At 38.0% G+C, this 72,089-nt stretch overlaps 3 protein-coding genes across 4 annotated transcripts in view; 1 reads left to right on the forward strand and 2 right to left on the reverse strand.

Annotated features, from left to right (window-relative positions):
* Positions 1-1,111, reverse strand: part of col14a1a (collagen, type XIV, alpha 1a) — a 137,595-nt gene extending 136,484 nt beyond the window's left edge. The window contains exon 1 of the mRNA XM_079625843.1: positions 1,004-1,111. The gene's annotated coding sequence lies outside the window, so the exon portion shown is untranslated. The remainder of the gene's footprint in view (positions 1-1,003) is intronic.
* A 1,824-nt stretch (positions 1,112-2,935) lies between these two features.
* On the reverse strand, positions 2,936-32,687 carry deptor (DEP domain containing MTOR-interacting protein; the record flags this gene model as incomplete). 2 transcript variants are annotated; one of them, XM_079625947.1, is made up of 10 exons in its annotated part: positions 2,936-5,219; positions 7,879-7,983; positions 8,405-8,475; positions 13,371-13,508; positions 16,056-16,238; positions 20,291-20,469; positions 25,232-25,355; positions 27,042-27,220; positions 31,913-32,012; positions 32,333-32,687. In XM_079625947.1, the coding sequence occupies 9 exons, from the start codon at positions 31,996-31,998 to the stop codon at positions 5,091-5,093; spliced, it is 1,194 nt and encodes a 397-aa protein (XP_079482073.1). In that variant the 3' UTR covers positions 2,936-5,090. The 2 variants fall into 2 exon arrangements, with proteins under 2 accessions (XP_079482073.1, XP_079482072.1); XM_079625946.1 differs by lacking the exon at positions 32,333-32,687 and having other exon boundaries at positions 31,913-32,028.
* An 894-nt stretch (positions 32,688-33,581) lies between these two features.
* dscc1 (DNA replication and sister chromatid cohesion 1) lies at positions 33,582-39,625 on the forward strand. Its single transcript, XM_079626063.1, has 9 exons — positions 33,582-33,878; positions 34,615-34,780; positions 34,894-35,028; positions 37,219-37,309; positions 37,673-37,811; positions 37,913-37,965; positions 38,039-38,196; positions 38,315-38,463; positions 39,270-39,625. Exons 1-9 carry the CDS (start codon positions 33,709-33,711, stop codon positions 39,379-39,381), a joined length of 1,173 nt encoding a protein of 390 aa, XP_079482189.1. The 5' UTR covers positions 33,582-33,708; the 3' UTR covers positions 39,382-39,625.
* The last annotated feature ends 32,464 nt before the right edge of the window (positions 39,626-72,089 follow it).

Below are 72,089 nucleotides of genomic sequence, written 5' to 3' on the forward strand. Positions count from 1 at the left end.
GACATGGACTACAGCTCAGGTTTGCATATTCATGTAAATCTGGCTGGTTTCCAGACTTTTTTGAGTAGTATGAAGGGGGCTGATGATGAGCCATGCCCTTGTTAGACTTCTTTTTAAGATTTGGCAAGTCCTCTCGTCTCACTGTGATTCGCACCACGAGGTTTCACAAAAGATTCATCATTAACACAAAAGGTTAATATTTTTCCAAGATAATCAGTGTGCATAACTGCATTGTTGGTCAATGATATCTTGCATAAACGGCCTGGGCAATGTGCTCACAAAAGTGCAAGGGGTACGTGGTCTGTCCTTTCCTGAGATCCGAGCAAAGACGTCTACTACAATATGAACACGGAAGCATTGGTGCAAAATTATGCAACTTTTCCCTCATGTTCTCTCTGTGAGCCCTGTAGTTAATAGTCCAATGCATTATGTTAAATGCAAAATGAAACAGGCAATATGTTTTTTTGGGGGGGAAACATGATGGTTAGAGCTGTGGAGTGAGACTGAAGTTCTACCCAGGAAGGAGCGGTTGACATCTGATAAGATTCATTCGTCAGCTGTCAGTGAACTCGGTGGCCTATTGAACTAAGAAAGCATCTAGACTCCCTTTCCCTCCCACTTCTGGGAACGAGCAGCAGAACATTACTTTACGAGATAAACCTTTGCATGGTCACTTCTGTGGAGAAGCACTCAACTCACTTCAGTCATGTTTCTGCAGTTTAATGATGCACTTGTTGCACTTCTGTTCTTTCGCATAGTTTATAGTCACACATTCAATTAATTCACCGTAATCATGATTTATTTCATATCTGTGCTAATCACATCTTGTAAACAGTGTAGCTCTTATGTTGTCGAATTTGATGAAAATGACTGGAGATCAGATCCTCAACAATGCTAGAGAGAAAAACGAACTCAGGATATTACTTATTAAACCCGAGTAACAGCCTCAACGGGGGATGGTTGACTGAAGACAGCGGTTAAACATCTGTTTATCTGTTCTTACCTCGTTTAGTGTGTAGGGAATTACCCAAGGTCCTCTTTTGCTTTAATAGACCACCTTCTATTAACACTCACATCTCACTTCGTCTACTCCTGCAGCCAGAGCAAACTTAAGCTGTGCTTGAAGTAAAAAGGAGGGGAAATTCATGTGGTTACAGACAGTATGTTTCATTCAGACAACAGGTAATATTAATATACTAAAACAGAGGAGCACTTAAATAGGAATTGGAATGATGCATTGTCTCAGTAGGACTCATGTAACTTAGGCAGAAAATAATAAAAGTGGAACATTTATAATAATAAAAGTGGAACATTTATAACCTGTGCCAAGAAGATTACTCAGAAGGTCCGTTGTTTAAAGGAATGTCATCTTGACATTGTGTTGTCTGCTGACGATCAATTTAACTTTGAATACCACCACAGAACTAAAGTGAAGCTGATTGTCATATTAGACGAGGCGTAGAGTAACACTGCCCTCTAGCGATACGACAAAGAACTGGACAAGTAATTATAGATCTACTGTTACTCAAAAACTTGAAGAAGGTTCTAAATAAAATATCTAAAAATCTAACAGTAACTTTAAAACAAAAATGTATATTCACAACGATGGGAGCTCGAATTGTTAATAAAAATGCGCGAAATCTCTTTGACCAACAGGTGGCACTAGCTAACCTAAATAATTCAGGTCGATAGCATTACGTCATCACATTTCCTTCACACAAAGTGCATGTGGTTATGGTATATGTCTCACACAGTTATTGTTTCTGGTTACTTATGAATATGTGGGTAGATACAGTTCAATACAGTAATATACAGTAGGATCTAAAAGCCGGAAGCCAGATTGAAAATCTGGCATTCAAATATTAATTTAAAAAAATTAATTATAACCTGTGGTTAGGCCTCGTATATATATATTTTTTTTAAATAAAATTAAATTAGAAATATATTATAAAATATGTTATCTATAAGCATGTGCAATAGATAGATTTGTGAGAATTATGTGGTTTTAAGAAACAGAAGACAGAAGTTTTTTTAATGAAATCAAGGCGTTTAATAAGCCATTAATCAAACACACATTAATCATGATTTAGAGCTGCACGAAGAAATACAAATAGGCAATATGGTACCATGAGCTTAATTCCTTACAAACACGTGCATTGAACTTACACTAAACTCTCCTTTTTATTCTATTTCAGAATAGACTAACTACACGATTATTAGATTAGCTTATACTTCCCCAGGTAGGGAATATGTGGCACATATCTGGACCAGTATTTAACAGACTACCCTGATGCTGATTGTCATGATCACCCCCAAAATCTTCACTTACACCATCTTTGATAGAGGACGTGGTATATCCTTTATAATCAGAGATGTTACGTGACCCGCCGTGAGAATTAGCAGCACAATACAGGTCTTTAAGAAAGAAGATTCAAACTTACTTTCCATTAAAACAAAAGATCACCATGTGACTGTTAATGTCGTTCTCATCAATACAAATGAGTACAATTGCACAATAAGCATCCTGCAAAAAAAGTATACGCAGTGAGGAATGTGTAAAAGATGAACACATAGGCTAATAGATGCTAATAGTCATTTTTGCACAGATGAATGCTTTGCAATACATAAAGGAGTTCACACATACAGCACTACTGTATATTTCCCATTTGCCTTATATAGAATAACAAAATCTAGTAACAAATCTGGTGAGTGAATTCATAGACCATCTAATCATTGCTTTTTACTTTAATACACTGCTATTCTATGACTACTCTAAATTAGACTTTTTCATAGCAATACGTTTTACAGGAATATGTGAAATTGTGTATTGATAAACTGTTTCGCTCGCTGTTGTGTTCCAAAATGTCTCCCCAGAAAACAGGGAACGTTCTCAAGACTTTGTCTAACGTTCTGGCAATTTCTCTCAAAGTTATGAAAAGGAAAAAAAAAACATCTCAGCTGTGCTGCAATTCTGGATCACTGAAGAATAGGACGCAGGAGAAGAAAGTTCAACACTATTACTCCAGCAATAAAAACAAAGAAAGAAAAAAAACACAAATGTGATCTTTGTCTAAAGTCGTTTTTGCTTATTAGTATACCGTAGTTGAATTGGATCATCAAAGGTCAGCAGCAAAGACATTGCTTAATAAAGTGAGATTGAACACAAAGTATATTTCTATTTTTTAACATTAATTATTGCAGGTTTGCGTAATATTCTGAGTTTGCATCTCATTGTTTGTATAAATTGTACGGAATACTGAATCTGTTTTTGTGCAAGTGAGTAAATACATGCTCACATTTAGTCTATAACTAGTCTAGAATAACCATCATGTTTATACAGCGCACACAAAGCGCTCCATTTCTCTCAACATGGGGACAGGAGAGCATGTCAGTCAATACATGGGAAAACAAAGTAACTTGTGTTACTTATTTGAAAAAGCATCTCAGATATTTAGTTGTAAACACAAAAGTAATGCGTTACTCTGATGCTTACTTGTTACTGATTACGTAACTTGCGTTACTTGTAATGCGTTACCTACAAAACTGCGTATAGCCTACATCATTCATGGAATGTTTTAAACAATCAGAGAACATTTAGAAATAACATTTACAGAACGCGATGGGAACGGTAGTAAAAACGTTCTTAGAGCATTTTTGTTAACTGGGCCTAAAGCAACTCAAAAACGCGGACTATTGCGGAAATTAGCGTAAAAGTTTTTTTAAAGGTCAAAGGTAAAGGTACCTTTTCATATTAACTAGACCTACTGGAACATCTATTTGAAGACAAACTTACTGAACCAGTTCATTAAAGTCAAAAGCTTACCTGAGTAATAACACATCAGGTTATAGTGAGAGATTTTTGAATGCAACTCTATTTCACCCTTAAAGGGATAGTTCACCCAAAAAAAAAAATTATGTCATTTACTCACCCTCATGTTGTTTCTTTTTTCTGTTGAACACAAAAGAAGATATTTTGAAGAATGTTGGCAACCAGACAGTTGACGGTTAGCCATTGACTTCCTTTTGGTGGAAGTCAATGGGTGCCATCAACTGTCTCGTTACCAACATTTTTTTTATTTTTGTGTTCAACAGAAGAAAGAAACTCATACAGGTTTGGAACAACTTGAGGGCGAGTAAGTAATGACCAAATTAAAAAAATTGGGTGAACTATCCCTTTAAGTAGGCTACTGCAGCTTGTCCCCGGGAGACCCATCCAAGAGCGCACATGTTCGTTCACTTTCTTGCGTAGAGTATGTTTCTGCCGTTACACTTTATAAGTAATATTTAAGTAATATATGTTGTCATGTAATATTAACATTAAAGCTACAGGTAACTACTTGCCTTTTTGATGGCATTTAGACAAAAGACAGGAAATTTGAACTACTTTCACAAAATACTCAAAATATGCTTAACTTACAAGATACTTAAAGACGAGTTACAGTACAACAACATCTTTCAGATGTGCGTAGTGTTTTAAACATTCACTCTTAAGTTTCATTGAAAGTCTGTAAGTGCTGTTGTTGGTTGTCCCCTGCATTTTTTTTGATGGATGTCAACATATATCATTTTACTAAGTCCCGGCAAGCATGACAGGGATATAAATAGTAAGTTAAAACTAACCACACCACTGCGATCAAGTAACCAAAGTATATTAAAAAAAAACCTGACACAATGTTGTATTCCTTCACTCTCGAAAGGTCATAGCCTAAACTCTGAATGAAGAAACAGTCGAAAAAGAGCACTGAATTGTGCTTTCACCTGAATGGCACACATATTTTAGTTTGGCATTGGTTCTGCAAACCTACCTTCCAAGAGTGTTTTAAATGCTGCGGTTCTACTAAAAATGATATTTGGCAGTTGCTTTCCCCATATAATCCGTCCAGTTAAAGTCTCAACTGACATGGGCCGGTAACAGTCAAAGAGGAGCCAATGGGAGGCACAGATTAGTGTCATGCTCTTTAAACTAATGAATTTGAATCAAAATGATGAACGGAACCAAGAGTTCACTTCTCTGAACATTCCATTAAACACTCACTGAGGAAAGTCCAGAGTAAGAGAAGAACAAAAAAAAAAACATAAAGAGCTCGTCTTCAGTATTCCCCTTCCTCCATAACCTCCATGACCACTGTTCTGGGACCAGTGAGGATGAGGTTGCTGACAGCTCTGTAGTCCAGACTCAGCACATTCATCCCATTAACTGCCACCACGAACTGACACACCTGTGGAGATGAGCATGAGAAAACTTTAATGAGTAAATATGTTTACTCATAACTGTTACACCCTTTTTGCACTTTGATAAAGACATAAAAGTGCTGAAAAACAACATAATGAATATGGAGCATATAAACCACATATATGACACAATAAACAGATTGTAATCTCTCTCAGTGCAGCAACATAACACAATTACACCTTTCGGGAGAACGGTAGAGGAGTGCTTTTTTAAAATCAGCTATATTAACCCTTGGAGAGGTTCTGCAAATGAATAACGTTATGTCCTTCCTAGTAAACCCATAATGAAACTACCATCTGAAATGAGTCACACCGTTATCAGCATCAACTGATAAATAAACAACATCTGAAAGCTTGCCATTTTGCTTAATTGTCAGCATGTGCTTAAACGATCTGTTTTGGCATAATGTGTACTGTACATTAGTGCATGACAACAACTCCAGCATTTGTAATACCATGCTAAGTGGTACACTCTAAAAACAAATGTTTTGGTTTGACGAAAAACATTTACATCAAGCTTTTTGACTTGTGACAACTCCTAATGAAATTATGTTCAACCAACAAACTACACTGAGTTATATGAACTTAATTTTGAGTGTAAACACATTTTTTAGGTTTACTAAGAAAAATCTAGTTGTTCCAACTGGTTTAAACATAATTCTCTCATAAATGGAGTGGAGGCCCTGAAAGCAATTGATATTATCTACTGTATATCCAGCCCGATCTCATCCCAAGGCGTCATATACTGACGCTTTTGACAAATCGTCTACATCCAACGCACATGGCACCCTTTAGCGTCAATATGAGACGCAGATAGATATGGGCCAGAAGGCGCCTCCTAGCGGTCTAACCCTTACCCTACCCCAGATCTAAACCCAACCATAACCGAACAAAGCTCTGTGCGTCTCATATTGACGCTAAAGGGTGCCATGTGCGTTGGATGTAGACGATTTGTCAAAAGCGTCAGTATATGACGCCCAAGGATGAGAATGCGTTGCAGCATCAGTTCAAATTCACAGCTAGCATAGCACACGCTAAATATAACTTATTTAACAGATACATTTTAGAACAAGTAAGATAATACTTGTCAATGGAATTAGTGCAGTGATTGCTCATAGAACTACATACAATGTCTTCAGCACAAAACACAACGAAAACTATTTTAAATGTCATAACAGCATTAAAAACTAAAAGGTCTTCACATTACATTTACTAGAAAAACATAAAATATCACTTAATTTGAACATGCCTATGCAAAGCAATGCACTGCCCAATTTCCAAAGTTTATACATTTTTATTAAGTTGCTACGACTTAATCTAAGACAAAAACAAGTAAACAAACAATTAATACAGAATTGTCCATTTACATTTAACACAATATTACGTTGATGTAATGATCATCATTATTATAATACGTTTGCGACTTAAAATGTTTAATTAAATCTGGTCACCATGCATTTTATTAAGTTGTGATAATAGGTCCTCTGAATTACTTTGTAGGGGGTAGTCCTTGTAAATAATATAATATAATATAATAAAAATAAAAAAGTATTGCATTTTAGTGCTCTTCAGGTCTAAAAAAAATATCCAAACATTCTCTTGTTCAGTTGTGTAAAACTTTTAGAGGCCGATTTATATACACAATTTTAAAAAATACTTTGGGAATGAATCAACCTCAAACAGACAGATTTCAGAGGTTAATAAATAGTTTTATATATTTAAGTGTTTATTTCTTTTTTCCAATGAACATTTTTCAACATTACTAAACAATTTTGAAATTGCTAAACATTCACATATTCAATTATATTCAATACTAAATGCAACAATTTTATTAATGGAATTACAGTAAAAAGAGCTGGGGGCTGGGCTTGCAGATGCAGCATTATGCTCTCGGCACTGAGCACAAACTCAGTCTGCAAACATGACCTTATGTAATGAGCATTCAGAAAAGACACAGAGGGAATAGTGTTTTTTTGAAAGCTGCATAACTGTAATGGTTCATTATTGCTGTAAATTAGGGCCATGGCTGCTGAATGCTGAACTGTTGAACTAAAAGGAGGAGGGGGGGAAGGTGTTATTCTATCTGCCACTACAGTAAATTAGACATACACACACTTTCAGTGGGCATTAAGTGTCTTTGCCAGGATTAGCATAAAAAACATCTGGCAAATGGACTATTCTGAGTGGACTTGAGGACATTATGATTTCTCCACTCAGTGTACTGTGCCTAAGGTCAAACCTAAATGACTGGGAGGGTTGATGCGGTTGGGTATTTTGTAATCTATATCTCTATCTCTTGGATCATATTCTAGCATTGACTTGATGCCAATATATTAGAGCAAAACTCCAACCCTGTTTCTTGAAGACAACTTTACCTCTAAAGATGTGGTCAGAAAAATTTTAACCAACAAAAAAAAGGTCTATTACCAATAACGTAGTGATGTATGAAGTTCAACTTATCGCTTTCAATCCAAGCAGCTTTCTGTTGGTAAACCAATACTTGAACATTGTGGTGGGACCATGAAAACATTGGACAAACTTCATTGCCAAAACTTCAATATATGTGCACCCCTTTCGGAATAAGATAATAAAATGATCAATTTGGACATTTTCTCACTATAATAAATGCAGGATGAGTTACTGTACCTTCATTCCCACTGCTGCAGCAGGTCCGCCGGGATCCACAGCCTGGACGTGGCAGGGTTTACTTCCTCTCACCACGAATCCCCAGCCCACTGCATCTCCCATTATCTGCAAACGTATACATCCAAGCATGCTAACTATTTAAAGTACCACGTATATTGTACAATCCCAGCATAGAGATGAAATGCATTCGGCACTGTTTTTGGTTATAAATTAATTCTAAACAACACAGATAAACGACACTATCAGTGAAAGCAAATCATTGAAAATGCATGTCTTGTCCAGATACTTGACAGCTGGGGACACACATTATCAGCTTTCATGGGATCTTAATTTACTCCTGGCTAGAATCATCTCCACATGCATCTGAGGGAAAACGTCCTCTTGCTAATTTTAGTCTTGAACTTTTTCCTCCATGCAAATGGATTTTCTGAACCAAACATAGTTAATTATGCAATTAGATCCTGGAGTCTGTGCACATTTGGCGTGTGTGTGTGTGGGGGGGGGGTGGGGGGGTGGGTTGACTTACTGTGAATGTCTTCTTTATGTAAGGTCCACCAGGAGCCTGAAGTTCCTCTGGGCTTACTTGTCTCTTCAGCACTGTAGAAATATACACACAGTGTTCCTCAGTCGTGAACTCTAAACCCGTTTTCATGACAGTAAAACATGTGACTATTCAACACATGGTGTAAAAGGATCAGCTTATCTATTCACTGCAATAACACTGAGTTTGATTCACTATTTACTTTACTCCTTATGACATAATACAGCAATCCACAATCCTTCATTAAAAGAATTGACACAAAGGCATCCTGAAACAAAACATGTGCTTCTTTAGAGAGAGAGAGAGAGAGAGAGAGAGAGAGAGAGAGAGAGAGAGAGAGAGAGAGAGAGAGAGAGAGAGAGAGAGAGAGAGAGAGAGAGAGAGAGAGAGAGAGAGAGAGAGAGAGTAATCAAGCTGTAATAGAGCACTGAAGGTTTGAGTTTAATGAAATAATGAGGTTGTGGCATCACTGTGATAGACTAATTTAGCACATATTGGTTCTAATAAGTTTGATCTCTTCATCACTAATGTAATAAGTGAGCCAAACTCTGAATCACTGCACAGGTATAGACTGGCTTCTGATTGGCTGATCAGAGCCCATTGTACAGACTATAGAAGCAATATGCATTAGCAATATATATATACTGTATGTATATTTTTTTCCCTTAAAATTTGGGGTCGGTAAGAATTTTAAAATTGAAAAGCATTTTTAATGAAAATATTTCCTTACAACCCTCAGTAAGCAAGTTAGTGGCAATGGCAAGGAGAAACTATGTATGTGCATTGTAAGAAAAAAATATTCAAAATGTATTATTGAAAGAAGAAAAAGAAAGAAAAAAAAGTTAGATATACACAGTATTTGTTGTGAGAGATGTCAACTTAAAATTATCAGAATTAATCATGTACTATCAGAAAAAGTAAACAATGAAACAGTAATAATATAAAAATATAAAATAAAAATATGTTAAAAAATATTAACTTCCGACTATAGGCTACTTTTTGGTGTTTGTTTGTTTGGAGGTTTTTTTGTACATTTTGGGGGCTGTATTATTGTTTTACACTGAACATTTTTAAAACATAAAAGTTAATAATGTGAGGGTTAGTAAACAACGGCAGACGTTTATTTTGGGGTGAACTTTCCCTTTCAATAATATTTACTGTATGTGTGTATATTCTGAATAGGGAGCACATGGTCACTCTATACATGCCTGAAACCTTTCACACACAATGCCACATTCTTTTTAACGCAGGGAGAAAGGATTGTGTCCGTGTGTGTGTGAGAGAATGAAAAAGAAAGGGAGAGACTGACATTTTTTACAAGTTTATGTTTGGGCCTCACTATTTTTCGCTCAGTCTTTCTTATTCACTTTTTCTCTTGAGTTCATTTTGTTTGCATCAATTTTGGGTGGAGAGCTAAGTAATCCCAGGATTGGATGAGCAAATTGACCAATCGGAGACAGGCAATGACACTGCCAAACCCAGCATGCTTGTCTCCTTACACGCCGGTAAAAACACACAAGCAAAAAACACATCTGGAAAAGTAGCCTATTTCCTTCGCAAATTTAAAATGTACAACATGTTATAACGTTAGATGCTCTGATGACAGATTGCATCTTGGATCCTCGTTGTTGGACAACAGTGGGCCTCACTGTCCCGGGGCAGAATATGAAGCGGGGAGTTGTGCTGTGGTGAAATGAAGGCTGAGTCATGTGGTAGGTGTGGAATGCTTCATTGCAGGCATGCTTCAGACTCGCCTTGGATCGTCATGGAGGCCAATGTACTAATTTGGTGTTGGAGGAGGATGAGGCGGAGTATGTGTATAAAATGTTCCTCTGTCTCTATCTCTGCCTGCTGGCTGTGCTCCTTGCCTTTCCTGAAGGGGACTACGTGTTCTTGCCAGACTTTCTCATAAACACACACACACACACACACACTACGCGTGTACTACGGCTGTTCAAAGTTCTCAGTCTGATAGTTTTTATGGGTCAGAGAGTTTACTACTCCACACAAACACACTCAGAATGGAGTGAGAAAAAAACAGATAGAGACACAGTAAAATAAGAAAATGCATGTCACAATCAGTTCCAATTATTTCATTTATTTTAATTATTTGTAAAATCACAAGGCAGTGATGAAAAATAAGAAATTTCCTGGCTACTCTTTATTTATTATTAAAATGATGGGAAACCGAGGCTGCCAAGCTCCAAAATGACACACCAAAAAAGTCGTCCGTATGACTCTATAGTTACATGTCACATACAATATATTATGTATATGAAGCCATACGATAAACACAAAAACCTTGTGTTTTGTCTCAAATGGCAATGTTTGGAGATCATACAACTTTGATATTACATTCGGTGGAGACGTACGTGTACAGTGGGCATTACATAAATTAAATTATCAGCATGGTATTTTTCTATAGGTCAGCTTGTGGTGAGAAATGCGTATTTGAAGTGTCAGTGTCATTGACTGGACAAAGGCAGCACACAACCTATTTACATAAAAGCTCTAGTATTACGCATCCTCATTTTATATATTGCCAACTGTACTATCCAGTTTTTCTAGAATGTACTTTGGGGTGTAACACCATGTCCTAACCATTCGCAATGCGACAAGATTCTAGTGACAAGCAATTTGTCTGTCCACACAAGACGCGACGCGACACGACGAGACGTGACAAAATCAATTGAAAATCACAGCCAATCAGAAGAGTGTGGGCGGAGCTCTCAAAACAAAATTAATAAACACATTGTCAAATTCATAAATATTAATACTATATATTAAAAATACATATTGGGTGACTGTAACAACCTTTGTCATAAAATACACTTGTTTGTTCACATTGAGTTCTGAGGTGAATTTGCGGTGAATCATCCATTGTCGATTTCAGTATGGCTATAAAGGTCACGCAAAATGATATTCAAACTCTCAATAAATAATTTTAACATTAAAAAAAGTACATAATCTGTATATTAACATTGTCATAATTTTTATGCTGTTGCTCCAGCCGCAACGTCGCATAAATAGAAAATCGTATACATAGTGGGAACTATATTCTCAAAAGGCGAAGCACTGCTACTTCTGTGGAGTGATTTGCTCGCAGTACCTGATAAGCCCCGTGGTGAGGAGCAGAGAGTTCACTCAGAGTATTGCGCTAATCACTACGCCAAGTAGCAGTGCTTCGCCTTCTGAGAATATAGTTCCCAGTATGTATACGGTTAGAAGATGGCAGTGTCTCATGTGACCTTGTTGCTTGTACACGCTGTGACTATACAAATCACAACATGTAAATAGAAAATGTTGGCTTTTATTTTGTCACTTATTGGGAGCAGTATGCTAGCTGGAGCCGTTTACCTCCAGTCTTTGTGCTAAGCTAGGTTAGCGGTGGGTGCGTCAGGCAGAGTTACGGCACGCACGGAGATGAAAAGGGTATGTATGGAGGACTTATCTAACTCTGGGGGATACGGTGAATAAGCTAAAGTCCCATGAAGTCGGCATGTTCCTTTTAAGCAAAGTGTGAAAAGCCCAACTGTACAAAATACTGTACGCATATGCCAGGTGTTCATGTCTAAACTAAAGTATGCTTTAGGCTTCAATGTGTAAATGTAGAACAAGATTCTCAACAGTTGTACTACCAAGGAAACCAATTTGATCTATTAAACTACTGGGTGACCTATTCCTTTGAATATAATCTTGTTAACTCATTCTGCTAGTACAAGTTAACAAGGAGAATCCCTGTTAGAAGGGCGAAGAAGTTCATGGGAACTACAGGGTCGACGCCTCGTAGAATTACTGTCATTAAGTAGGATTACAGTGGAGAACGGACAACGGAACAGAGGGAGAATTTCGGATGTGGCTTTATGGCCTGAAAGCACACAAACACACAAACTTATGACTTCTCTTAAGAAACATAGATATAGGTATATGCAGATATACGAAACTCTCCACACAGTGTGTTCTGTTAAAGGAACAGTAACATACCACAAACATAACCTCAAGAAAGCTATAAGCAATTCATCGTTGTGAAAAAAAAGCCGGGCATACACGGTGCGATTTTCGTCCATTTTTAAGCTGAATTCTGACTCGTACGACTCTTTTTTTAATCAGGACGAATTTCAGCTTTGTTGTGCGTCGTTTTTCATGTGTACTGGGGGAAACGAGAGCTGATTAACCTCTTCCGACCGGCAATAGGATAGTTGGATGAATTTGACATGTCAGAAATTGTGGTTGCCCCTCGTGAGGGTATGGTGGTACAGTTGAAGCAGAGCTACGAACTGATTGCCCTAAACTCATTGTTTTTTCTGCACGAAAAAAAAAAAAAGAGTTAAACCATTTCATCTTTAATGCAGCAAGAAAGAAAACAAATAAAGGGGGATCTTTAAGTTCTGTAGCTTTCAAACAGCTGCAATTTAGCAAACTGTTGCTTACCTCCAGTTCGCGTTGCAAAATGGATAAACCATATTACCCACGTCATGTAATTCTAACATAATTACATACATAGTTATGCAATTCAACATAATTCTTATGTTGGTCATATTTCCAAAAAGTAGAATCTGTGATTCTGAATGACAGTATCCACACCGGCGCGGTGACTGACAGCCGCACATTCTCCTCAAAACATTGGATTCATCCACCCTGTGCCGTGCCGAGGCACAACCCACTTAAAGTTAATAATTCCGCGAATAACTGCAATTGCAGATTTCGAACAGAGATGTCGACAAAGAGGAAAAACTACGGACTGCAGCTTTAAAGTGAAGCCATATTATTATACAAACAGGGTGGAGATGTTGTAAAATAACTGCTAAAGCTAATGCTAGTTAACGCTAGGTTAAGAAGCTTAAAAACAACAAGAAATCAAAATGTAACCGATTTGCTTATTTAAAGATGACGCGTGTCATTTTTTTATGTTGAAATTATGTATTTGGGCACAGAAGGGGACTTTTCTTACCAGACTTGGGGTTGCAGAGCACAGGAGGGCTGCTGCTGAGTGTGGGGCTGCTGCTATAGTAACCACTGCTGCCACAACTGCTGCTCATACTGCTCCGCCGTACCGCTGACACCACCTTTATCTCTTTAGTGGGACTGACTGAGGGGAAGGAGATAGAGAGAGACAAAATAAGTTAGATAGAGACTGTAAAAGTGGAAGTGAGAGAGCGAATAGAGATCAGTTAAAATACACACGCAACACTTCTGCCCGCTGAAAACACCATGATCCAACCATGGCGTTATGGTGTCTAAACATCCTTTTGTCCATTTACTAACTGACAAAAAAAACAGTCCAGAGGGACTAAGAGTTCTCCTTTTGATGAAAATATACCATATGGCAAACTACAGCATCATGGACACGAATACAACTGTTTAGCAAGTTAAATGAACATACCATAAACTAATTATAATTGTTACAACCAAACACAAACCCCAACATTAAAAGAAAACTTTTTTTATTATAAAAATAAATAATATTTACCTAATTAAAAATGATTTACCACTTGATTTAAAAATGAAATGCAAAGAAAGAATCAATATATTAATTCCCTAGGAACACAAAGGATATATAAACATATCCCTTTTCAAATAGTCATATTTCATAATGTTTATTTAATTTATGCTTAATTTATTTCCATTTTTAAGCATTTTTAAACATCAACTATTTATTTGTAAATTAAAAAAACGGACTCATTTATTCGTTTTTGTTTTTATAAAAATAAATAAGAAAATAATTAACCCTGTTTTATTTGTAGAATAATCCACAGCAATATCACTGTGAAATGTATTATATTGTCAACAGAACAAAAATCACTGATTATAGACTTTATGCGCCAGAGAAACAAGCACCTTTAGAATATTGTCTTTGAATATTTGAACTTCTGTTTTTGCGGTAGCTCTGTATATCTCTATGGCATCGCTGTCGAGGAGTAATTAGCTGGTGAATTGGATTTACTTATTGTAAAGTTAACGAAAGTTATCATGAGGATTTTAATGTTTAAAGCAGATGTCTTATCAAATGTCAGTAGACCGGGAAGATATTAAAACGAGCCGTTCATTCATAAATATGTAAGAACGCTGTGAAAATACAGACCAGAAGACAAAAGACAACGAGGGCAGCGCTGAAAAGGGGCGGGGCTACATAAGGTCTACTGTAATTAAAATATGGAATAAGTACAGAAAACAGTGTTAGGTAGCACTTTATTTTACAGTCCTGTTTCATATGAACATACCATCTAATAACTAGATACTTACCCTAAACCTACCCCTAAAACTAACGCCTGTAGTTACCTTACACTACTCAGTACTTTTGTGGGTAGATACATTGAAAGTGCACTTACTGTAAAATAATGTGCAACCCAGTGTTGTGTAGTACTACACTGATGTATCTACCTGATTCAAAGTCAAAACAATTAAATTCATGCACTTGTTAAGTCAACATACACACTCTACAGGCCCATTAAAAATGAGAGTTCATTTTATTCAGCTCTGAGAAGAGGAACCAGTCCTAAGACAACCTGAGCTCATTTCCTTTACTGACTCATGACGGCGTGATACTGAATCTACAGGCAAATACTGAAAAACACTTGATCTGAAACAAGTTTACATTTACTGTAATACATTATTCAATGTGATAAATGCTTTATCTAGTAGTATAACACCGTGTGCCGAAACCCTAAATCATGAATCTAAATTAAAGGTAAAACTAAGCAAGCATCAACGGAACAAAAGTAGTCTTAAAAAACTGAGGTTACATTTATAATAATGACTAATACAAAATAATTCAAATGGAGTATAACTAGACCAAACAGGAAAACCAGGCAAAAGGGGCATGTTGTGCTTGTTTGACATGTTCACCTTTCACATACTCATCACAACAACAACACAACATGACAGATTCAGCTGACTAACTCTCCCAAAGAGGTCTGGAAACATCTGCGCAGATGAGAAACTACAACCTCCCCTATTTGAACATTCATTACTTTCAGTACAAAAACTATGTGAACTTCCCCCTGAGAGCTCTAGTAGCGTACATAAGCACTGACAGAATGTGAGAACCTCTAAACATCAAACTGTCAATCAAAATGGACAGCTGTGGACTGTGTATGTAATGTCTATTCAATGCTGTACTCAGCTGTCACAGTAATGCAATGTCAATGAATTCTCTTTATTCATCTTTATGTCAGACAATACTGATATATGCAATTCATTGTAATTTATTTGCTTGTTTATTTGACTTGCATATCATATAATAAATCTGATTATTAAAAATGTATTATATATTGAATATTGTTTGTAAAAAATTAACACCTTTTAGCTGATTAGATGTTTGTACACAAATATGACACTTCAAATTAAAAGCAATGTTTTCCAGATGATGCACCCTTTCAAAACACGATTTAGTCATTTCAGCAACTTCCTTACTACAACATTGAAATTGATTTTGGTTGTCCTAACTTTATTATGCACTGCATCAACAGCAAATTAAAATGCATGAGACCACATGCAAAAGTTCATTATCTATGTGCCACTGCAAATGATCACAGTTGTGTCCACTAAACCTAAAAATCAATATCATGAACTGCAGGGTGTAATGAACACCGGTGTGCATGCATTCTGTGGATTTCCTTTATGATCATGGACTAACCTGAAAGGAAGCTGGTGTTTCCCCCCTCAGAGCCCTGTTTGCGCAGACAGAAGGGGCTGTCCTGGTTCTCCGGTATGCTGCGACAACGCTCGTTCAAAAGCTCCATCAGTCGCCGCCGCCGGCGGAAATTCATTCTGAATTGGTAAAGCAGTCCGCCATCCACAAAGTGGTGCTTGTTAGAAACTGGGGGAAAGAAAGAGGAATGCATAGAGAAAGAAGGTCATATGTCAGTTTATTGGAATTAAAGTCATGAACTGTCAAGCCACAATGGTCTAAAACCTAGAAGTGAAAGACAGAAAATACAAAACTCAACCCAATATCCTTATTTTGGATTGCACCTTCAAGGCTTTTGTTTTATTAATTTATGATATGAAAAATAATATTCATGTTTTATGCATTTTTTTAATTTTTGTTTATTTTGCCATGCGAAGGGGGCAGGGCAGAGGTTGGCAAAACAGCAGAAAAAGCTGAAGTCCCTTCTTAAGAGCTCTTATTTTTTCGTTTGCTAGAAGCAGGAGAACCAGTTTAACCAAGTCTAGAGAGTGAGTGAGTGTGTTTGTGTAAGAGGAGCACATGCCATCTTAAAATCTCATCCCATAATCCTATGGAGGAGTCACAGAGCAATCCTGAACTCCCTTCTTGCATAATATCCTATGAGTCATCATGTTTCAAGAACAGTATTTAGTTTTACATAACAGCATTAACTTTCCCTTTTTATTACCATGTGCAGTGCTCTACTGTGTTATTATTCTGCCATGTCTCTAATCACAGGGCCGTTACTTTAGTTTCAGCAATATTTCAAAGTCATGCGGCAGGAGAAGTTCAATATGACATTCCTCCTTCCACCACTACAAATAATGTGCTCACTGTGTGTGCATATTTCCTTTGCTATCAACACATAAAATAAAATAGTCTTTCTTAAAAACGGGAAACCGTTGAAACAAGCAAAAAATCAAACATATATGTTATGGACAGTGAAGCATAGTGAATGCATATGGTTTGTGGTGCAGAGGAATGCAGATGTGTGTGGGAGAGAGCTGAGCTAAACACTCGCTCATTGTCTGCGTGGTTAGTCTCGCAGAACAAGTGTTTTCCCTTTCCGCAAACAGACTGGTCCATTTTGCTGCTTATTCTGGCCAAGAAATACCCAATTAGACAAGAGGGGACCACGTGACAGAGGTATAAAGTGGCCTTTATTATTTTATTCATTATTTGTTTTGAATTTTGTGAGCAAGGTCAGCATTTACTATAGCAGTTGCATTGCACTTTTAGAAACCCTCCACCTTCCCCAGCTCCACCTGTATAGATCTGCTACGAGTAATTAGAGTACGTTATATTGTACAGCTGCAGCATGTCTTACTTGCTCACAGCAGTGTATGTATTGGCAATAGCAATTCCCGTACTTGCTCTGCAGCAGCAGCAATAACCAACACCAGCAGCAGCGTAGCATATCTATTCCGCAAAGGCCAAACATATCAACATTGCCATATCCATTACCATGCCAAACACTCTGAGAGTTGTCATGACAGAAATATATGTACGTGGTCAGAGTGGCATCCAGTCTATGGGCAAAGAGAGATAAACTGTATTATTATATGAACATTCAAAGAGTATCTTTTAATCCATAGAGGGATCTCATATCTCAAAGCATATCTCTTTTTTTATGTACGTTAAATGCTCCAAATGTAGTGTTTCATTTAATGAGATGGGAGATTTTTTTTTTTTTTTTTTTTTTTTTGCAGAATACACTTTTTTTATATTTAATTGTAGTCCCATCCTTTCAACCAAGATTAAATCTTAAATCTAATTTAAATATATGCCAAAGCGGTATCTTAAGCCATGTTCAGACTGTCAGTCCAAATCAGATTTTTTTTTTTTTTTTTGCATATCCGATTGGCTTCCAATCAAATTTAGCACGTGTGGAAAAAAATGACATTTCTAACTACATTTATGTGATTTAAAATCCTATTGAAATTTTACTTCAGTTTCAAACGCAGTTTCCACTTTGATCAGATTTTGTGTAGCTTTTCACTTTCTCACGCCACATCAACCAGTGCTGATGCAGTTTTATGCGGTATTGATCTTGAAATTAGCTGTTAAAACGCAGCTCAGATCTGTCGCTTTCGATGACGTGAACTCCATTGAATTTGCACATAGCATGGGAATTGAAGATTGGATTTATATCCGTTTTGCAGAGATACATTTGTGTGGCCAAGTGTAAATGGAATCGTTTTAACAAATCGGATAGATATCTGATCAGTAACAATGCATGAAGTAACCAGATGTAAATTAAGACACCACAATTATAGTGGCAAATATAGTGAACAAGAACTGCAACAACACTGATGAAATTTGTAAAAACATTGATCTTTTCAGTAGAAAAAGGATTGGATTTCTATCCAAAATAAATAAATAATGATAGTTTCATGGACATAACTCATAACTCAGCAATGGCGGGTGTGTTGTGACACTCAGCTCTCTGAAATAAAGCTCTCAGCTCACTGTGTCTTTTAGGCCTCCTGAACAAAAGTCCCACACACTGAGCCGACTGTCGTGCATATGCAGTCACATTCAACCTACAAGCAAAAGCAGAGAACGTCCTTTCTGGTTCTGGAGAACACTGCCGTCTCCACCCTGATGAGGGGAATGAGTTCATATGCTGGTGTGTGCAGCATGATCGTCCTTTTTCATGCGTATTTTTCATGCTTATTCATCGTACAACTGTGCAGTGCAACTTTGGCTGGCCGTGAAACAGTGACAACGGATTTACACACACTTCTCGACAAATTTCAGGCAGTTCTGCAATTTCAGGGGGCCTCGCTATTGACAGTTAAAGGCTGAAACCCTATCCTTTGCCCTACCGCCATGGGCAAAATGAGATGAATTCATCTTTAGTTTTTTTCCACTGATCTGTTGGTTTAAAACAGCAGATATCCTGAGATGCCCTGTTATGATTTGCTTATGCGTGTTGCTGTGTCGACTGTATCCAAATGTGTCAGCTAAATTCAAGTCAGGGCACAAACATTTGTTCAGCTACAGTATGATGTGGTTTTTGCTTTATGTAATATCTCTATGCATAAGAACATAATATAGACACACTGATTCATTTAAGTGCAAGATTAAAACATATCCCAAAAGGCTTAACTTAATTGTGTGGAAAAGTTCTCCGTAATTTAAGGTCATTCACATTTTTATTCAAAGTCAGCATCAGACAGGAAAGGTGCTGTCAAACTAAGACACAACCAGACTCAACAGGGCACTGGTTGTGCTGCCGTGCATGTGACTGTTGGTGTGTGTGACTGAACTGTAGGGTATAGCTCCATTCTATAGGAGTCACTATGTGTGTGTGTGTGTGTGTGTGTGTGTGTGTGTGTGTGTGTGTGTGTGTACAGCTGTGTATTATGCATGTGAATCCTTTTGTGTAGATGAGTTCTAGTGTGTCACAGTGTTTGCCTGTTGCCTGGACAAAGGTATCCCATCTGTTGCTGACCATCAGAGTCTTTCCTCCTGTCAGACTCAGTCATGACTCAACAAGCCCCCTTGTATTATTTAATACCTTGCATAACTTGAATGCATGAATATTTTAAAGCACGATGCATTGTATGATTAGCAAATTCCTGAAGCTCTAAGAGTTCCTTAGAGAGATATGTTCTAAAGTGAACCATGAAAATCCATTTCAACAAAACAATTGTCAGATTATTGTGTAGTATTAAGTTCATGCAGCAAACCATCAACCTAAATTTGGATTTATTCAATGTATTTTGTCTTGTCGTTCTCTATGTCAGAACAATGTCAATCTAGTAGGTCCATGACTAAATGAGAGTTTGAATAAGTGTATTTTAGTCCTTCAAACTTTTATACCATTACAAGAAAAGTTTACATTTAAATGTAACAAAAAAATGTAATGTAGCTTGTCCATAAAATAAAAAGTCATAACATATTTTCATTATACATTGAACACAAGTGAGTGTATCTTAATCATTATTTTCAAATAACTGAACATTATCATAAATAGGTCAAGTCTTATTGGCCTATTATTATTACATTGAGAGCGATATCTGTGAATGTCATTCACAAATGTTTCTAGACAACCAGAAGTGGGGGGACGCCCACTAGCAACCTCACCGCCAACCACTGGCGACATGCAGCGAGAAAGTCGCTGGTTGTGTGAACGCAGCTTTAAGGTGTATTCTTCAGGACTATATTTTACATATACATTTGATCCATGTGCTCACCATGCTGAATGATGCCATGCTCCAGCAGTCTGCGTCCCAACCGCTCGGCTTCCTCCCTGGTGGGCATTTCACCTTCCTGCAGGAGCCAGTCTATGAACTCCGAGGCCACCAGTGTCCGCTCATACGTCACACCCTCCTCTTCACGCATTTCCAGAAGGCTGTTTTCAGTGTTCATCAACCTGTGTAGCGAGACAGTATACTTATTAGCATGTCACAATATCGAACTCATTGCGTATATAATTATGAGATCATTCACCTCAGAAGCGAGATTTTCATCAAATCAAGGTCAAAAATCAGCAGTGCTGCTAAATATGTACGTCAACAAAAGAAGAGCAACAGAACTTTCAGGAAACACAACATTCTCTGCCATTAAAAGCAGGTCCTGACGGATCAAAATCAAACACTTTCATGTTTGCCACAAAGACTCAATGTTGTCAGCACACAACTAAAGATTGCCTTGAGAGATACAAGCCTTCAGAGAAAATGTGAGTTTCTAAGAAACTGAAGAAAAAGAAAAAAACTTTCGCTGACTATCACACCATGTCAGGACCATTTGAGAACTGATAGTTTATGATGGAAGCATATGCACAGAAGGTATTACAAATGCAGGCCATTCGGGTCAACATCGCCAAGAAAAAAAAAGAAAAAAAAAAGACTATGATGCAGCTGAAACAGCTTGAGCAAACATCCACACGTGTCAAACAAGGGCACAAATGACTCACTATCAGTCAACATGCAGTGCCAGCAATGTGAGCCTGCGTATTAGATGTTTGCCATGTACATACTGAGTCTTTTCTTGTGCCTTTCAAGGTAAACAGCGATTTCAAACTGCTTGCAGTTGAGCAACCATATATTAATGACTGACTTTATCAAGAAATTATATGGGACATTGACCTAGTTTTCAGCCCCTTACCGTTTTTTGATAATCAAGCTTTCATATCTAGCTATTCTGTTAGCAGGTCACACTTTTAACCATATCCTGAATGCTATTCTTACATTAATACCACAGATCTCGTTGCATGGTATGTTTGTGACAGAGATGTTATGTTTGTTTGTCTTAATATTGCTTAGTGTTGCAGTGCTCAAGTCATGAGAAACAATGTCAGAGCTCAACAATAAGGGTGGCCTGATGGTCCGGTCCCAGTGTGAGAGAGTTCTGGACCAGCTGATGGAACTGTCATTTGCCCCATTAGGCAAGACAATGTTTGAACTGTTGTTTTGCAAATTCTGTTTTACACTAATATATATATATATATATTTTTTTTTATTTTTTATTCAGCAGGAATGTGTTAAATTGATCGAAAGTGACAAAGAAATGTATATATGTTTAAAAATATTTATATTTAAAATAAATACCATTTCTTGAACTTTCTATTAAAGGGCTAATTTTGTCATAATTTACTCACCTTCATGCCAATTCAAATCCGTACGACATTTGTTCATCTTCGGAACACAAATGAAGATCTTTTTAATGAAATCTGAGAGCTTTCTGTCCCTCTATTGACAGCCTACGCAACTACTACTCAAAAAGCAATCCATGCGACTCCAGTGGTTTAACCTCAATTTTATAAAGCGACACGAGTGCTTTGTTTGTGCAAAAAAACATAATTTACCACTTTATTTACAAAATATTAATCTATGCTGCGCGTTCACGCAATGACGCCTGCTTTTTTTACTTTAACACAACATGCATGAGTCGTGGTTCCCTCTTGAACATGCGTTTGAGATTCATATTTTAATAATAATAATAAAATAAAGTGTTAAATTATGTTTTTTGCTCAAACAAAGCACTCGCGCCACTTTATAAAATTGAGGTTAAAACAATGGAGTCACTAGAATTATGTTTACTACCTTTCTGGGTCTTGAAATTGGTAGTTGCGTAGACTGTCAATGGAGGGACAGAAAGCTTTCAGATTTTATCAAAAAGATCTTCATTTGTATTCCGAAGATGAATGAAAGTCTTACGGTTTTGGAAAGTCATGAGGGTGAGTAATTAAAGGCATCATTTTGTGGGTGAAATATCCCTTTAATCAAAGACTCTAGAAATAATGTATTATGGTTTACACAAAAATATAAATCCAGGATCAGGATATTAGATATTAGAATAATATTAGAATAATTTCTGATGGATCATGTGACACTAATGTTAATGTATTACAATATTTATTTATTAAATATTATATTCAACTGAAAAAAAAAATTATATATATATAGGCAACACACACACACACACACATATATATATATATATATATTTATATATTTATATATATATGTGTGTGTGTGTGTGTGTGTGTAGCCTACATATATTTTTTCAGTTGAATATAATATTATATATATATATATATATTATTTTTTACTATTGTTATTTTTTTTTTATCAAAGTAAGTTTATAAACGATAACATGTACACATTTAAATTGTTACAAGGGGAAGTGAAAGTGGAAAAAATACTTGTATTTGTAAAAAATATTGTAACACTGGATGTGATTTTCAGTAGTTCCTTTGAGAATTATTAATCCTTCCAAAAAAAACTGTAAATTTACACATTATTCATTGTTTGTTTGCTTCTGCATGCATTTTCTACAATAGTTGAATTCTATGTGGATGTCTGTGAGTAAAGGGAACCAGATGCTAATAGATGTTTTCGACATCTCAAAGACCTCCATTAGGGAAAAGGGAACAATCGGAAAACAACACTGAAGCAGGAAGTTCTTCAAGCTATTTAAGGGGCCATACTCCTCTTTTTACATTTGGTTTTAGTAACCCAACCCCACAGTTTATACTGAGAACACTGACAAACAACCCTTTTTAAAATCTCAACAACCGGAAGGCATAACAAAATACCAAGGTCGTTGACAAAGGCTAATCACGGTTGCTTAGAGACAGATCACAAAACATTCCTGGCCATTTTCTTATGTAGTTCTTGAACCTAGTCAGAGAGAGTACCGTTTACTCTCAAAAACATTTAATTTTTATGCTCCATCAGCAGACTGAGCTCTTCGGCGATAATGGGAAGCAAACCAAACAAGCTTCCCTAAGAGCAAAGTCTGCAAATACTGACCACAAGCTCAAATGTGTCCATGGTGATTACATAAAAGCACACTGATGGTTTGTGTGACAGATGTCTCCCGCTGGACTTCATCTTCCTGTTATGCAAGAGCAGGGCGGCCCGCAGAGTAACGTCTCCGATGCAGCTCAGCACGCTGTAACATCAAACTCATCCAGGTCATGATCGCAGAGCAAACACAAGCTGCTATTGCAAGATGGGTTAACCCTTTTTGGGTCAGATTTACCTTGCTACGAACATTTCACTGAGAACATTGCACTAAAATTGAATGCTACCAAAAAGTTTTTCAAAGAGACCTTCAATAGAGCTTAAACAGAAGCTATTTTACAGGGCAAAGGTTAGGGTTAAATAAAAATATCAAAGTTATGACATTTGTGTCAATTAAAAAAATCTAGGTATTATTTCACAATCCAATCATAGCCAATTTATGGCTCGAATTGATACCATAAAATCGATGTCATTGTTACTGTTTGTATTACTGTGTATACAAGTGCTGAGGAAGATCCGGAGCTGAAATTCGGATAAGGTAACATGCGTTTCGTTTCCGACACGCGCTGTAAGCGGTAGACCAATTACAATAGACTGGGCCATCTGACCAATCAGAGCAGAGTAGGCTCTGGGAGTAGGAGGGGTTTTGAGAGACTGAATCCTTTATTGAACCATTTCAGACAATGTAAGAAAAGAGGTAAAGCTGCAACACTGCAAAAAAAAAAAAAGAAGAAGCTTTTCTTCTTACTCAGTATTTTTGTCTTGTTTCCAGCCCAAATATCTAAAAAAAATACCTAATTTAAGAAGTAAATTAGTTAACAAGTAAAATGGCATCAATTATTATGTCGTGTTTTCTGGAAAAAAAAGAGAAAAAAAACAAGCAGAAAAGATAAATAGAAAAAATCTTGTTTCAGGTTGAATTAAGATTATTTTTCTTACCCCATTGGCAGATAATTTAGCTTGTTTTAAGCATAAAAACACTTTTTTTTATAGAAAACACAACATCTTATGCCATTTTACTTATCTAGTAAAAACATCTTGATTTAAGAGTTTTTAGATATTTAGACTGGTAACAAGACAAAATACTAAAAAAAAAAATGTTTGCAGTAAATGTTAATTATGAGAAAATTAAAGTGTATTTTGACCTTCCATTTAAATGCATGTAAACCTATTGTAGTAGACCTCCAAAACAAAAATAGGAATAATAAAATAGCATAATAGAGACACTTTAAATATGTTACTAATTACTACATTGCTTATTAATTACAGAAATACTACACTACTTATTTATCCTACAGCATGTCATATGCTACTTTCTAAATTATTATAATTAAAAGATGGAACTGTTTAATTGTTGAGTCGTGCACAACAGTGTATAACATACACAACATGCCTAGAATTATTAAAATGTTTTTGTTTTTTTGAATATTGAAGACATGAACATTGAAGTTCGGGGGCAAGAATAAAACTAATAATTGAAATTATGATTTATAGATAGCGTGGTTTTGTTCTGAGCTACACTAACAAGCAACAACTTGCAGGTAGAGCAGCTACTTCTAAACGTATCCGGCTGGAACACAGCATGTTCGATCAGCTTGAAATCTGTGTTACTATGGACACTGTTGATTTACCGGACGGGCCCCATATGTTCAAAATCAATATGTACAGACTTGTGTCACACATGAAAAACAACACTTTCACATCCTGTTTTAGTGGTGCAACTCAATAGAGAGAAAACTACCTTGCTTGGACCTCAATAATGGATTAGAAGAAGATGAAAAACATGATAATGTCAAAATTTAACAAGTGGGTATCAAAACAAATAGTAAAATATGAATAATTCAATAACCTCTGAGAATTGAAATGGTGTATAAAAGCGCTTACTTCTCATATATCCGTTGACCTCTCATAAAAACTTTGGCTTGACTGTCCAGTGGAAAGGTTCCGTCATCCTTCCTGAAACGGTAGAACAGCTTCATATCTTTGAACTCCTTGTGTTCATCACAAACTGTGAGGACAAACAAATTCAAAACAGGTTTGTTGTCAGTTAAGTGCAGCTGAAAAAGTTAACAAATTAACAAAGACACTGCTACAAGCACAAGTCACGGTCTAAAGATCAGTTTGGTTTCCTTGACAGTGTAACAGTTGAGATCATGTTTTGTTGTACTTTTGCACATGAAATAATCAAGGGGTCAATTCTGTCATCATTTACTCGACCTCATGTTGTTCCAAACCTGCATGACTATTTTCTTCCATGAAAAAAGGTGAAGTTCTGAAGAGTATCTAGGCCGCTCTTTTCCATATAATGAAAGTGAATGGGGCCTGTCAAGCTCCGAAATTACAAAAACAATCACCCTAAAAGTATAACAAAATTGGTCCATTTGATTCGTGTCAAAATGACTGAAATTTAAGCTGTTATTCATTGACCTTCCAAAATGTACTGCACAAGTCAAAAGAATAAAAAAGGGTACATTGACAACATTTGATGTGAAGAAAATGGCTTCAGATCACTTATAGTTTAGCACACAATTCTTATGGACCACTTTTATGGAGCTTTTTTTTGATGGCCCCAGTCCCCAGTTACTTTCATTATAAAATTAACCAGGATAAATCTTCACACAGGTTTGGAACAACATGAGTAATTAATAGGGCTGGAGGGAAAAAAATCGATTCAACAAACTATTGCAATTTTTCTTTTCTTCCCAGAATCAAAATTAATTCATTTTAAATTGCTTTATTTTAGTCCTTGGTTATAGGCAGATGAAATGTACCTCTTTTATTTTAGCAGAGGGCATGGCTTGACAATATCCCGAAAATCCCGAAAGTTTATCACTTGCAAATGTTTTTAAGCCTTGCCAATTTAAATATTCAAGCGCAATAAGACGCGAAGGAAAACTCAATTCAATAGTGTGAGAAGTTTTGTGTGCGCACACATCCAAAACGCGTGCCCCCCAGACAGCGTACAAATGTTAAATTGAACGGTCTTTCACGTCTTCTTGCGCTTGAAAGGACATATTCACACATAATTACGGGGGTATCCTAGTAAACATATGTTATATCTTGTGAACGTAAACGGTACGTAACTTTAATAAGAATTAATCTTTATTTCATTTATAAAATGAAGACTACGCATTGCATTTTACATTTGATTATTCATTTTCTCTACTTGAAAATTACTGTTAGACTTCCCTGAAAACATGAAAATCTTTGGTTATTTTACGTATATGTTTGTTCTATTGAATTTGTGCTATTGCTCGCAATTAGATTATTTGTTCTTATTTTATTACTGACAGTTTACTTGTCTTTAACAATATTAAAGGTTAGGCTAGTCATTTTTGGTGTCACAACCATATTTAATAAGGTTATGGGTCAAAAACAACATAAGAATATAGAAAAAGACAATAACTAGGTCTGTTTTATTTTATTTTATTTATTTATTACTTTTTGTGGTGGGCCTAGAATTTTTTTTTGGCATGGCCTGGTCGAAAAAATCCTTAGTGTTGAGGCCAGAGAGGTCAATAGTATCGGTGAGTATTATGTGGCGTCATATCTCTTAATTAGTATCGAATCAGAAGATAGGTGTATCATCCCAGCCCTAGTAATTAATGACAGAATGTTACATTTTGGGTTAACGTTACCGTTAATATTGTAGAATATAAATATAGGAATTCAAGTCTGTGTTGGACAAACCCACCATGGTGAATGATGCTCTGGTCAAAAAGTTTCTGCATGATCGTGATGGCAGTATCTCTGTCAGAGGCTTCTTTGTGCTCAATTAGCCAATCAAGAATCTCCTTAGCTACAAAGCAGTTCGGATAGGTGCGGAGATGATGCCTTCTGTCCTTAATCACCTTACTCTCATGGAGTCGCAGCCTGGAAAACAAAGAATAAATCAGACCAAGAGTCATCTTTCCATCTGTTTCGGTGTGAATTCTCCATTCAGCAACCAGCATTAAATAACCTGCAACACAAAAACCTGTAACATCACGACACACTTTTTTACAAAATGACCTCCATACCTACATTTACACAGCTATATCTTTCCTGGGTCAATTCATGAAGATTCAGCCTAAAATAACTTCCTGATTTGTCTTTAAAAGTACAAAAGTTTTATAGAACAGATGGTTGACATAGAATAAAACAATTATAACATTGAGATTTATAATCCAGTTCACCTAAACTCAAATGTGTAATGTAATTAGACTAACCTATGAGAGTTTCATCGAAATTCAAGTGCCCACATGTGGCTTTTGGTGTCTTTAACAGTTATTATCATGACTAAATTGTAATCATTATTATGTCATTATTATTATGCAATTTGATCTTATGCAATAGCTTTATTGCACCTTTCACTTAATCCTCTGTGTTAGATTACAGAATTTATGACATCTGAGCATACAAAAGAGGATATTCTGCTAATGACAATGAACAATGAAAGTCAATGGGGTCCATGTTGTTGACTTTCATTGCATGGACAAAAACAGTTGTAACATTCAAAATATATATTTTTTTGAGTTTTGCAAAAGACCTACAGGTTTGAAACAACATGAAGGTCTGTAAATAACAAGGGAATTTTAATTTGTGGGTGAACTATCTTTTTAAGAGGTGCTGGAACACACATTTTAGCTTGTTTACAACCAAAAGAAAAAACTACAGTAAAGTTACAGTAGGTTATGAACTCCATAAGTGCCAATAGAAGTTTCCATCATATCTTGTTCTAACACTGATAGCTACATATTCTGAATTATATTATCAGCAACAAGCAGTCATACAGCAGTTGACACAACGGCATGGGGTTGACAAGTAACTGAACACCCTTTAACAAAGACTCACATGACCACAGCAGTGTGCAGCCAGTAGGTCATACTATTAAAGTGCACTTTGGCACTTTCTGACACGAACAACAGAGCAATTTGAGACACGTGATAGAACATTACCATAATAGCCTGAGTGAAATGTCAGCTACGATTAGTGTTTTCCAATGGCAAGTGGTTGGCGTCTAAAATTAGGCAAATTAATGTTTATATGGTTTGCAGTCATATAGAACTAATGAACTAATAGTCCGAATTAATGATCAGTTATAGATCATTTCATGTTACGCATCTAGTTCTTATTTTTGGATGCAGTGCTACTGCTATCATTAATGAAAATACAAATACAAATAAAAATAAAACTGAACTAGCATGACTTGGGATCATGGAATCTAAACAAAAATCATTTATGACTCCAATGCTAACTAAAATAAAATAAAAGTGCTCACAAATTATTTTTAGTTTTTGACACGTGATGTAATATAAAACTTGAAATTCTTACACCCAATCTGCAATAAATATGAAAATACCACTAGATAGTAGTAACAGTAGATTATGCTGAGAAATGTAAAGCTGTTAAGCATCTTTAAATGATACAATTAAATATATTTTAAATTAAATTAGATTATTATTTGGTAGCCCTAAAATAAAATAAAAGACATCGACAGGAACTTGAAGACTCCACTAAACTAAAGCAAAAGATGACAGTGAAAACGAATGAAAATTAAATTGAAAAGACTGTAATAATAATCCTGTATTGATGTGTGAGAGTGAGAAACTTTATCCACTGTTGGACAATGTTACTATACAAGAATTGGCTTTAGCCCATTTAATTAAATATTTAAATATTTAAAAAAAATAAAACAAAAAATATAATATTTATTTTATTTATTTTAATAATAATAAACAGCAACCCCTTGCTGTTTATTTAAAACCTGTCCGTTACCTGGACTAAACCAAAGACTTTAGGTATGCAAAGACGGTGTGTCCTTATGTAGCCCCGCCTCTTTTCAGCGCTGCGCTCATTGTGTTCGGTATTCCGGTTTGTAAATCCACAGCATGAAGGTAAGATCTTACGGGTTTATCAATGCACCACTCGTTTTAAAATCTATGCTTAAAATATTACAATGCTCATGATAACTTTCGTTAACTCTACAATAAGAAAATCCACTTCACCAGCGAATAACTTAGCGATTACAGCGATACCATAGAAATATACAGAGCTACTGCAAACCGTAAGTTCAAAATTCTGAAGATGGCTGCGTGCTTGTTTCTCTAGCACATAAAGTCTATTACTATTAATGAGAGAAAGTGCAACTAAGGCGGAATAACTCCCGCCATCTAAATACAAGTCATTGCATCACTGCAGTTAGTGAATGAGAACAGTCACTGTTCTGAGATGCGCGCTTATGACTGAACATGCGCATTGGCAAGTACAGCCTGGAAAAAAAAATTTTTTTCATGATTTGAGCATTTAATAACAAAATTTAAGAAAGTGATTTCAATTTGTTTTGCCCATTCGAAGAGATAGGAGCTGTACTTGCATACTGCCTGATGGGCGCTTTAAACTTTGTGACTAAACTCTGTTCTGGCTACCAAAAGCAAACCTAGAGTTAACCCGATGTCCCGATACCTGATATCAGGTCCACCTGAGCTGGGACAGGGTAAAATGTGGGTTTGCTGTCACTGCCTGATTACTGATTATACAAACCTGAGTCAGCTGTACATAGCAAAATGGAAGTGATACCAGCAATCGGCAGATAAAACTGGTTCACTGTGACCTACAATAACATGACCATTCCCTTGGTACTGATATTCCCACACAACTGGGAAATAAAATATTTCTCTAGCCCACCAAATGATGTTGTTACCTCCAGGGAGTCTGTTAGAGATCCAATAACATTATTATTATATGCACCTGAAACCACATTCAGCACGTTGCATATGAGATCCTGTTCACTAGAACCCAATAAAACAGCTGAGCTTGTAAATAATACGTTTTAAGGTTGCTAGATAGTGTACCACTGAAAAAAACTATGGTGTCCTGTACTATGATTCAGCAATCATGAATCAGATGTATTGACTAAACACCGTTCACTATCACTGTCACAGTACACTGTGAACAGAGCAGGTGTCTGGGAAAGGACAGAGACTCAAACATAGCTGTGTTCTCAAATCAGTCACATTACAAAAAATTACAAAAACTAACTCCAGCAGATAGATCAGGGGCCAGTTGCATGAACATATCTCTTATGTTATGACTGTGTCTTAAGTATTGGTATGACCAACTAAAGCGTTGATTCAAGGGGCAGTCAGTCTTACTTTCTAGTAACAAATCAGACCAATCTACGTTTACGTTTTTATACAACTGAGTCTGACTTGGAACAGTTGTGAACAGTCTTAATGAAAAAAAAAAATGTGATGACTAAGTTGTAGGGTTAGACTTAGCCGTGCAACCGGCCCCAGGTTTTCCCCTATGGACAAACCCAAACAAATTATAAGATACAGTAATAAAAGGGTGGACACCAACTTCTCCTTGAAAACTCCACACTCTGAATGGTTTTTGAATTAAAAGATTGGAGTCCGATATATAAAAGTCTGACATACATCAGGCAAATTTAGTTTGTTTCACTGGAAGATCAAATTAGTAGAGATAATGTGGTCAAAAAAAAAGAAAAGTAAAATGAAAAACAAAAAAGATCCATAACATGCATTTACAAAATAGATAAGGTGAATTTAATTCCAACTTTAAAGATCACCTTTTTAAAATGGAAAATTGTGTAATGACAAATGGGTGTACCAAATGCAGGTCTTAATGTATAAACCAACCAAATTTGCATCCAAAATGTGTAATAAAAGATCCAAGTGTGCACATGTATGGTGTGTACACACTAATCTGAATTCATTGTTTAAAGTTGGCATAAAGTCGAATTTGCGAGTCTTTTCTTCCCTATTGTGTGACGTACTGTATAACTGAGGGGCCGTTTACACTACACCATTTTCGACATTAAAAAAAATGAAATTTTGTATGCATTTTGGTCATTCATTTACACAACAACTGTGTTTTTGGGCCCTGAAACACAAACTTTTGAAAACGATACCATTATCGTCTCTGTGTAAACTACAAAAATGTGAATTTGTGCAAATGGTGTTTGCAAAAGTGTTTCTTTACAAAGTGACATCGCCAACTACTGCCCTGGCATGATTAATACAGAGTTTTAATTAGTTTTCAGGGATCCGTGTGAACGGGGTCGTTTTGACGATAGTGTCATCTGTAAGTGAAAAATGAAAAGGAAGAATACCTTGTCGTGTAAACGTAGCTACCATGAGTAAAACTACTTCTAAAAACAAGAGAGAAAAAATGTGAGGCGGGACTTGATTTTGTCCATCGATTTTTGTTTTCTATTGCTGTGATCTCATGAGAGTGACAGATTGTCCCGCCCTCGCGCCACTAAACACGTCATCAGAGAAGAGATGTTGCTGCAAGTGGGAGGGGAAAGGGGAGTAAATTTAAAATAATAAAATAATGATGTAACGGATAAATCATTTATAATAAATAATCCTGCAATATTCCATAAAAAAAAAATTTGTTCATTTTTATTTCATGGTGACTTCAAATAGCCACAGTGGCAAATTAGAAGAGATAGCGACGCGACACACTAACGACGTCGCTCGCTTGCCGTTTTATTGATCGGGATCGTTCTAGTTTTTGATGCGTAGCGTCGGTGTAATTGGGGTGTCAAGCCACACCTACCGTAACTGTTCTCCTGTAACGAGGACTTCGGCCATGCGCTCCAGCTCAGCAGCCCTCTTCTGTGTGCTGTTCCCAATGCCGTCCATCTCTGACACCCGCGCTGAATATGAAATCATACTCGTGAATGTGACAAATCAACGTTTAGAGGAGAAATACGCTTCTCGTGAAACGAATTGACATGCACATCGTGTTTAAATTTGTATTGGGTATACTGACACGCCTCTCATATAGCAGATTAATTGGGAGAGGCTTGATGATTATGACAGCTTTAATATTTGAGGTAGACGAACTGTCCAGAATGAAATGAGCGAAAACAACACAGTTAATGTTTATGTAACACGCCATACGAAAGATTTCAATCAGACTCCATAATGTGAGAACGTCAAAACAAACACGCGATATGGAGAAAAGATTGTTTACCTTATTAATACCGATGCAGAGACTTCAAACAGATCCGATATTATGTTTGCAGAGGAATACCAGCGATGTCACTGAAAGAGCATCACTGTTCAGTTGATAACAGCTGAAACCTAGTCGAAATAACTTGTGTCTTTTGTGTGCCATCAAGTGCCCTCAGCCATCACATGCGTTTACATGCATGAACCGCAAAGCTTTGCAATAAATCCCACCGAAGCATCAAACAGCAGATTATTTGTGAAGACAGACTCCGGCCGATTAATTTTCTTCATTCCATTGTGGATTGTTTACTATTCTGCAGTGAAAGCACGTTACTGCCCATGTTGCAGGGCGAGTCTCAGTCAACTTGACCGTCCTCATAGGGGGAGTAACCATGAGGGGCGGAGCCTGGGGCCCATCACTTAAAAAAAAAAAATAATACTCACCAGTATAAGACTCCCCAAAAAATCAAGACCTGTTTTAATCGAAGATTACAAAGCACAATCGATGTGAATGTAACTTTTTTAACATATGAGCTTGAACTTCTTATATATATATTTTTTTAAATTAAACTACATTTTAAATATTCGATTTTTTTGCCATATGCCTTCATTGATTTTTGCTGTTTTTCAAACGTCTTTTTATTCTATACACAATGGTAATTTAGAGTAATTTGCATAAAAAAATATTTGAAATAGTCATATAACAATCATATCAGATAACAATAAAAAGTCAAATAAACTATTTAAAAATGTAAAACAAATAAAAATATTTTTATTATGCATTATTAGTCTATATATATATTATTGTTTTATTAATCCCAGACCTAGACTTTCAATGCTAAAATCTAAAAATCTATAATTATTTATATTTAAAAAAAATATATATATATATATATATATATATATTATTACGTTTAAAAAATATGAAAACAGTAAGTTTAACATAAATCTATCTATCTCTCTATCTATCTATCTATCTATCTAAAACTACAAATCAGTCCACAGATGTTGTTTCATGTCCACCACAACAAAGTGTCAATGAAGAGCAATGAAATATGGTACATGATGTGTGAAGTAAACAGAAAATATATATTGGGGACTGAACACTAATAATCCATAGTGTTCAATTGCAGTGCACATGGTTTTTCTTTTGAGCATCACAACTGAAACAAAATGAAAGAACACATTTAAATAAAATCGTGTTATTTAGCGCCATCTAATGGACAAGTGACGTTTACACACTATTACGCGCCCGCCCGAAAACGCTCATTGGCTCGTGATATTGTCAATCAACCGGAACCTTCTCTTCCGGTTAAAATATTGCGGGAAAGTTGAGCTGCGTGCAGCACAAGTGTTTATGTTGTGTTCAGTCGGCCTGGAAAAAACAATTCTGACAACATGAGGACATTAGAAGAGGTTAAAGCCACATTACAAATAGCTAAAGTAAAAGAAGAAGACCTGCAGCCCATCACTTACTGTCTCTCTTTTGGAGATAATGTGTCGTCGGGCGATTACTGTCTCCTGGAGCTGGATGATACACTTTGCAAACACATCGAAGGTGGCAAAAGGTGAATAGTGCTTCGTTTTAATATCAACTTACCATCTCAGTATTATTTTAATCAAACGATGACGTTTTTAACATAAATTAGTATTGCATGTCTGCAATCCCTTCTGGAAAAGGAGTAACTTCAGCATACTTAGTAACTTAACTATTACGGAATTTAAAAGTATGTGCCAATTAATTAGCATGTTATTTAAATATATATATATACTTGAGATGCAAAAGCCTCTAAGTGCCATCTGAATTTTTCTTCTTTCTATTTAAGTTCAGTAATTTCACTTAAATGACAATTGATAGGTAATTTTCATTGCCATTAAAGTGAAATAACTGAACATAAACACACAAGCTTGATAAAAAATTATCATTCTAGAATATAATTTCAGATGGCACTTAGAGGCTTTTGCATCTGAAGTCTTCATATATACGTTTATATATAAACAAACACACACACACACACACACACACACAAGTAAGTGTACTAATGTGTGTTAAAATAAATAGTCATAAGTCATGAAAATGTAGGCAACTCTCTTTACAGTAAGTACAATTAAATTACCTTTTATTTCATTCATATTTATATTATCTGCAAATATTTATTTTATTTTATTTTTTACAAATATACATTTAAGATTTGTAGTACACTACAAATGCACATTTAATTCAATTAAGTGCACTTCTTTTCACAAGGGTTGTTAATGTTTATCTGTCCTGAATGATGTATGTCTGTTTATGTTTCTCATTAGTCTTATAATCAGAGGTGACAAAGACGAGCATGCTGTTCTGTGCACTGAAGAAAAGACATACGACTTGAAAATTGCGGACACGTCAAATCTGCTCCTATTTGTCCCAGGATGTAAAACGCCAGATCAGCTTCCAGACAGCTCAACATCTCAACTCGTGCATGCACAGGTGACTGACTGGAAAAGGTGTTTGTGCAGATGTGATTTTATTCTTTATAGTAGGTGATTATGGAAAGTGTAGTGCTGATTGTGTGCATTGACAGATATGTTGTTATTTTTCAGATTTGGGGTCTTACAAATAGTTATTGGGAGCTGAGAAAGCAGAGACCAAGGTTGAAGAAACTGAAGAAACTTCTCATGGAGAATCCATATGATGGTCCAGCGGTGGGCATGCAGGAGGAGGCGCCAGGAGAGAAGGTACACCAGGAGTCAGAGTTAGCAGCCCGTACTCACAATATATATAAATATATAAAGGATAAACCATGGCTAGCTGTGCATTATACAATTTTAATTAATGTACGACACGGGAGGCAAAGAATCACACCACGTCACGTGGAGTGCGTTCAAATCATTAAATGCACAGCTATTCGTGCATTATCCAGCCTATACCATGGTCATTTGCTAGCACTGAAAAGTTAAAGCTGTTGTTTTTTTAAGTCATTTTCATCAGTTACGATGCTCTAGCATTCTGCCTGCTTTGAATCAGACTCATAGATATGGTAGTGCGTAATATTACATTTATCTGGATGAATGAATTATAGCTTTTATGTGTGATGGGTGTGTGAATTACCCAGAGGTGTCAAAAGTATTCACATTCATTACTCAAGTAGAAGTACAGATACTAGGGTTTAAAATGACTTTTGTAAAAGTTGAAGTATCAACTCAAGCTTTTTACTCAAGTAAAAGTGTAAAAGTACTGGATTTTAAAACTACTTAAAGTATAAAAGTAAAAGTAATGCAAGGCAAAAAATGCCATTAAGGACAAAAACTTAGACCGCGCCAAAGGGGCCTATAGTGCATCCCAAAAAAAAAATATTCTAAGGCCATAATGACTATAATGTTATATATATTAAAATGTAAATGTTGAAAAACTTGTGAGGCACTAGGCTACCTGTTTCAGCTGCATATAAGGATTTCGGATATTGCCATCTTTGTGGGGATATTTTGACACTATAATGGTTGCGCGCACACACACACACACACACACACACTCTCTCTCTCTCTCCTCTCTCTCTCTCTCTCACACACACACTCTCTCTCTCCTCTCTCTCTCTCTCACACACACACACACACACACACACACACACACGCGCACTCTCTCACTCTCTCCCACACACACACACCTTCTCTCTCTCCACACTTTCTCTCTTCTCTCTCTCACACACACACTCTCTCTCCTCTCTCTCTCTCTCACACACACACACACACTCTCTCTCTCTCTCTCTCTCTCTCTCTCTCTCTCTCTCTCTCTCTCACACACACTCTCTCTCCTCTTTCTCACACACACACGCGCGCACGCACACACACACTAACGATTATGTTTGCCACTTATCCCGCGATTGTCATACAGTAGGCAATATTGTAAAAACGGCTGTCCCCAAAGCAATATTTGACGCGATTTGCCCCGTATTCTTGAGCACAAAACTGTTGATTCATCATTTCTCCCTCGCTTACCGCATTTACAGTAGGTTTCCTTCGGAGGAGTTTTGCCGCTTTGCACAACCAAATGTAACTACAGCGCGCCGCACGGACAGCCTCTCACAAGTTAGAAAGAAAACACAAAGCCAATCAGTTTAGTGATGTGTGTTCAGGAGGCAGGGACTCAGATCTAAAACAAGCAGAAATGAAATAGGAGTAACGAGGCTATTTTTAAAATGTAAGGAGTAGAAAGTACAGATAATTGCGTGAAAATGTAAGGAGTAGAAGTAAAAAGTCGGCTGAAAAATAATTACTCAGTAAAGTATAGATACCCAAATTTTCTACTTAAGTAATGTAACGAAGTATTTGTACTTCGTTACTTGACACCTCTGGAATTACCTGTGTGTGTGCGTAGCATCTCTACTAACAATGAAGCTGTTTAAATAATCAGCGGTGTAACCCCTTTGTTGCTGTTAAATATTATGTATCGATTCAGTAGAGAAGCTAATTTAATAAAAGTCGCGGGGCAGCGTTGACAAGTGAAGTTTCTTTGCTTCTGAATAGTTCTGTGTGCTGCGGGGTCTCCAATATCTGTGCGTGTGTGTGTGTGCTTCAATGAAAACAGTGCATTAATCAGTGCAGTGTATGAATGGGTGAATGTGAGGCAACATGTAAAGCGCTTTGGTGGCCATTGGGTCTGTGAAAGCGCTATATAAATGCTGTCCATTTACCATTCATATAGAACAGTGATTCAAGTGACTTGAACTACCTGTGCAATAAGCGGTTTTAATGCACACCTTCCAGCCAATCAGAATCGAGTATTCAGACCGACCATGGTATAAGCTAAATTTAGGTGTGTTAAGATGAGTTACTAATCCATTTACACTGTGTGTACTTTTAAAAACTTTGTAGAATTAAGATAATCTATTGTGCCCAAAATAAAAATGTTGTATTTATTTAATCTGTCAGTATACTATAGATGACCTTCTTGAGAGAATCCAAGCAAGTAGAGAAGAAATTGAGACACATCTTCAAAATGTTCACGCTTGTGAAATTGACGGTGAGCTGAAACAGTTTTTGGTCAGATTAAAAGTTGTCTTTCTCTCTTAAAAATGGATCAGAATTAAGTTAATTGTATTTTACATTATAACACTTTAAACACTATTAAGTGAAATGATTAGAAATGTTTTGAGATGTACTTAAAAGTTGTATAGCTTCTGGCAACTTCTTGCCCTAAGTAGGGGGTCATCTTATCCCAATTTGTTCATTTTCAATTTTTTATTTTAAAAACTAAATTGGCAAATGTTTCAATTTATTTCTTAATAATATATTGGATGCTTTATCATTGTGTAAATGTTAAAGTGATCTCTATATTAATTCATAAGCCCATAGGTGAAGTGAACTGATAGACCTGTGTTTGTAGGATTTTGGAGGATCCTGGATTTTGATTATGAGATTAAGCTCCTGGGTCATGTGACCCAGCTGGTGGACTCAGAGTCTTGGTCTTTCAACAAAGTTCCTCTCACTGTTTGTCTGGAAGAGCTGGGATCCCTTGAGCCAAAGTGAGTAAATAGGAAAGATTAGAAAAGTGTGACTAGAGAAAAGCAGATCAGATTCTTCCTTTGAATCTGAAAAAACTTTAATGTTTTTTATTTGTGAACAGAGCCATGATAGAACACTGTCTCAACTGTTATGGAAGATGCTACACAAGTGAAGGTCAGTATATTTTAATTTGATTAACAATTAATGAATGGAAGGACCCCTTATTTTTTTATTTTGTTTCCATTAGATGGTCAGGTGATGTTTGCACTGGATGAGGACAAAGTATGTAGGGCCACAGCTCAGCTGCTCCTGCAAAATGCTGTGAAGTTCAACCTGTCAGAGTTCCAGGAGGTTTGGCAGCAGAGCGTTCCTGAAGGAATGAGCACTAGACTGGATCAGCTCCGGGTGAGGACTTTAGTCAACTCAACAACACCTAACACAAACATTGACTAACATCAGTGACATGCTCCACTGAGAACTTAAGTATTTCTCAAGAAGTATGTTCATGTTTTTTGTCATTCAGGGTTTAGCTCTATTAGATCGAAGCTCTAAACCAGAGACCATCTCGCTGCTGCGGGTCGAAGATTTGCCTGAGGACACACTGGAGCGATTCAACAGACTCTTCTGCCTGAGAGAAAAATGGACACAAGACGACATTGAACCCTACATACAGTGTGTATTTTGACAGTTAAATTGGTTTAAAGAGGACCTATTATGCTGCTGCTTCTTTTTTTTTTTTCTTTTTTTTAGTATGTAAAGTTGCTGTTTGAGCATGAAAAATGTCTGCAAAGTTACAAAGCACTGAGCCACACTAAATGGAGTTATTCTCTATATCAGTGAAGCACTGATTTTGAACTTCCTGAAATGCCAAGATTTTAGTCATTAGTTTTCTTTTGGGAACAGTCATGTCACGATATCCCTCATTTAAAAAAAATTCCTGCCTGTGGCATATGCAAAATAAAAGAGCGAGGCCTGGTTGAGTTCCATTAGTTGTGTGTTAAAACTCGCGATTATGGTCAGATTAAGGTGCGTCATATTTCCGAAAAGCACTCGAAGGTGTCGACCAGTCAACGCAATGGTCCAATCAGAGCACCTTGCTGTTTTTGGACAGAGGGGCTTTATGGAAACACAAACTAAACAGTGTTACTGACAGACTTGGAAGAGAGGTGCTGCAACATAGTAAAATATGTAAAAAAAAAAAAAAAATTATGTATCAATATTTTTTTTAAATGTATGTTTTTTTTATTTATATTTATACATGAAAGGGCATAATAATTTGTAGAAGGGCATAATACGGCCTCTTTTTTTATTTTTATAACATCTATACAATGCAATATCAATCAAAATAATTACTGTGTATGTTGGCAAATTTCTTAAAAATTGCAACTGCTGAACTGCCCTATGGCAACTGCAGCAGTTTTCAAAACATTTGAATATTTACAGATATAACGCCCAACTGATTGTTGTGTCTTTAACAGAGATCTCTGTGGAGAGAAGCAGACCACTGGAGCCCTGCTGACCAAACATGCCCGTTCATCTGTGCAAAATGGTATTAAGGTCTACAATTCAAGAAGACCTGTAGCAATTTAACAACAAAACAAATCATTTTAAAGCCATTTATTGTTGCCTTTTGTGTTGAGTCAAAAATAATAAACACATTAAATATTGTTATACTGTGTATCTTAAAGTGGATTGTTATTTGTACACTACTGACACAATAAACCTTAATATTACTGCGTATGTTTACAGTTTGTTTAATGTTTTTTAATATTATTATTTCTGATGTTGAATTTGTAATGCTTTGATAATTAAATAAAGCATATAAGCTCTTTCATCTGTGAATTCTCCCTAAATGATCTATTGAACAGAATTTGCAGAACTGTCTTGTCATCTGGTCAGAAAATGATCTTCCGTTAGTTTGCAGATCAACACAGAGGAAGAAGAAATGATGAATATGTCATCTTCGTATTAAAAGACAATAGAACACAAACATCCAAAGAGCCCATTTTAAATAAAAAATTCATACTGATAAAAAAATCTTAATGCCTCATGAGACATACTTTTTTTTTCTCTCTCTCTTTGAAAATATACAAATTTCCATTTATTATGTCATGCATATTGTTGTATTTCAATACCACTGTAACCTCTAAATCATTCTAAAACATTCCCATAATCTGCTGCAATCAAATATTGCCCTTATCTGTAGATTAAAGATGCTATGTTGATTCAGGGTGGTGTCCTTTAACCAGCTCATTCCTGGATTCGGATGCACTGGGCGTTTAAGTCTTCACCCCAATTGCGGCCTTGAGAAACAACCCACAAAGCTTTTTATACTGTTCTCGTTATAGTGCAGCCATTCCCTTATAAGGTAAAAATGTTGGACTCCTACTGGTCCTAACATAAGCTTGCAAAAAGCACATATTCAAATATATTTTTTTCTTCTTCAAACCTATTTTATGCAGCACACACATAAAATCTTATTTGGTAAGTCATTCCATTAAAAGTTGTTGAGACTCCATATGTGCCTTTCACGTTTTTCTCTGTCAGAAGCAAAAGATGTTCACAGTTTCTTTCAAAAATGAATAGGGCCTTAACAACCGATGTATTGTGATATCACACACATAATACTTGTAACACTGACCCTTGACTTTGCAGGTCAAGCCTGAATTATGCTTTAAGTAATTCTAGCTTGTCCTGCAAATCAAACACTTCATCATCTGGGCCGTCTATTTAATTTTCAGCCATTACATTTTTCACAATGTTTATTAATTTCCTATTCAATCTTTCAACTTGTCTGATCACATATTAACTGTGCTGGCCACGACGGATCAGTCCATTCTGGGGAAGCGGAGTCTTAGCGGAAGATCTTCGCAAGCTCCTTCCTTCTCAGCCTTGCGAACTCTCCTCGCAAGGTCTCTTTGGAGATGTTCAACTAAAAGATCGTCAATAAAAATCTCAACCTCGTTTGTCACATTGAAAGCATGTAAATTATATTTAATATATCTAATTTCTGGCGATTTATCATTAGAATTCACCGTCTCTTGTCCCACATTTACAACAATATACACCAAAATCATCACATTTGTTAACTTTTTGTACTATTCAGCATCCGTTTCTTTGTGTAAGCGTAATGTGACTATTACATGTTTAAATGTTAAATACAGTAGTCAACATTTAAAGTGGATCAAAACCTTTCATAACATTTTTGATCCACTTCAAATGTTGACTACTGTATATTGTTTTGGAATATATTGTGCAGAAACAGATTTCAAACAGGATAGATATGGGAGACACTCAGCGCCGTGCAGACCCCTGCTGGGCCCCGCCAACCAACCTCTGGATGTAAAAGGGCAAGTGTATGCATTCATTCAGAGAGGGGACAGAAAGATTGAGGAGGAGGTGTTCATTGTGAAGGACCTGACCATACCCTTATTGGGCCTCCCGGCTATCCGCAGACTACAGATGATCCCATGTCAATAGCATTGACGATGCAGAAAAACACTTCCGCTCAACTTACCCTGAAGTATTTAAAGGGCTGGGTAACCTTAAGGGGGAGTATAAAATTAAGCTGAGCGACAACGCGGCACCCTATGCCCTCTCGGCCTCGCGACGTGTGGCCATTCCTCTCTGGGCCAAAGTCAAAGAGGAACTAGACCGGATGGAGAAGAAGGGGGTCATAGCCCATGTTGAAGAACCGACTGAATGGTGTGCGGGCATGGTCCCTATAGTGAAAACGTCAGGGAAAATTCGTATTTGCGCAGACTTAATCCGTCTGAACGAGAGCGTCATCAGAGAGAGACACATCTTACCGGCAGTGGATGAGACACTGGCCAAGCTGGAAGGAGCCAGAGTCTTCACAAAGCTTGACGTGACATCAGGCTTCTGGCAGGTCCCACTCCACAAAGACTCAATGCTGTTGACTACGTTCATCACACCAGAGCGCCGCTACTACTTCAAAAAGGTTACCTTTTGGTATATCATCGGCACCCGAACACTTCCAAAAGAGGATTCTCAACTGATTGATGGCGTTGACGGAGTCCTATGTCACGCTGATGATGTCCTGGTTATAGTAAGAGACAGGGCAGAGCATGACGACAGGCTGCACAGGGTGCTACAGAAATTCAGAGAGGCTGGGCTCACTCTGAATGAGAAATGCCATTTTGCCCTTACAGAGATCCGTTTCCTGGGTCATGTCATAAATTTTCAGGGCATCAGAGCAGATCCGGGTAAAATAAATGCAATCCTGGAGATGCCAGAGCCAAAGGATGTGGCGGATGTTTGCCAATGGCAGAATCGGAACTATTTAGTCATGATAGACTACTTCTCTCGCTATATTGAAGTATGTTCCCTACCTGGCAGCACATCAGCAAAACAGACTATTGCAAGACTTAAAGCTGTGTTTGCCAGATATGGATGCCCCGAAGTGCTTGTCACGGACAATGGTCCGCAATTCTCCTGTCATGAATTCGCTCAGTTTGCACGGGATTATGACTTTGCCCATGTGACAAGCAGCCCCTGTTACCCCCGCAGCAATGGCGAGGCTGAACTTGGGTCGTTAGATCTGTGAAGTCTCTTTTAATGAAAAAGGGAGATTTTCACAAAGCTCTGCTGGCCTACAGGGCCACTCCACTGGCGCACAGGAGCTCCCCAGCACAACTACTGACGGGGAGGAGAATCAGAACACCAGTCCCTGTCTCATCGGAGCAGTTACAACCACAGTGGCCCGATCTTGAAAGGCTCAGAGAAAAGGACACAGTCTTGAAACTGCAACAGCAACAAACGCTCAACCGGAGACACCGTACTCAAACCTTACCACCTCTCCAGCCTGGACAGCACGTGTGGATCAAACCCACACACACAAGAGGGACTGTTGTTAGTCCGGCACCTACACCACGCTCATACGAGGTGGAGACCCCGGAGGGAGGATGGCTGCGACGCAACCGTTCACACCTCAGGGAAGTTCCAGTGCCTCCAACATCAGGTAACATGACAATGACTAGGTCAGGGAGACTGTCTGAGGCTCCTGATACCCCCTTTCCACCAGCAAGAACCAGGTGCTGGTTCAGAGCTAGAGCTATTGCCGGTTCGGAGTTGGTTCTACTGACAGGTCTTCTAAGAACCGGTTTGCCTTTCCACAGGCTAGAGAGCCACAACAGAGCCAGATCTTACGTCACTGTATACATCTCATGTTGCCCAGCAACGCTAGCGCGGCAGCGCCAAACAAAAACACACCAGGCTTGTTCGAAATGGTTCGGCTTCTTGCAGACTGATCGCCGCATGACATCAAAGCACTGCGAAAGCGATCCAAAAGCACAAGGAGTAGTATGCTCTCCAAACACTCCTGGAGCTCTGATCGGTCCGCGCCGCTCCGATGCATCTCGAACAAGCCTTACATCAACAATGGCGGTCGTTGCGTTACTATTGATGCTCATGGCTTTGCGAACCTACATCGGCATCCAAACACGGCGAATCCAACGCGTTCGTGCAGCTCGCCGTAACTTGCATAGACGGAGATTACAATCGAGCCGCTATAAGCTCGATTAGCTGCTATTTAAAAAATGGCGGTCACAAGTTTCTGTTCGTCTTGTTGGTCACAGTAACCCCGCCCACAGCCCCTGACGCAAGCGGTTCTTACTTCGAGCCCAGCAATGTTTTGGTGCTACTTAAGAACCACTTTTACTGGTTCGGAGCTGGTGCTTTGGTGGTCGAAAAACAAAGAACCGATTTGAAACTAGGCTCTGGCTCCGAACCAGCACCAGCTCTGCCTTGGTGGAAAAGGGGTACGAGAGACTGGACATTTGAACATGAAACGCATGCATACACACCACAGAGGATAAGAAAAAAAAGGTCATAATTTTCTGTTTGAAAAGTGAAATGTTTATTAGAAAAGCTATTTATTGAATCTTGCAGTTACTTTAAGATAAAGTCTACAAAAGGGCTAACGTGAAGTAAAATGTCCTCTGTTAATTTCTCTGTGTACACTTTTAAGTTTGAAAAGGATTTGAAGAAATTCGTAAAGTTCGTAAAGTTATAAATTAAGTAAGTGAAGTAGCCAGACTGTTGAATGTATTTCGTTATTATAAGGGTTCTGTTAAAACAGTTAAAGGTGGGGTATGTAATTCTCTTTTTTTGCCATTTTTTCAAAATCACTTAAAATCCTATTCCTAACCCACTTACAGCCACTGAGTTAGAAGCACTGAAATAAAAATTAAAGGGGTCATGACATGAGAAACCAAATTTGCCTTGATCTTTTGGTATATAAGAGGTCTTTGTACCATTAAAACGTCCTGCAAGTTTCATAGCTTAAGACGTCCTCCCCATTATAAACGAATCATTTATTTAATCAAGCTCTAAATACAGCTCGTTCTGGATCCATGGTAAGAAGTGACGTCACGGTACGAAGTGACGTACCAGCGTTTGCATATAGACCGCCTCCAGCACGAGACAACTACGCTTAAAGCGCAAGACAACTACGCTCATTTCGTATCATCGTCGCGCCCGCGCGCCGCTCGCCTCACAAGTGTTCAGTCGACGGACAGCGAGTGGGTCTGTGTACAGGGAAATTACGATGCCGCAGATGTGCTGTTCCTGGCTGTGGACAAACAACATCTTTGAATACGCTGCGAAAGATCCAGTCGTCAGGGGGAAATGGATGCACTTTATTTTTTGCGGACGTCTCAGTCACGGCAGTGTTAGTTTAAGCGTTTGTTCTATACATTTGAAGGATGACTGTTTTGAGCTTTGCCAGAAAACTGTTGCTCAAAGATAAGTCCGTGCCGACTATTCTTGGCTCAACATCGACGACGCAAACTGTAAGTAATGTATTTAAAACTTTAAACTACTTTTTAAATACGCTGAAAGATCCAGTCGTCAGGGAAAAATGGATGCACTTTATTTTTTGCGGACGTCCCAGTCACGGCAGTGTTCTATACATTTAAGGATGACTGTTTTGAGGAAAAAATCCCAATATGATGCTTGGCTTTGCCAGAAAACTGTTGCTCAAAGATAAGTCCGTGCCGAATATTCTGGGCTCAACAACGACGACGCAAACTTACTTTTTACCATGGCTAATATAAACACATTTGTATAAGAGAATCTTGAAAATATGTCGCCTTTCTAGTAGGCCTACATGTGATAGAAAATTAAAAATGTTGCCTTTATCAATGCTGCATCTTCAAATATGGCCTGTGCATGCATTTTTGTCCGTGGTACACCCTATCATTTCATTGGAATTAGTTAAATAATGTTAAACTGTTAGCAAATTAAGCTATAGAATAATTATGCAATAATAATCCGTTTTCAAGTGTCTCGGGTTAATTTTTTTTTATTAATTCAAAATAGTTTCACTTTCCATGTGGACACGGGCTGATCCAGTCTTCGTTGTTGTGGTGATCGTTCATTTTCCTCTGATTCCGGCTCAAACATAATAAGGTTTTATCATTGCAAGAGCCATCGCTTCGCATGCATCACCTGCTAATAAACAGTTGCGCTGAATCCGCACAGGTTCTGGCTGGGGGCGTTAATAATTGATGCATAGGCACTGACGTTAGCCAATCATAACAGTGGGCGTTAACACTGAACTCTTAAAGGGGAAACACCCCCAAAACAGACTGTTTGAATCAGAGGATGAGAAACAGGGTGGGAAAAGGTCATAAATCACTACATTTTAAAAGTTTTTTGTAAAAAAAACTATAGTAATACTATATTTGCACCTAAGGGAACATAATAATAAAATAAAAAAAAACATGTCATGACCCCTTTAAGCAATTTAATCATCTGTGGAACGGGCAGGACTCGAAAAACTCCACCTAGAATCATTGGACAGTAAGTACGTCAATCAATCGGTCGTACCATCCCCCCCTCCCCCCATCCATGTCCATGTTTTTTGAATGGGTGGAGTCAAAGGAAAGAAGGTAGGACCTTTTGAGTTGTGTATTTTCAAAATCTGCCAGCCGTTTTGCAAATCACATACCCCACCTTTAAACCTTCATCTAAAAAGGGGAGATGTAATGGCATGTTATGGCCACGTGGGGGGGCTGGAGATGTTGAAGAGGTGAGTGATTATACTGAGAGAAGAATAAAAAGTTATCTGTTTTCATCCTGAGAGTTGTGTCCTTGAATACTGAGTATAGAGGAACAATACAGTGAAGGTGGGGGAGAAAAGTCCTTGACTTCAAATGACCGCTCTGTTGCAAAGCTACTTGCATCACTCCAGTCACTCTCCATTTTAGCGAGTCTGACAGAAGCTGTCAATGCCCGAAGGGTTTAGTTACCCTTTAACTACCAATTGCATTATTTTTTTAATGGGGGATCAAGAAAGTACACTTGTAAAGGTACACTATTTTTAATTATTAGAACATGAAGAGTTAAAGAAAGAGAGACGCAGACTAACAGGAAAGGTGGTGTGCCACATCCTTTTGACATCATTATCATCTGCAAGACCACCAGCCTATAAGTAACCACACCCTTTAACAAAAGTGAATCACCAAAGATCTGACTGTCTGATGTCCGCACACATCTCACAATATGGTAATGTACTTTTTCTAATTCTCCATACAAGTTAAATGTTAAATGATCTACGCTTGTTTGGATTATCTGGAGTGTCCATCTGTCATATCTTCAGTACATAATATTTCCTTCTCTCTAGTCTCTATATTTTGAAATAATACAATTTTTGCACTTACACAAACATCCTCAGATTCTAAAAATGCTGTCATTCATGATCATCTTGACTGTTACGCTCCACACCTGTCTGAGTGAGCTGGACATCCTGCACCCGTCTCAGCCCTGCACTGAAGAGAAGAACCAGAACGGTTACAACACATTTCTTAGCCAACACCTACGCAAAGACATCCCAACTGATCTGAACAAAAAGAAATGGCAAAAGTTGATTACAAAACTCAACAGCTGGAAGAGGAAGAAACAGTCTTTTTTTCCGCTTTACTGAATCAAAGAGTGTCGAATTTCACAAACAATATGTTTGTCATAGATCGCTCATCAATATCTCTCTCTGGTCATCAAAGAACATCTTCACCTGAATATTGAAACAATTAACCAATCAGCCCTGTTCTCATTCCTAATCATCTGCACAGGTGCAACCACTTCTCTCTATTTAAACTGCCATCTCTCAGTGCTCCTTGCAAAGTGTTGTACCAGCTATGGCTTACATCTCTGAGCGTTTACATTCTATCGTCTTTCCTGGTTTCCCATCCACTGCCTGCTATCCTGATCTCTGTTTTATCGTCTGCTGCCTGCCCCGACCCCTGCCTGGTATCGTCTATGAGTATTGGATCTTCCCAGATCTTCACTAATACTGCATTCTCTCTGCCTGCTTTCTGTTAATAAAGTGTTTGCAAATGTATCCGCATGCCTCTGACTCTGCATCACAATGTTATTCTTGTCTGTGATAAAATTGACAACAAATGTTTACCTGTTAAATTTTATGAAAATATTAAACCAAATAATAACAGACAAGACTGCAGTACATCACAGCTTAAGGCAAATGCAACATATGAGGAAATGTTTCCCTGGCTGTAATGTATTGACCTGTAGTTTTTTTCCCAGCATCTATATATTACTTTTCTGTAGAACCATTGATGCAATTGTTGATGAAAAATATAAATAAATATAATGTATAGACACTACATTCTCACTTTTATGTTTTAGCATTGTCATGGTTTTTACAGGATCAATTTAGTATTAAAGGTGGAGTAAGCAATTTCTGAAAACGCTCTTGAAAGTGGATCGGAACGAGCACTACAACACACTTGTAGCCAATCAGCAGTAGGGGATGTATACACTCATGATGGGGGAGGATATAGAGAAGGCAAGAGGGAGATTTGAAGAAGAGATGGCTGAGAGACATTACAACAAAGAAAAGGTCTGGAAAAAGAAGGGTTATGATCAGGCAAGAGTTCCCTTGCAACTCGAACTGCGTCAATACGACACTTTGGGGAATGCCCCCAGCATAGCGCGTCTGAAGCATGAATGAAACTACTCAAATCCTGATTGGCGTTGTGTCATGACGTAAAATGTGACGGCATACACGAACGCTACAAAGGGATGCAACAGAGTTAGTTTTTAGCTCTTCATCAAGTGCTCTTTGTACAACTGTCTGTCCTATTTAGTGTTGTTTGTCTTGTGGGAACTTGAATTGTAACCATAAGCAAAGCTGAAAGTGTGTGTCTTCCTGCCCACGTTAAACTTCGGGAGGTGACACACGCGATCGGTGTGTGATGCTGTTTGGATGCGGGGCATGCGCAGTCAGCTCTTGAGGGTGCTGGCTGTGTTCTTTGAGAAATATCTTGAAGCGTACAGCAAAAGAAAAAGATGTGCGCTTTCGAGTGTTTCAGCCTTGCGTTTATTGACTTTCTTCTCAAGGGCAGAAAGCCGATATGTATTATGAACGGCTTGTATCTCGCGTTGTCGAGGCACTGTGTAGATTATGAGACCGTTATACATGTATAAATATTATCTGGCTTGAGGAGTTAGATATTTTTATTCAGCCTAGCATTCAGACTGGGTAACACTTGTCTGGTGTTTATGGCCGCATTTAATTCTGATGAATTAAAATGGTGGAATATTGTCTGACTTTGAGCTAAATATTTTAACTCAGCCTACAATTCAGACCATGTTTCTCTTGTCTGCTTTATTATGGCTCCATTTAATTCTGATTAAATAAAATGGTGGGATATTATCTGACTTTGTTCTAAATATTTGAATTCAGCCTACCATTCAGACCATGTTTCACTTGTCTGTTTATTATGGCTGCATTTTGCATATCTGACTTTGAGCTAAATATTTCAGACCCTTTCTATATCTTACGGGTGCCTGGAGTTTGCTCCAGGCAATATTAAGGCTATGTTGCATCCCAGGCCGGGCTATGTGCCTAAAGTGCCCTCTAATGTGGCACGACCAACGGTTCTGCAGGCTTTTCATCCACCACCTCACGTGACGACGGATGAAGAAAGACTTGATTTGCTTTGCCCTGTCAGAGCCCTCAAGATTTATGTACAGATGTCTTCTTCATGGCGGAAGTCAGACCAGTTGCTGGTGTGCTTTGGGTCGCCCAAGAAGGGGCTTCCGCATCTAAACAGACCATCAGTAACTGGATCGTTCAGGCTGTCTCTATGGCCTATCAGGTGCGTAGCTTGCCTTCACCTTTGGTGACCAGAGGAATGCCGTTCTCTAGAGCCCTCCTTTCAGGGGCCAGACGTTTTTCTAGCAAGCAATTTTATGTTTTAAAGACGTCTGATATCCGTCCAAACGCAGCCCTGATGTCTAGGCAATCTGACTTAACCTGAATTAAGTTAAACCCAGGTGTCACAGACCTATGAATTTATACTCTTCTAAGCGTTCAAAACCTGTTTGAGTCGGCCGACGTCTCAACCTTTTTGAACACTATCACTCGGGATCGGGAATAAGGTTTCTAGTGCTCCACTAAACACTATCACTTGAGAATAAAAGTAAGATCTCTAGTGTTTAACCTGCTGCCCAGAAATAACCAAACAGACTCCAGACAATGCCTCTGAATATGCTTTATTCACAGCCGGAGGACCACAGACCAATTTCAGAGAGAGGATGGACTCTTCAGAGAGAATCCCACCAACAAAAAAAGTACAACAGTTTTTAGATAATAGGAGCATGGCAATCGTGACATGATTCATTACGTAATTTTTCTACAATATAATTGGTTCTTCATATGTATAATTCAGCAAACCCTTCTGTTACTAGGTAAAAGCAAATCCTGATTTCTTGATCACTTTATTTTGTTATACTCAAAGTCATGAGTTTATATATTTAAACGTCTGTCTATTTCCTCTTTTGTTGTATAAGGACATGATTCAGACACACACTGACTTTGGCCAAAGTGTTTGGAGACATTTTAGGTTTAAGAAACAGCTCTGTTAGTTTGGTTAACATACGAATCTTGTTGTGCATCAAACAAGCGGACCAAGACCTCTGAAAAGGTAGGTCTCTGTCCGCTTTTAAACGACTTGCGCGCGGTTCGCCTGAAATATGAACGCAACACAGACCAAAGATATCTAAATTAACCAAAAACAGGACGTGATGTCATGTCACGACCATAAAATATGCAACCATAAAAAGGACAGAATGCCCAAGCATACTATCTGTTTTTTCTAGTCGTAGTTGCAATTACACGCATTGGAACTGCATCTTTCTGCAGCAGATCTTTGTTTGTGTCTGTGACGCAGAAGTTTCTGGTGCTGTTTTGACTTCTTTACATGTTTTATGAGCTCTTTGTGAGTTCTCAGCAGGTAAAAATACCACACACACATGCACATTTTTATCCCAACACAGCATTGTTCTGTTGCAAAATATACATCATAAAAGCTTTGTCTGTTTGTTTGTTTGTTTGTTTGTTTGTTTGTTTGTTTGTTTGTTTGTTTGTTTGTATCTTTAGGTTTTGTGTTAAAAATGATAGAGGGAACACTAAGCAAGCCAGGACTAAATGTCCGGACCAAAAGAACCAAGAAAACAGAACTACAAGTGGCCCCACCCCGAGGGGTGTCTGGCAGGTGTCGCAGCCTTATCTGATGGTGTTCAACATTTGTTTGAATAGTCCACCAAGGTTCAATTGAAATGTAGCAAACCTTTCTCCACTGTTCCAGTAAGAGAGGGCCCCGCCATTAAAACGGGGCCCTGTAATGCCTTAGAATATGCTGTTCACTACAACATCCTTGTATGAACAAGTTCTGTTCTTACTTGCATAGTTCAACGATTAATTTTTTTTTTCTGCAACCATAGTTTCATGACATCACAAAATTGTGGTTGAAACTACAGCTCTCGATCTGTGGTTAAAAGCCTAGTTTCATGTCAGTATATGGCATATGGCCTTTTTTTGTGAGCTCTGGACATCTGAGAACAACTAGACAGACAGTTGGTCAAGACACACCAACTGATCTGGAAAATAATAACTTTATGAGGTTTATTAACAAAATCAAGACCTGGAAAAAGACAATATACAGTCTTAATTTTTTTTTTCACTGAAAAGGAGGAAAGATAGGCGTGCTGCATCAGTCACTAGACCCTGTGCCCTAGTAAAATATATAACTGATGTAAGAAAAAATTATGTGGACGTCGAAGATCTCAAAAATGAAGTTTATTACAGCAAAGTAGTAACAAAGTACAGACAGCACCTTGGGTTCACCGGCGTCAGAATAAACCCAGAACATCCAAATCTCAAACCTTTTATCCTGTTACAGGTTACAACTCTTAATGTAAATGAAGTTGCTCTTATTGTAGCTGTGGTCTGTATGTTAATGAAGTTGAGACACCTACTCTAACCAGCCAGAGCTGCATCCACGCATTTTGTAAAAGTGCGTCCTTCAAGTCTATCATGACAAACCAGTCCTCGAACTGAATATGGGGTGGTGGTGGCGCAATGGATAAGACACATGCCTTTGGTGTGAGAGACCCGGGTTCGAATCCACTGTGAGACACCAATGTGTCCCTGAGCAAGACACTTAACCCCTAGTTGCTCCAGAGGCGTGCGACCTCTGACATATATAGCAATTGTAAGTCGCTTTGGATAAAAGCGTCAGCTAAATGAATAAATGTAAATGTAAATGTAAAATATGTGACAAGATCTGTTTGAGTGTAAACATCTTTAACTTGACTTTCTGATCTAGAATAGGACGTAACCCCCCATCCTTTTTTGGAACAATGAAGTACCGGCTGTAAAACCCTGACTCCCTGCTGGGAGAAGGAACCCTTTCTATAGCCCCCTTTTTTAGAAGAGTCTGTACTTCCTGCTCCATAACCACCACCGTAGGGCGGACCCCTAGAAATCTGGGCGGATGAGAACCTAACTGAATTCTGTAACCCTTTTCTATTATATGCAGGACCCAATAAGAAATATTTGGCAGTAGCTTCCACGCTGCCAGACAATTTACTAAGGGAACCAGTCTCTCGAGACTGGCCTCGGGATTTGGTCGAACAGTCACTTCGGTGCCCTGAAATGGCGAAACATAGTGTGCAAGCATGCCGCAGCCTGACCTGCTGCCGAATACGCTTTACCACCAGCGCTGAAGTGGCTTTTATCTGGATCTGGCAGGTGAAGGCTGAGATAGGGCTGGGCCCGTTTCAAACCCCGCTATCAGATCCATTTGTGAACCCCAAGATGTGCGTCGGCACCCTGGGGAGCGCGCACCAAACCGTCCTCCTCAAAGAACGCCCGGAGCAGAGCGTCCTCACAAAGCTGATGATGAAACGAGGGCAGGGAACAACACATCGCTTGAACTCTTGCTTGCCATAATATAATTATCATCATCATCAAGGCCTTTTTCAGCGCAAGCGCCGATCTGAACGGTGTCTAACATGCCGTCTTTCTGTGCAAAAGCTGGTGTAAGCATGGCAGGACAGAGTCGTGCCCTCTGTCAGCGCAGACCGCCAAGCTGCCCGGTCTTCCGCAACGTGATGCCATCGGTCAGGGTTGATGTTAAAGACATTCATGTCCCGCTTGACGACATCCTTAAAGCGGAGCTTGGGTCGGCCACGAGGGCGGTGTCCCACAGCTAACTCCCCATGGAAGATGGAATATTATAATATAATAATATATCTGTGTGAAATATTGTGCTTGGAATGACAGACAACAATAAATAGACAGGGACAGGTTACAGAGAGCGCTTGCTGAAGGCATAGAAGCTAACGCGGTCTGTTTTAAGGTGTGCTTTATAGTTTCCTGGTCGATGACATCAACCGCCTGATTGTACACGTGCTTCATGACGGTTTCACGCAGGGCCGTTCCCATCGCGTCTCGACGCAGCTCGAGTTCCCTTGAAAGGGAAACATGATTTAAGTCCTGTACAGTGGCCCTGTTTTGTAACTGAAAGTCATATTTTGATTAGAAACCCTATTGCATTTTCCAGATATGTTCATTTATGAAAATGACAAACAATTTGAAAATTAGTTAGGTTTAAATGATAATTACAAGATATTATCATATTTCCATAAAAGTGCTAAATTAGATCGCTAAATTAATGTCAGTCATTTTTAGAGACCAAGGAGAGGTTGTTGTCATGGTAAAACCTCCAAACATCTGGTATCTCTGAAAAGCCCTGAATGTGCTCTTTGCAGAATGTGCTCTTTAAAACTGTGACATGTATGGTGTCAGAGAAATTCACTAAAATATAATGTACAATACAGAGGGCAAAAGTCTATGATCCCAGGAGGACATATGAGAAAGATCGATTTTAATCATGGGAGGACATGTGTTGTTTTCAAAATGCAATCTTTATTTAGAAAAAAAATGATTGAATCAATGAGGCAAAACAAAAGCACATAGAAAGTTGAGTACACAACTTGTATTCTTAAGGGATATGAGCAGACATCGTCACTATACTGCAGTTTCAACATTAGCTAAAAATTAACATTGCTGTAACATCAAGACATATTTACTGCAAGTTGTAACAAAGTTGGCTTGCAAGGTCATGTCTAGATTTGTAACAGCTCCTCAAAAGGAATAAAGCTTGTGTTTGCCATTGCTTTGCTGCAGTCTGGTTTCTTATTATCTGGTGTAGCATCTTCTTTGTTTGCCTCAAAATGAATTGGTCGACATTTCTTTTCAATTGTGTCACAGCCAAGAATAACATGTTGTTTCTGAACTTTGACTTTCTTGACCTGCTTCGTGTTGCTGATGTAAACAGTGAAGAACTTGAAAGACTTCTTGCTGATGCAAAAGTTTGAGTTTCCCTTAAACATCTTTCCTCCTGAAGAACACACAGCCATCACACTTCTTGCTTCTCTGAAGGGAAAGAATGACTGAATCGGCCTGTCCCAGGTTTTGATTTTGTTGATTAACTTCTGCCATTCTCTTAGTTTGCGTGGATTAGTTGGGATGTCCTTGCGTAGGTGTCGGTGAAGGAAAGTATCATACGCATTCTTGTTCCCCCCTTCAGTGCAGGGCTGAGACGGGTGCAAGATGTCCAGCACACTTAGACAGGTGTGGAGCGCAACAGTCAAGATGACCATGAATGACAGCATTTTTAGGTTCTGAGGATAAACAAGTGCAAAAATACTATTTTATAATGCAGATTGATACCTATGTGGTCAGCATTAAAAAGTTAAACTGTACGTATTTCAAATGCAGTACAATCAGGAAAATTTGAAACAATACATCACCATATTGTGTCCAGCCAGATATACATTTTATGCAAATATGAAATATAGATGGAGTAATATAAGTAAGTTAGTACAAAAAGAAGAAGAAGCAAAACCTCAGGTGAGTACGTGCTGCAAGCTTCTAGCCACTGGTTGACTGGTGACAGCCTGTGGTCTGTCTTCTTCAGAGCTTGTCAGTATAGTGTGACTAAGTTACCCTAATTTTATTCAGTTGATACCGCAGTTGTTTTTGTTTAAAATATGTTTTAATCAAAGCAGTATAGATTCACAAGAAGATACACAAGAAATTATAAGTTTAAGTTGTTTATTATTTTGAAACAACAATGAATGGTTTTACTATTACTTTTTATTGTAATCGGAAGGTCTTTTTTGAATTCTAGACCTTTGTACAGATGAACAAGCATGGAGGGCTCCATGGGGTCTGCTTCTCTCCACAGAGATCTCTGTTAAAGAAACAGTTAGTTTGATGTTATTTTTTCTTTAAATATGTCAGTATTTTTTAACATGTCATCTTCAAAAAAGTTGCAAGCTGTGCAAGTGGAATAAATGGGTGGTAATTTTGCATTATCTACCAGCTGATGTGGTGGTCGACCCAGTAAGATATCAGTAAGACATGTCCAACTATGGTAATGGTACAGTTAACTATTGTTTTATTAAATTTAGGCTACATACTAATGTGACATTGTCTGTCTTGTGTTTTCTCCCCTTTTATTCTCACACTTACCAGCTAAACTGAATTTGCCGGTTTTAGCTGAGTGTGTGAAATGTTGTCTTAAAACCATTTCTACACTGAGCAAGGTAAAATTAACTTTTACACTTTTACTCACAGACCAAAGCGTTAGGACAGCTATAGGTCACATTCTGGGTTAGGACATAAATGTTCTCTTAAACCTTACAAGAAGATGCAGGGAGTTAAGTCCATCAATACACCTGGAACATTTGTATACAAGACAACAGAGAGCATAAACATACTTCTTTTACAAACTTATAAACACAATTAATATCATTTCAAGTACGTCCTAACTAGAATCACCAAATAGAATTTAATATTGTATTTGACTCATGAAAATGTCTTTTTATTGGGCTAATATAACAAATCCCCAAAAAAGCAACACATCCGACAAAAGGATTCAAAGGATAAAATAACAGATATATTTGTTAAAAATAAAAAGTATAAACTTAGCTTTTCAGCTAAGAGTGTGTGCGTGCTTCTCTGAAATCTTGTGTCATACTTCTCGACTTACTTTAACAGGTCATGGTTAACAGAGGAAAAACTTGTCATTCTCACTTTAACCAGTATTACTCTGACTCAGAAAACATTTTTGAGGTTTTAATGTGCTAAAGATTGTGGGTCTGCACAATCATGTCATGATGCTTCTAAAAAGAAAAAGAGTCTGTGGCCCAGTAGGTGCATGGGTCAGTGTCAATACATTACAGATGGCCACTAATAAATTATCTGCCTCATTCCAGCATTTATATTATAAAATTGTTTTTTTATTCTCAGATTAGATCATCCAGAGTCATTATTTGATTGTGTTACAAGGTGTTCTTAATCTAATACACAGTTTAAACTGCAAACTTTCACGTATCTGGCATGCTTCTTTTTAGTATCCATTTTCATGGTGACCCCAGAAATCAGTGATCCTTTGGCAATGTCTTTATGTACTCACCATGCATGCAACTTAACTCTGGGTTACCAATTGGAAGTTAATTGAACAAACTTTTCACAGGTCTTTTTGACATACTGACATAATCAAGTTTTAGGCTAATCAACCAAGAGTTCCGATTATATGTGAAAGTAGGTTATATGGCCTTGCTTTCTGGAATACACCCCTGACCAATGAAAACTCACAAGCCAGGTGAACAACAAATACGTACAAGACCAGACAAGAGCACACGCGGTGACGGAATAAACATAGTAGGCGCTGTAGTGATGCTAGGGTTAAGGACAGGGTTGGCGTTAGGGTTAAGCCCCTGATATACTACAAGCGAAATTGAAGAACAAAATGTTGTAATGACATTTCGAACAAAATTAGGCTAAAATGAAATTCGTTTTGTGTTTGTTTTGGGAGTTCAAACCAGCTTTTTTTACCAGCTCTGGCTGGTAAACATCTTCAGACTACCATTGATAACATAATAGGTAGGTGTGGCTCTGAGACTCCGGATTCTTCGAAGCGGAAATCTTCTCCAGTTAATTTCTTCTGTTCAGTAACCAACTGCAGAACCGCAGATCCTTATGAGGACAGCAGAGCCTGGCCAGCAGTCTTAGATCAGTGTTGGGGTGGAGCTTATCATTAAGGGTAGGTTTAGTAGTGGGGTGGGAATGGGCCTTCGTTAAGGTAGAGCTTATAGTTATAGAGAAGGGTAGGTTTAGTAGTTGGGGCGGGATATGTCCTCAGACTGCTGTGACATGTGGTTCTGTGGTTCTGCAGTTAGATGCACCTAGTTCAGTCCGTCGAGGTCAGATGTCCGTGATTAAAGGGTTAGTTCACCCAAAAATGAAAATAATGTCATTAATGACTCACCCTCATGTCGTTCTAAGCCCGTAAGACCTCCGTTCATCTTCGGAACACAGTTTAAGATATTTTAGATTTAGTCCGAGAGCATTCTGTCCCTCCATTGAAACTGTATATACAGTATACTGTCCATGTCCATAAAGGTAATAAAAACATCATCAAAGTAGTCCATGTGACATCAGTGGGTTAGTTAGAAGTTTTTGAAGCATCGAAAATACTTTTTGGTTCAAAAATAACACATAATAAGACTTTATTCAGCATTGTATTCTCTCCCGGGTCTGTTGTCAATCCTTCACAGTTACGCTGATGGCGTAAGACGCTGATGATGTGTTATCTGGTGCGCCCGAGCTTCATTTATAGACTGAGGGAAACGCACGCTGTAAAAGTGTCTCATCCGCGACATGCACATTTACGCACCATTAAAAAAATGATATCCACGCAAACAATGTAGAATAGCTTGAATATAGCGTACGTCTCCCTCAGACTGTAAACGAAGCTCGGGCGCACCAGATAACACGTCATCAGCGTCTTACGTCAGCAGCGTCACTGCGGAGTCCTGAACGCAGATTGACAACAGACCCGGGAGAGAATACAATGCTGAATAAAGTCTTATTTTGTGTTATTTTTGGACCAAAAAGTATTTTCGATGCTTCAAAAACTTTGAGGCAAACATGAAACATGAAAATTTGAGGGGCTTTTTGGCGAGGGATACAGCGCCGTTGGTAGCCGAGCTAATCCATTTGTTTTACCAGAACAGATTAATAAACCTCATTCAATCGCTCCCTCTTACAACGTTCAGTGGCCAACTGCACTGCCATATAACTTCCCCTACCAAATGAGCTGTGTCCACAAGCACTCTGACTTACCAATAATGAGTAATAGGAGACAAACAATGGAAACTCAGCCAGTGTGGGACATGTGTCCAACCTTATCAGCAACCTCTCCTCGCTGGCCCTTAGAATCTCCAGCCAGAGAACCCATACCCACTGGCTGCTACTTTTCTAACCGGCCAATGCAGTCCGTCACACTCATGCCTGACCGGGGGTCTTGTAAAACCCGTAGCTGTCTGAAATTGGGGCGTTATGATGGTCATTCTTCTTATGAGGCGTTCCGGAAGAAGTTTGAGCTGGTGGCCGAGGCTAATGGCTGGGACGAAGCTGAGAGAGTGGGCCAACTCGCAGCGGCTTTAGATGGCGATGCACAACAGGTACTGCTGGATGTCCAGGGAAGTCAGGTGTATAGTGTTCACGCGTTGCATCAGGCTTTGTCTCGCCGCTTTGGGGACATTAAACCCCCGCTGGCCTTACAGCACCAGTTTCAGGAGCGGATTCAACCATAAGGCAGTCGGCTGCAGATCACTGCCTAGAAGAGATGAAAGCTTCGGGAATTATAGAGCCATCGGAAAGCCCGTGGGCCTCGCCGGTGGTATTGGTTCCCAAGAAGGACGGTGGCTGGCGTTTCTGTGTCGACTTCAGACGCTTGAATGAGGTGACTGTCAAGGACTCCTACCCGCTTCCGCGGGTTGATGAGTCTCTGGATCGGATCACTGGGTCCAGGTGGTTCTCTTCACTAGATCTGCGTAGCGGGTATTGGCAGGTCCCTCTCAGTGCTGACGCGAGACCAAAGACTGCCTTCACGACAGGGACAGGCCTCTGGCAATTCAAGACTATGCCCTTTGGTCTGTACAACGCTCCGGCAACCTTTGAGCGGCTGATGGAGCGGGTACTCCAGGGTATTCCAAGAGAGGTGTGTCTGGTTTATTCAGACGACATTTTAGTGCATGGAAAAGACTTTGAATCGGCCCAGAGAGGCTCTTCGGGTGCCCCGGCATTTCATGGATTTCATCTTCCTCGGGGACGAGGAAACTTGAGGAGGGGGCAATGTGGCGCTGACGCTGTTTATTCTGTTATAAATATGCTTACTTGATTCACTTATTGTTGGGGGGAGGTGTCCGGGAGGAAAATGGTTAAGGGGGAGGGGCTTAGGGAGAGGCGGGCGGTTTTTGATGGGGATCTGGCAGGTGGTGGAGAAAAGTGAGAAGAGGGACATCTCTGTTTTTGGGAACAGTTAGGACACCTCCTGATACCCGTGTTTAGGTTGTACACGTTCAGGAAATAAACCTCAGCCGTTTGGTGCTTATAAACCGGATCCTCGTCTCCTGTCTGTTTATCTGGGAAAGTGCACAACGTCACAATACTGTCAATAGCCTTAAAAAAAATATTTTCGCCATGTTTTTTGGAATAAAATGTTATATAAATCAGGCTAGGAATAATATATTTACAAATCCCTCTGTAATTGTCTTCATAATATAACTAGGTACAAGAATGGAAAGTTTGGTGTGTATAGGTGCTACTGAAGAGGAGATTTCGGACTTGGAGTATGAGAGAAAAGTAATTTTGAGAAAAAGGCATTTAAAGATTTGTAATGTAAAAAATCATACTTTTTTAGTGGAAACAACTATTTACTGACACAATATCTTATTAAATCATTAGCAACAACAATACAAACCACCTAAATCACATCAAAACTTATAAACACAGCATTTATGGCCTTTAACTGAGCAGAAAAACAGTCAAAAACACACATCTAAATGTCAGAGCGCGTCACGTGATGCATCTGAACGAATCAGGTTGTCAGAAATTGACATCAGCCAATGAGATTTCGCTTTTAGGGTTAAATGACCATTTTACTTGGTTACTGATTAAAAGGAAATTACCATATTTGGATCCGACAGCATTGTACAGAAGAGAGAGAGCTTTCCAGACATGTGCGTGATTAAAAGGAAGCAGAGAGAGATCGCGGAGCAGCGCGTTGATTTAGAACGCCAACTTTTGTTGAATTTCAGAGAAATCTACAGACGCAAATAGACAACGTGTAGTAAAATAAAGACCTAAATGTGTATTTTGGACTTTTTTTCACCACAAGTCTGAAAGAAGACATGTTATTGAAGACAAATAGCCCAAAATCTCAAAATTGACCAGTGAAAAAAAACTATGTTTTTGCCTGCCGTGTCTCGCCTTAAAAACATGAATACACCGGAGAGCCGCTTTATAAATTGAATTGTAATTCTACAACTGTAAAGAGCTGCTTGCTTTTAAACAATCTGTTGCATAAAGTGCTATATAAATAAACATGATGTGACTTTGCTGGAGTGCTGAATTGCAGAGCTGGTGCAAACTGATCTACATCGCAATGATAAGATGCTTTCTTAACTGCTGTTCTCTCACCGCTGTCATTTTTGTTTTGTGTTTATTTTGTTATTGAAAGGAAAGCGTGCGACTGTGCCTTCTTCGGCCACAGAATTCGATATGTCACAGAAATGAGTATAACACCGATCCAGACACCAAGCTCCGCACACACAATATATTAAGCAGACAAGGGAGCGCACGACCCGAGCACTTTTAAAGCCGCATGTCAAGTCAAGTCGCCTTTATATATATAGCGCTTAAAACAATACATATTGTTTCAAAGAAGCTTTACAGAGATAACAGGAAAATAATGCAACAAGTTTGTTTCGGCTGTATAGCAGATCTAGAAGAAAATAGCGTCAAAGTCCAGCTTAAGTAAGTTCAGTGATGGTTAATTTTTGTTGTAAAAAAGTTATTAATTTAGTTAATTAAGCCAAAGGCGAAAGTGCCAAGGAACCAAAACTACATCAGGTGACAGAATGGAGAAGAAAAAACCTTGGGAGAAACCAGGCTCAGTCGGGAGGCCAGTTCTCCTCTGGCCAACAAACGAACTGTATGATTATGATTCAGACAGCATTACAGGTCAGAAGTCCGATTGATCAGAACTTTCAGAAAATGTATCCAGTTCCATCACGCCGGAATGGAGACGAGTTTGTTGAGGATCAGTGCCGATGGCTGTCGTGTCGATGAGGCCATCGCCCGGATCCGGCTGACTTCAGTAAACCTCGGAATAAACAGAAAGACTAACATTAGCGTAGATGCCATTCTTCTTATGATGCAACGTGTACATCATGTTTTATAGGAAGTGTTCAGGATTCCAGCTTATGCAGCCTAACAATCTTTTAACTGGATTGAATAATATAAATTAATAATGTTCTATGTGTATGCCAGGTTAAAATAGATGTGTTTTTAGTCTAGATTTAAACTGACAGTGTGTCTGCTTCCCGAACAATGCTAGGAAGACTAGTATTCCAAAGTTTTGGTGCTAAACAGGAAAAGGATCCGCCAGCAGTTGATTTTGATATTCTAGGTGTTATTAACTGGCCAGAATTTTGAGATCGCAATAGACGTGAAGGACTATTATGCGTTAAGAGCTCGGTCATGTACTGGGGAGCTAAACCATTTTGTGATTTGTAAGTAATCAGCAATACTTTAAAATGTATACGATGTTTAATAGGGAGACAATGCAGTGTTTACAGAACCGGGCTAATAAGGTCATACTTCCTGTGATGATTTCCTGTGATACTTCCTGTGACGATTAAACGAAGTAATTAAGTATCGTTGCAACTACATGTCAACTAACTCCCATTAAAGTAGCCTATTAGTAGACTGTGTTTTGAATATCTGCAAACCCTTAATTTTGATACTCCCCTAACACATTGACTATAAGTAACTTTTCAACCCCTTACGAAATTAAGTATACTTATGAAGTATAGTTCAATTCATTTTATAAAGTATACTTGAAGTAATGTTCAAGTATACTTGAAGTAATGTTCAAGTATACTTCATGTAGTAAGTATACTAATATAAATGTACTAGTAGTTAACTTGTAAGTGTACTATTTCAATAATGCTTGGGACTAAATTGACCCACTTTAGTATAAAAAAATGTATTTAAGTGTACTATAAGTTTAGCTGTAGTAAACTTTAAGTGCACAACTAGTGCACAACTACGTTTCTCATTTGTACTGCATCTGTACTACAAGTGAACTTATAAGTATACTAGTAGTTTACTATTTTAATACTACTTCTGTACATTATTTTAGTTTATGAAAGTACACTTTGAAGTAGGCCTAGTTTCAGTTTTATACTGCAAGTATACTTGTATGTTTTCGTTAAATGAACATCACGTTATACTTATAATTGACTTTTTATATATTATTTTTGCACTTTAAGTATACTACTATGTTCCTATTTATAATTTGTTGATACTTGAAATATAACTGTACTTTAACTCATTCCATTTTAAACATTTTATTCTAGCTTCATACATCCTTTTTTATCGACACTTGAATGTTTTGTTTCATAAAAAGGCAACATTTTTAACAAAAAGAAAATCTGAACAATTATTTTTTTTTAAATACAAATATCAAAATGACATCTGAAATTAAATGAGTGAGTGAAAAGAAAGACTACAGCCCACTTCCTGATGACCTCATTTAATCATAAACCACACACAGAAAGTGATTCAGCGAAGTTAAAGATCTGACAGCATTTGATAGCATTTGAGTGGATAAAAATACTTCTCACAAAACCATGTGTTATCTACTACATCCTGTTATGACAATAGTACTGCCAAATTATCCTCCTGATGTAAAAAATCTGAGTCTGCTTTTATTTAAACACTACTGATGTCAGTGTTACATCTTCCAATACATATCGGAATGAACACAGCACACTCAAATTTCACTAATGTCAAAATATCGATAGTGAGACCTGAACTTTCAGTGCATATAGCAAACGGCAGATGATTTAACTGACCGTTTGTGTGAAGCAATCTTATATCACATCATGAAACTCCTAGTTTTGTGTAGCCTACTGTGCATTGGCCTATTGTATAATCTTTGCACTGTATTGGCTGCTATTGCTTCACAATTATACACACAACTATGTATAAAGCACAACATATCAATTGAATTAAACTGAAAGAGTTAAAGAAAGACACCATGCTTAATAAAAAGAATGGTGGTGTACCACTTCCTGTTGACTTCATTATAAGCTACCTATTGCTCATGCAAGACCAGAAGTGAACAGAAGTTAATCAGCAAAGATCTGACTGTGCCTGTTGTGACGGTACACTTCTTACAATATGGTAATGTACTGTTCCTAATTATGCATTTAATATATGTATGTATTGGATTATATGTATTTGAGATATATGTATCATTCATGTAAAATAATTGAGATGTATGAAAGAGAGTGTGTGACTGTTAAATGGTCAGAGTTTGTTTAGAAGTTATAGTGACCATCTGTAAATTCTTCTACATATCATAAATGTAACTTTATTTTTCACATTTTTGATTTTACATTCTTAGGTTCTAAAAATGCTGTCATTCTTGATCATCTTGAATCTCGTACTCCACACCTGTCTGAGTGAGATGGACATCCTGCACCCGTCTCAGCCCTGCACTGAAGCGGGGAACAAGAATGCTCACAACACTTTTCTTAAACGGCACGTACGCAACGACACACCAACCGATCTGAAAAAAGAGAACTGGAAGATGTTCATTAACAAAATCGGCGCCTGGGACAGGCCAGTTCAGTCATTCTTTCCCTTCAGTGAAAAAAACAATGTGACAGCTGTGTGTTCATCAGGAGGAAAGATGTATGAGGGCAACCTCTGCATCAGCAAGAAGTCTCTTTCCTTCATCACTGTTAACATTGACTGTAAGAAAAAAATAGTCAAAAGTGTCAAACGTCAGAAACAGCATGCTATTCTTGCCTGTGATCAATTTAAAAACAAATGTCTCCCTGATCATTTTCAGGCGAATACAAAAAAGATGAAGCCAAATAATAACAAACCAGACTGCAGTAAACTAAAGCTCGGGTCTATTTATGAGGAGGAAGTGTTTTTCTGGCTGTAACTCTGACCTTTTTCTGTCGGTTGATGAAATTGTTTATGAAAAAATAAACAAATGTCATACATAAAAACAACTTTCTCATTGTTACTGTTTTACCAAAATGAGGGCTTTTGTTTGTTTGTTTAGAACACATAAAATTAATTTCACATGACATCCGGTATAAATTTCTCTGAATGCCAATACTAAATTCCTGCAACACCGGAGACAGTAGTTTAAGGACCACACTTAGGACAGCATTTTCTAACCTAGTTTTTTGTCACAGCACCATTCATTTTACTCCAACAGACGAGACCTGATTCAAACTTCAAACAAACAGATGCAAATTGTCAATGGAAAATTATATATTTTTTATATTATCTTTCCAGGCTTGTTATTTTGAACAAAAGAGCAGGCGTGCCCATTTTATGTTTGAATGTGCAAGGCTTTTGGTGTCAGCAGTCTCCAGTTATTATTTAGGTGTGCAATTTTATTTTTTGGTATTTTATTTATTTATTACAGACTCCAGTATTGAATGGGAGTGTGCAACCACTCAGCAGCACCACCTAGTGTGAGAAGCGATCTTACTCCTGCACTGCTTGTCCAAAAAGCAGGATTTCTTTTAGATAAGACATAGATAGATAGATAGATAGATAGATAGATAGATAGATAGATAGATAGATAGATAGATAGATAGATAGATAGATAGATAGATAGATAGATAGATAGATAGATAGATAGCCTACTTATTCCTTATGAAGTTAAATTTGATTTTATGTTATTATGAATTTAGTTAATGATTTTCAATTAATAATAAAAAACGTGATTTGTCAATCTTTTCATCAAAACATAAAAATCATGCGTCATCCATGGCTCACAATCAAAAGCAAACTGAGGGAACTGATGGTTGACGTGTCATAACAAGATTCAGGATTTTCATACACTTGGAGATTGAAACTCAAAGAGAGAAATAGCTCCACACTCGATGAAAAAAAAAGACTAAAGCAAAAAGAAGGAAGCAAAAATATACTGTCCACCGAAGGGCTTCGCAAACGTAGACACCAACACGTAGGTCTGCAACATTTCGGTAAGTAAGGAGCCTCATCAAGTCGTCTGCAGTTTGTTTGTTTTTTGGGAGAGAACGACTCGCGTGTCATAGCTGTGGTTTAAATAGCATGCTATTTTTAGATGACTTTGAGTAGGGACAACCTTAGCATTGGGAACTGTGGCTATGCGTAATAGTTTTGAGAAACATCTACTTTTTTCTCTCTTTAGGTCTTCAAAATGTTGAATTTTTTGGTATTTTTGGCATTTGTTTTGCCTCAAAGTCACTCGGTGGATACAAATTCTAAGCCTTGTATGCCAGCGAAGTACAACAACGCTCATAATGTTTTCCTCAAGCGCCATATTCCTGACGGGGTGCCAAAAACGTGGGACCAAAACGCATGGGAAACTTTCCTGAGGAAAATTAAAACGTGCGGCAGACCGACTCAGTCGTTTTTCCGTGCCAGCGAGAAACAGCGGGTGGAAAATGTGTGTACCAATGCTGGGGGCAAGACCATGTCCGGTAACCTGTGTATCAGTAAAGAGAAATTCTCCTTCGTAACTGTGCGGATCGATACTGGCGCGTGTGGGATCAGAAGCATGCACAATGAAACCAAACACATCATCCTCGCTTGTGAAGAGATCGGAGATGCCTGTCAACCGGTCCATTTTGAAGGAAACAGAGAAAACAGAGCGCCAAGCAATAACCAGCTGGACTGCGGGGCTAAGGGAAGCTCGGGGACTAAAACTACCGTGATAAACGTACTTTCTTTTCTGTGTACTTTGGTAATGGTGGTTTACATTTGGTAAGACTCAGAAAGTATGTTTTTAGTTCTACGCATATGCCAAAGACCTAAAAAGGCCTCATTTGTTGTGTTTATTTTTATTTTTTGTTAATTTCTTATGATAAAAAGGTTTAAAACATAGGCTATTATATGGTTAATAATTGTGCATAAAAATAATAAACGAAGTAGCCTACTTTTAAATCGACTGCAATTGACTAATTGTTGCCACAAACGAATGAACTGCATAACAATAAGCTCAGATGGATAATCTTAGACGCTATTTTTTCTTCATCTTCTAATTCTTCTTCTTTCATGTTTGGCTATACAGCTCAAAGACACTTTGTAAAGAAAGAAAACGTAGGCCTTTAACCTCGTTTCATTTACGAAAAATTGGTAGCTATTGCACAATAAGGTCAAATTGCTATGGATTAGCTGTCGATGACTCTAATTTCTGCTTTTAAGGTTTTTGTGAAACAGGTGGTTAGGAAGTTAAGGTTGAACAGAAACCATAACTGATACGTTTTTTTAATGAAGATTTTTTTTTTTAAAAATGCAGAAGTGATATGTTGTGGAATGTAATTTAACATAATTGGGTCATGAATCTTTGATATCAGGTCAACGTGAGGAGAGGACTGTTAGCCATAACACATTTGTGACAGACAGACAAACAAACAAAATATAACACTGTAATTCAGGTCTTAATTGATCCTCTTCTCTTCTTTCATTTTAAATCTGGCTGCTGGTGCACCGCAATGTGAATTGTTTTACTCAGAAATCAATCGAGTTATTATTTCATATTTGCCGCCAGAGGGCTCTTGTGCTCCGTGTAGGCTATTAGGCTACTCAACAAACTGAACAAATTGATTAAGAACCTGAACAAAACGTAGAGAAAAAGTAATAATAAAAAATAAAAAATCCATGCACATTTAGCTGCTTGAGCAGGATATATTTTACAAGCAAATACAGCAGTTGAGTTGTACTAAGAGTTGCTATACTGATCTGCAACAGGCCCAGTTCTGGTTAGCTAAGGGTGTTTTTGTTGTTGTTGTATATAGCCTACTAGATAGATTTTTGTTTCCATCCACGAGATGACACTAGTGCTCAAATTTAATCGCACAGCACGAGACAGATTTTCCCCATTAATATTAGTAGTCGCCCCTTTTTTTCCTGACTAAAATGACCTTACAAGGTCATTATTAAGACTGCTCGACTGATGGCAACAGGATGAGACTTATATCTAGTACCTTTAGGACTATTATGAATTTTAAACTCAATACTATTTCTTTCCTTCTTTTTCATCACTTCTATATTTTTTATGTTTTAAAGTGTTATCATGTGCAATTTCTGTGCCCCTACCATAAGCAAACATAATTGCAAAAATAATTCCTCACATTTAAAATATGCACTCCCTATTAGGCTATGCAAACAACTGCATCATATGAGTATGAATGACGTCCAAATAGGCTTCACAGTATTCATGAAACAAGCAAACAATACCCCGATGACTGACTGCATTTGCTAAGATTCTGATCTCATAATCCACAGGAGCTGAGGAGCCACCAGGTATTATAGACCTCCTTCAGTTAGGCTGGTTGGGATACTCAAACAAACAGAGCAATGTTTTTATAGCACCACAGAGCCACAGTATTAACACTTTTTCTGGGAAATCAAGGGGGGAAAATACAGCACCTTTAACCTCTTCTTCACCTCTCCACTCATTAAACCACTTCCCATGGGCTCTCCATGTGCAGTTATTGTAATGTGGTACAGGAATCTGGCCTTTCTTTACAAGCATTCCACATTTCCACCCTTTTTCTTTCTCCCATTGACTCTCCCCTATTCATTTCTTCCTTTTATCCCATTTAGGCACACTAAATGTCTACTTAAATGTGTTATGGTTCTACACTGTTTATAATAATTTATTTAAAAAAAAAGAATCATTGAAACTCAGACACAATGTTGCTGTACATTTTATTTGCTGAGATACATTTGATGCATTATATCCGCACGCACCAGTCTTCAAGAGAATGAACAGGGCATTCCCTTTGAGACTCCACTCAACTATCAATCAAGCCTTAAGCTCTGGCAAGCTGGCACTAACTTCAGTCAATAGGTCATGACACAATTATGACATTAGGCAAATCAATACATGCACACACCAGGCAGAGCCAGTAAATGTAACAATTGGTTTTGAGGAGAAAGGAGGAAAGAATGAACTGGAAGAATGAGTGAAGAGTGAAAGGCAGGGGTGTGCTGAGGGGTGGCGGTAGGGTAGAAAAGGGTGGAATGTTGGAAACCGGGCTTGCACTTAAATTGAACTTTTATAGGCACAGAAAAGCAAGAAAATAACATAAACTAAGGTGAGAGGCTGGGAAAAGCCTCTTGCTTTTCTTCCCATGTCGTTTTCTATAATTATAATTTTATTGTCATATTACGCTAGCTTATTACTTTTGAATGCCTATATTACTATAAGGATTAGGGTGAGCTATAAAAGTAACTAACAAACACATAACTATACAGATAGAGATTTGGTTGTACATGTAAGAGCAATGATGAACTGACTCGGAACTTGCAGTTCAATAAGTGAGTTGTGATTCAGTGTTGATTCAGTAGCCATTAAGACTTTTAAGGAAATGATTCATAAAAACAATTGACTCATAAGACTTTTTTGTTCATTAACTCTACCGATGAACCTTTACATACTCTTTAGATGACTGAAAGCTGCAGAAAGATGTGGGTCGAAGAGTTCATTTATACAGCATTTTGGATCTAAATGAAGGCACGAGGATTCATAATAAAATATCAGACTCAGAAATCCCCCACTTAGAGAGACAGAAGGAAAGAGAGGAAGAGATGGACCATACATTATAATTAAATTTAATGAACTCGGGTCAACTGCCTGTTTTATTGGAATTAGTGACCAAAAATGTTTTAGCTAAGGCCGATTCAAGGACTCTTTACCACTAGGTTATTGAACATCCCTGTTTGTTCTTTCCGGATTGTTCTAATATGAAAATGCCTTTCAATCTGACTTTCAACCTCCAGACTAAAACCAACAGGGAAAAATAAACAAGAAACAAATGCTTTGGCACAGAAAGCGGCTAACATGGATGCCTGGTGGGTAAGGAACAAGCCTTTTCATTTCAAGTGCAACGCACACACTTACCGCAGCCTCAGATGACTGAGGTTTTTTGAGGGAAATGAGTTCATTTTATGCAGCATTTTGGATCACATTCAACAAACAAAACTGGAGAATATTCACTCTGGTATGTTGGATTCTGAAATTCCCCTTTTCAGAACAAGGGGAAGAAACAGCCTGATAGTAATTGGTGTCATAGGACACCAAGGTCAAAGGTTGGGTCAAGTTCAGGGCTTGAGTGGCTGTGGTTTGCCAGAAGTGTGACCAAGAAGAAGGTGAACAACAATTACAAGACAATCAGCGTGTGTGTTTGAGCTGAGAGTTTTATTCAGATGGAAACAGGATGGAGAACCAAAGACAGTAGGAAGTGATCTTAAAGATAAGAGAGAGAGAATAAGTGTGTGTGCGCGTGCGTGTGTGTGTGTGTGTGCGTGTGTGTGTGTGTGTGTGTGTGTGTGTGTGTGTGTGTGCGTGTGTGTGTGTGTGTGTGTGTGTGTGTGTGTGTGTGTGTGTGTGTGTGTGTGTGTGTGTGTGTGTCTGTGTGTGTAAGAGAAACACAATAAAGGAGGAGGGAAGAGGGAGATGGAAAGTGGAACAGTTTGATAATGAGCAAAGGGTGGACTGAGAGAGAATGAACAACACATGGGGTGGAAAAAAGGGAGGAACGTGATGTATAGAAGGAGAAAGAAAAAGTAACAGCTTGATTGAAGAAATCATGTGGTTCATGTTAAATTTCAGTTATTAATGGATATACTGTAAGAGGTAATGAGTCAAAGTAAATAGTCAGACATGATCTACTTCTTCACCCAAATTCATTTAGCTTCATCCACACTATAAATCTCCATCTTTATCGGATGCATGTGTGAGTGTTTGTGTGAGCAAGACCGAAAGAGAATTATTAAAAATGACCATTTTCTAATGATGTTGATGACGTATAAGTGTGCCCACCGTAAAGAAAGGAAAGAAAATTAAAACCCTTAAAAATCTATTTTTTTAAGATATAATGCATTATTAATTCATAAATATCATAAGAATACGTTGTTGAGGAGTGCATAATATTATAACATTTCACAACTAACCATGTCTTGCCGTAGAAAGATCAAATTATATGAAATTTTAAGGTTATTGTTTTACACAAAACCATGAGGTTCTCAGGGGTCCCCACTTTGATTGCATTAATTATTTTTGCATATTGGTTGGATGACTTACAGTAATATTGATTATTATATTATAATATATTGATTATAATATATGTACAGTACACACACAATTATATTGTATATTATTATATAAGTATATTGTAATTATATATAATTTACATAATACAGTTTTCCCTTCAAGACTTTTCCCCCCTCATGATGTAAGGACAGTTGTTTCACCCTGACATTTTTTATACTTTATGCCCTTTCAAAAAATATCACAAATAATTTTAATACAAAAATTTAAGACATGCTCATCGCAGGTGTTTTCAAGTAAATGTGAATAGAATTTTTTATGTATTTCTGAAACAAAGTGTGTGTGTGTGTGTGTGTGTGCGTGCATGCATGCGTTTGTGTGTGTGTGTATGCATGCGTTTGTGTGTGTGTGTGTGTGTGTGTGTGTGTGTGTGTGTGTGTGTGTGTGTGTGTGTGTGTGTGTGTGTGTGTGTGTGTGTGTGTGTGTGTGTGTGTGTGTGCGTGGGTTTGGCTACACTTGCAAGAGTCAAATGTTCTCACAAACAGTGAAATAAGTTGAGAATCAACTTGTGTGGACTTTTGAAGTGTTCACTACTTGAAAGGCTGTTAGGGTCAAGATAGGGTTTTGGAAACACTGTATAAAAACCATTGTGTCTGTATGATGCCTTTTATAACATAATGAAACCAACATATAGTATGAGTGTGGCGTCATGGATGAGAGAAGGTGCAATTGCATGTGGTGTTCCAGGCGTAAGCATGTAAACCAATGTGCTGGTGGCATGTGTTTGGGGTTATGTGAGTCCCCGGAGTGAGTATCACTTACCCTGCTGAGCTCTTGGCAAGACGAGTGAAAAGCAGAAAGAGAGAGAGGAAGAGAGGGAGGGAAAGTGAGAGAAATGTAAAATGAAACCCTAATTCCTCTTTCAAAGTGCACAGAAATATTTATGCTCTCATTGCCAAGCACCTCTCCTTATTCCCTTCATCTCTCTCTCTCTCTCTCTCTCTCTCTCTCTCTCTCTCTCTCTCTCTCTCTCTCTCTCTCTCTCTCTCTCTCTCTCTTTTGTCTCTCATCACTTTCTCCATCTTTGTCATTCCCCGTTGGGCTTTGATCTCTTTCTCTCACATATTCTTTCCTCTTTTCACCAGGCCCGAACAATGTAATAAAAAATGACCTAAGCACAAAAGAACAAAAGATAAGTGGGTGGGAATGAAAACGGGTAAGGCGAAAAGGGGGGGAAAGGGGGATGAGAATAGAAAAGAAGAGCATGAGGGTGTTCGGTGTCAAGGGCCACCCAGGACAGGCAAGATATTGTAAATGTTAACCAGGAAACATCAATTGAAATGCTTTGCTAATTTCCCATTACACCTGGTTTCAAATCATCAGTTTGTCCTTAGGTCAAACGTGTGTTTCCTATGCAAGAATGCTTTTATCTTTGAAAAAATTTTTGATGGTGGGCACAACCCACTCTTGACTGGGGTATTTATATAGTTGATAACTCTTATTTCTACCTTACAGGCCTGCAGCTAACAAGTCATTTACTAAGCAGACAGCCGTGGATGCCGTAGAGGGGAGATTAGAACAGCGATAAGATGACAAATAGCTCCATTGATATGAGAGTGTAATGACTATCGTCTGTTGTAGTTGTACGAAGAGGAACATGTGTGGACATGAAGCTATTGTGTGAACACAATCGGCAAGGTGTGTGATGTGTGACGCAGCGCCTCGAGCTATCTCTGTCAAGTGCTTGTAATACAAGCGTCGCGCTTTGTACACATTCAGTGAGCGACCCCAGCGCTACATTTCTCTCTGTGAAAGGGAGAAGTAAGTCCTACAATAAGAAACAACGTTGTGTAGGATGTTTAAAACTAATAATCGTAAAACTGAAGTGTGTGGGGGGCTGTGAGTAGAAAGTACCCTATTTTGAAGCGTGCGATTGAGTGATTCGGTGTTGCCAGATCTTGCAAGAAAAATCAGTTTATGAATCAGAAAAGTTAAATTGCTTAAATTCACTGATCAAAATAGAATTTGAAAGCTAGGCTAAATTGTGTCAAATAATAAAAATATAAATTTGAAATAATTAAAAATAATTATCCTTTTACAAAAAAAAACTAAAACATTTTACAAATACAAATGCTCACTTAAAGGTAGGGTAGGCAATTTTCGGGGAGAGGCTAGGAATAGCGAGCTAGCTTTGAAAGCATCAGATCCCACCCTCCCTTCAGAGCGTCTCCAAAGCTCCAGAGCTCCTTCAAAACACATGAACGAATACTACAGCAGGGAGCAAACAAAAGCGTCATGAGAAACGGGGTTAACTACCTCATGTCTCAAAGCTAAAAAAATAATAATAATTAACCCAAATTACTGAAAGATCACTGACCTGTACCTGACTGCTGCAGATAAATGTCGGCATTGATAGTGTTGCCACTGAAACACATAAATTCGAGTCACGAACCGCTCTGCGTATAACGTCACTCTTCCCAGTAGCTGCATTCACACGGGGCGTCTGCATTAAAGGATCATTCCGGTTTTTAACACTTTGGTATTTAACGATCGGTCATTTCAAAAAGAAATAAAAAAGTTTAAGTTTTATAAGCAGAAATGCTCGCCTTTCTCTGTTCTGTGATGCGCGTTCGTGACGTCATGTAATATGCAATTACGTTGAAAAGGTCAACGTAAAAGGACTCTAGATTTCCAAGAGACGGATACTTAGGAGTAAAAAAAAAAACATTTTAACACGTCTATAGTAATAGG

The sequence above is a fragment of the Phoxinus phoxinus genome (genome assembly GCF_949152265.1).
Source record: "Phoxinus phoxinus genome assembly, chromosome: 10".
In the NCBI taxonomy this organism is placed as follows: domain Eukaryota; kingdom Metazoa; phylum Chordata; class Actinopteri; order Cypriniformes; family Leuciscidae; genus Phoxinus; species Phoxinus phoxinus.

Bases quoted from the DNA above. Each gene is read 5' to 3' on its own strand.
- dscc1 (XM_079626063.1), top strand. From the start codon at position 33,709: ATGAGGACATTAGAAGAGGTTAAAGCCACATTACAAATAGCTAAAGTA. The intron at 37,310-37,672 runs GTGAGCTGAAAC...CTGTGTTTGTAG, and splicing joins TCACGCTTGTGAAATTGACG to GATTTTGGAGGATCCTGGAT. The intron at 38,464-39,269 runs GTGTGTATTTTG...TGTCTTTAACAG, and splicing joins GACATTGAACCCTACATACA to AGATCTCTGTGGAGAGAAGC.